Source organism: Galeopterus variegatus, unplaced genomic scaffold, assembly GCF_000696425.1.
Source record: "Galeopterus variegatus unplaced genomic scaffold, G_variegatus-3.0.2 Scaffold546, whole genome shotgun sequence".
Taxonomy (NCBI): Eukaryota; Metazoa; Chordata; class Mammalia; order Dermoptera; family Cynocephalidae; genus Galeopterus; species Galeopterus variegatus.
The window spans coordinates 486,095-558,183 of record NW_007726657.1 but is presented as its reverse complement, the minus strand read 5'-3'; the positions used below and the strand labels follow the sequence as shown (position 1 = coordinate 558,183).

The window sequence follows — 72,089 nt, the reverse complement described above, 5'->3', positions numbered from 1 at the left end:
TTCAGACACTGAGGTGTGATGACTACACAGTGTATATGTATATGTTTACCTGACCTTCCTGCTTAAACTTCTCAAGACAAGTGTCCAAGCTGCTTCACCGTCTGGTCTATGGTCTCTGTCTACTAAATCAAGGTGCTCAACAGGTTGACTTCAAGTGACTATCCCCCCAAACAGGCTACAAGCCCCATGAGAGCAGGGTTTATGTTCATAATCATTTCTGCAGTCCTTGCACTGCCTGGTACTGCACATTGCATCACTGCATGCAGTAAGTGCTCAGTAAATGCTGATGAATGAAGCTGTTAGCCTCTCTTTAGGATTGTAGGCTCCTAGCATGGCTCAGAAGATTTCTAGGACAAGATCTCTTCCCTTTCTTCCCATCTGTTTTGTCTCTCTTTTCTCCAGAGCATTCACTGCAAGGAACTCCTCCTCCTTGGATCTAAGAGCTTGCCATCAATCAGGCAAACTGACAACAAAACACACTGTACAATATAATAGAAAGCACTTTCTTAAAACCAAGGTCACTCCTAGAGTGTGCTCTACTTCATGTCTGGTTTCTTTCACTCAGCACCGTTCATGGTACTGAGTGCAATGAGAAAATTTGCAATAATACATTCCCCAAAATGGAAAAAATAAAGCCAATACTGTGAGTTTTTCATCACATTAAATGCATTTCAGTTAAATGACTGTTCTTTATTCTAAGATAATGCCCATCTATTTTGGAATAAAATGTCTTTTTTAAAAATCTTCCTATAATACTGGAACTTTGGTTGGTGTTTTGTTTTGTTGTTCATATGTTTGTTTTTGTCCCTATTTAGCAAATTCAGTCTCTAAGTTGTACTGTCTTGAAGTTTGGCTGGGCCAGGTAATCCCTAAATGTGAGCCCTCCTGGTCTAAATGGGCTCTAGGGTTCTGGGAACTGAGATTTACCGGGCCAAGGTCTGACTCAGCTTCCTGGTGAGAGCCCCCTCTGATGGCTGGATGTGAAAGTGGAATTCCACAGACAGCAGTGCCTGCAGAAGCCACAGAAACAGAACTTTTAACTTTTCTTAAAGGAGAGAGGGAGGGGTGGAGAGGCTCAAAGGCCCCACACTCTGTCCACACAGTGACAGTAAACAGGAGTTTCAACTTCCCGTTAAAACAGACCAGATGAGGTCTCATCAGGCAGCAACGATGTCTGGGCTGGGAGTAAGGGCAGGAGCAAACAGGCAGAGGGAAACGTGGAACCTACTTGGGGGACAGTAGCAGAGTGCAGAGTAAGGCAGCATGATCTCATCTGAGTGTCGTCAACTGTAGTCCAGTGGAATCCTGGGGAGGGTGGGCTGCAGGCTGTGTCCTCAGGACTTCAGAGCCAGAGGAGGACCTTGAAGAGAATGTAGCACCTCATAACAGGCACTCAGTTTAAAAGAAAAAAAAAAGGAAAAGCTTGCTGCACTGATTTCCTGGCAGAGGAGCAGAAAGATAAGAAAAGCCTGTCTGAGAAAGATGCAAAAATTACCTGTGCTGTTGCAAACAATACCATTGTGATGGGGGTTGAGTCTATCTGCAACCACCCATTCAATGTGACCACCCCAGGGAGAAACCTTAAAAGAAAAATTACTCAGGCTTTTTCCCCTGCCCTATAGGAGCTATGGAAGAAATAGAATAAACGTGAAATTTTTTACAAAAGGGTGTGGGGGGAGAATCGTGGTGCACCCAGTTCTTAAGGAATAACTGTCTAGTGAGATAACAGAGTTGGTGATGGAATCTTGCATCTAGATCTGTTCAAGGAGAGGTGCCTTCAAGGGAAAACTCAGACCTCCCTTCTCCAAGAGTATGCAGTTACACATGCAGCTGAATCTCCTTTGAAGCAATCCATTATAAGACAATCCCACCTAAAACAAAATCAATCTGTGCCTATGTTTTGCATCACTAGGTAGCAAAGAGATGCACCAAGAGTTTCTTTCAATAGGTAGTGTCCTGGTCCGTCTGACGTAAGATTCCTTGTAAACACAACTTTTTTAAAACTTTATATATTGTATAAGGCAAGATATGTACCAGCATCTCTCTATAGTTGGTTGTTTTGCCATTGTTTCCACAGGGAACTGTTTCTGTTTTGGTTTGGTTTGGTTTTGGCTGCCTGGCATTCAGCACCCACCACTCCATTTTTATTTGCACCTCCATCTCTTGCTTTGCAGAATTTCCCAGCTTGTTTTTCTTTTTCTGTTTTGTTTGTTTGTTTGTTTGGAGGCTAGCCAGTGTGGAGATCTGAACCCTTGACCTTAGTGTTTCAAAATTCTCCAACTTGTAAGGTCTTGGCAGAAGGTAAGTCCCAGCCTCTTGCCACCTCGCACTGCCTCCTCCACTAGTGGAAGTCAAGGCAGCTGCATGGCTTTTCCACCACCACCTGCAGCAAGCCTTGACCAGTCAGATGTTCATTCCTTGGACTTTGAGCCTTGGCCAAGTGATGCTAAGTCAGAGAGAATGCTTGAGAGATGGATTCAACACAGTGACTGCAGCCTTTTGACACCAGCTATTCCTGATGCCACATGCCAGTGCCACCAATAACTTTCCATATGTCCCTCCCCCTTCTACATTTTATTCCTAAATATGAACAGAGTTGGTCTCTGATTCTTACAAATAAGAACACAGAGGATACAGCTTCTATTACACATATAATAGGTCCATATGTCTGCCCAATAAACTCTACCTCCAATGTATTGCAGGTTCTTCGATGGTAGAGATCACATCTTCTATTATCTGTTTCTCTTCCACCAATGAAATAAATTCTCAACAAAAGAGTTGGGTGACACTAACTGATATGGATTAGATGACCTCACAAGTTAAGGTATCAAAACTTAACATGAAGTTCACTGAGAAGAGGCCAAGTAGAAGCATCTTAAAATCTCCCAGAGTGGATTTTGTTTTAAATAATACAATACATTAACATACTAAAAGTACAAGATTATAAATAACTACAATTCACGTCTGACTCATGGGATATTATGTCTTAGGTATTTAATTTTAAAGTCACACTGAACAGTTTGTTTTAATTAATGAGACTTGCTTCACACGACAACGAGGAGTGTTCCTGCCAGTTAGCATCAGGGCTGTCTCTTTCGCATACGTCCTCCAATCCTGCACTTTCACTCCAGGGTGAAGGTGGAGATAACCTCTCTTTCAGTTTATGCATATGGGTTTTTCACCTGCTGGTACCTCACTTTGTGTCATCTCCCTGCCAAAGGACAGCTGGAATGTCCACGTCTGCATCAGTAGATGCTATTCCCTGACCTATGATCATAGCAAGTATGATTTCCTTCATAGCAGAATCACCATGAGTGCTCCCACACACATACAGCTCTCCAGGCCTTCCCACCACATCCAGCTTAGGCAAGCAGTGTGTCTAAATCTGTAAACAGCAACTTCCTACATGAGATCTCCGTTTGGGGCAGGGAGGTTGTGGGGGAGGCAGCAGCCTCGCAGACACCAGCGCAGTCTTTGGCATCAGACAGCCAGGTGAAATTCCTGGCTCCATCATTTACTAGTTGCATGACCTTAACAAGCTGTTTTATTTCTCTCAGCTTTAGCTTCTTTACATGTAAAATTGCACTATTAACAGCACCCACCCGATAGGGTTGTTCGGAGGATTAAATGAAACAACGTGTGTAGCACTTCAAAGAAGACCCAGGATCAGGAAGTGCTCAGAAAAATAAATATTTCCTCTTATTCTTCTTTTAACGTATGTACTTTGTGGAGGCCTTTCTGTCAGCCTTTACAGCAATCCCACAAACCCAAATGTTCCTAATGCTTTCTGTTTTGGTTTGTTTTTTGCAGGTGATACCCCTTCCTTACTGGCTGCCCAGGATGGGGGTGGGCTGCACCGATTCGTCTGCACTCTCTCCCTCAGCTGGTGGCACCGAGTCCGGTGCTGCACAGGGGCGGGGAGTGTGTCTCATGACTCCCCTGGGAAGGGAAGGGCATGAAATGGACTGGCAGGATCAGGGATCTGAACCCAAACATGGTCCCTGGGGCAGGCAGCAACACAAAAACACAGCGCCAGAACAGTGGTGTTGGAGAGGAGTGACAGGCGGTGGTCTGGGCTGGTGGACCCTCCAGGCAGTCCAGCAAAAAGGAAGTGTCCCATCTGGTAGGAAGGATAATGGAGTTCTGTTGACTGGGGCTGAGAAAAACATAGATATTCAGGCAAACAGTTGGCACCAATTTGGGGCATTCCAGGCCCCAGGAATGCAAAGACGGGGAAGGTGGGAGAAAGTGACTCTCTTGTACAGGACTGTACAAGGCAGCGTTATGAGCCGTGCCCATCCCTTTTAAGAAAGGAAGAAATTGTGGAGACACCAGGAAATGAAGCCAAGGGCACAGCGGGTACGTGGTGGGTAAGCTCTGCCCCACTGGCTTAGAACCTCTGCCCTCCCAGAGTCCAGGAGCCACAAGAGGGCCGGGCAGGAAACCAAAGCTGGACCTCAGTCAGGGAGGATAATTCAGAAGCCCAGGCCCTTTCTTAAAAGCAGACTCAAGGGGGAGACAGGACTGGCAGAAGGAGGATTCAAAATCAGCTCGGTGTTCAGCTTGACAGAGGACGGACATGATCCTGGAGTCGGGGTGGAGCTGGTCCCAAAGGTGAGGACGAAAAAAGCTCATTTTTACATTGAAGAGATGAGGATTCAGGAAATAAAGCCAGGACATCATGACAAGGGGGCCAAGGTTAAAGGCATTGGCTGTGATTAAGAAACAAAGGAAATCCACTGGACCACTTGGGGTCGTGACAGATTCTTCTTGGCCAAATTTTAGTCAGTCTCACGAAACTTCTCCTAGGCTGCTCTTTGAACTTCCCTGTAAAATCCAGTTTTAGCAAAGAACCTGCTAAAGTCAGTTGAGCAAGACTCACCCCCACCCTTGATCTGATCACCCTCACTATCTTCTAGGGTTTCTCATCCCCCCCACATGATGTCTGATCACCCTGGCCTGTCTTCAGCAAGAACCCTGATAGGTCAGTTTAACCAGAATCCCCCTTATTCCTGATGTTTCTTCTTAGTAATTTTCCTTCCACTGAGACCCACCCTGCTCCTTGGCTGTAAATTCCCACTTGCCCACACTGTACTGAGAGTTAAGCCCAATTTTTCTCCCCCACTGCAAGACCCCATTGCACTGGTCCCTATACCTATTGTGATGGCCCTGAATAGTCCTCCTTACCATACTTTAACAAGCGTCATTGAATGATTTTTAAGTTTCAACAGAGGATTTTGATGTTATTGGTGCAGAATTCCAAACCACTAAACTGACTAGACTTTCTGATGCCACAGACAACACACCAAGAGAGCAGAAAAGGATTCTGGGGTCAGAGTGAACATGAAGATCTAGTGATATCACAGCACAAAGCCTTTGTTTAAATAGGAAATGGCACAGTGGAAGGGACCCCTTAGTCCTCTCCTTCCTATTGCAAAGAATGACGTCCACATCAGGTTTGCCATTTAAGACAAAATGGGATGAAGTCAGAGAAAAGTCACAAAGGACTGCAAAGGAAGAGTCCCAGAAGGAAAGGGAAAGGAGGTGAGATTTTTGACAGTGAAGATAAAAAGGCTGGGGAATGTGGCTGCAGAGACCTTCTAGCATGGTGAGCCATCTTATGCAGAGGCCAGAGGCAGGCTGTTCTAACTAAGTGGACTCACATGTAGCTGGGGGACCTCTGAGCCAGGCACAGTATGTGTCAGTGGGATAGAGCACTGGGACCCAACCAGGAGACACCCTAGAGAGGTTCTGTAGAAGCCTGTTCCACTTGCATCATAAACTCTCTGATGGTGGGGCCACACTTGGTCATGTCATATCGTGTCTCCATTCAAGCACGCTATGTGAGGGGCCTCATGGGGTACACATTCCTGTTCCCATCACACCCAACTGAGGGTCCCATCAGAGCTGACATTTCAATCCATCTTTGTTAAATGAACTCTACCTACATTCCTGCCTACAGTCATGGGCTGGGATCAGTGACCTCTGAGAGGACACCAAGTGGCAGCCACGTGCCAGACTCCATATCAGTATGAGAAAGCTCGTGAGGGTCTCGCTCCCCCCAACCCCGCCCCTCCAGGTCTTAATGTCTGTCATTCAACTCGCTTCCTCAGTAGCTGGCAGTCTCTGCTCTCTCCAAAGGACCACACTGCCATCTGCTGGCAGAACACACAGGCGGGCATCGGATGCTGCTGTTGCTATCTGCAGGGTGTGTTCCCAGAGCAATGCCCTCCTAACCCATGGCATGTGGCACTGTCAGCTGTGGAAACACCAGGCTGTGCTCCTTATGGATTTCCAAGCATCTGCCTGGACTCATCCTCCTTTCCTTCAAAAATCTTCCTCTTGTTCATAAATACATGTCCTCCACCACCAACCTGGGCATATTGCAGACTCCTCTAAGCACTGGGCAAAGGGAAGAGCATGGGGTGGTGGAGAGCCAGCCACCTTCCACTGTGCGGTTCACCCCTTCTGCAGGGGCTTCACAAGAGCTCCAGATCACAACACCCGAGCAGACTTGCTCAAATTTGCCATAATGAGATTTGTTCTCTGTTTGTTTCACATTGTAACAACCCAGAAATAAGGATGCATCTTAGAGTCATGATGTCCCTGGATGAAAACCTTCTTTGGCACCTTCCGGAGAGATCAAGAAAGCACCAGCATCAATGTGTCTTACTTTAAATTGGTTAATTGTACAGTGTGAGAATTATATCTCAGTAAAGCTGCAATTAAACGTTTTCTAAAAAAGGTGTCTTGGGTTGGGTTGGTACACACAGAGCTAACATTTAAGGACACACTCTACAGGAGCTGTCTTACCCAGTCCTCACAACCAAACACCAGGGAGGTGCCACCACTACCTTCACGTTACAGAGAGGGGAATGGGGGCTCAGAGAGGTTGTATTCTTGCCCAAGGTCTCACGCTGGTACATGGTGCCATCTGCATTGGAACCCAACCCTCTTTAAAAAGAAAAAGAAAGAAAGAAGTTTTTAAAGGGATGTTTAGAGTCCACCCTTACAATCATAACAATTAGGACACAAGAGCATTCTGGATCGAGAAAGATCCTTGACCAAGTGAACTAGTGTGTCTTTTGCAGCTTCTCTTTCACAGAGTGCGGTGGGAGTGCCTAAGCCGGGAGCGTCTGTGAGTGCTCAGCAGTCATCCTCCTTCCGCAGCAGTCACCTGGCCTCCAGGCTGCCGGGAGAGGGGTGGCAGCTACGTGCCTGCCCTCAATAAGTTTGCAGTCCAATAAGAAGCCAAGATCAAAATTCATCACACAGGTGTTTTGTTTGACTCACACATAATTTTGTTTCGTTTAATATTAATTGCTTGTGACTGTTTAAAACCATGATAGGTCACACACACGCACATGCACAAGCGTGAGCTCCTGTTTAAAATCATGCATTTAATCTTTCCCTCTAAGCACCCCTCATCCATGGCAAATCAGCTGGTGATGGTACCTCCTGCCACCTTTATGCAGAGCATTTGCTCTCATCCACCTTGCCCAGTCCCGCCAGTTCTAACTCAGTTCCCTTGCCTACCTGGCTGCTGTTCGAATTGCTTATTTTTTTAAACTTTGTTATTACTAAATTTAGCAGAGATGCAGAAAACCACATACAACAAACATGGGGTTTTATGAATTATAATGAACATCATGTAATCACAACCCCATGTCACTCAATTTTCTTCTGACCTAAAGAGTTGCTGTAAAAACTTCTGATGGTATCTAATATTTTTTCTACTGTAAGTTACTGGGTCTTTTGTTTGAATACTAGAGGATTTTTTTTCTTTTTCTTTAAAGTACAAATATTATTTTTTATAATGTATTTTATTTTTATTATATTTTCTTATATATTTTATTTTTATTATGTTTATAATACGTCCTGTTGGCCATTCTGGGTTTATTTATTCAGTTACGGTGTTTCCCTCTTAAAAGCATAGTTTCATACTTTTTTCTTTAATCTCAGGAATGTTTTCTTGAATCATAGTTTTTAATGTTTGCTCTGTTCCCTTGCTTTAGTTTCTTTCTTTGGGAAAAACTATTACATGAATGTTTAATGCTTTTGTCTGTCCTCTATATTTATCATTTTCTCTTAAATCCTTTTATTTTATTTTGATTTTTTTTTCTCTTATTCATCTATTTATCTTAGGATCTGTTGTGTTTATTCATTGTTGTTTCTCCTCCTTTAGTCTTCATTATTTAAAATGATTGTTTTCTCATTCTTTCCTGAGTTCTTTCACTTAATCTCTCAGCTTTTCCAATTCTCTGTTGTATGTTGTTCTTGCAGACACTATTTTTAAACCTGTAGATGTGTTTAGAAATATTATAATTTTCATCTGCTTTATGGGCATGTCTTTGTGATGTGTTTTTATTATAAGCATGCCATTTTGTACTTTATTTTCCTTTTTTAAGTTTGCACAATTTTCTCAATCTTTTTTTTTTTTTCTGTTGCTCATTTTTATGTGAAATTAATTTTTCTGAACTTCTGGAAGGGAGACTTGAACAAGGATAGTTTTTCTTATTTAGGGCTCCAGAGCTCCCTTTTCTGTTGATTTTGTGAAGTATTCAAAAAGACAGCCCTCACTTTCTGAGGTCTCCTGGCTCTTGTCCCCTCCAAATGACCTTGCTTTTTCCTTGTCTCTAGTGTACTGTCCTGCTCCTGTTTGGATCCTGTTCCTCAGTGTGGAGCTTTATCCTGGGAGTTCCAGGATAAAGGACGCTTACAGGATGCTGGCTGCTCCAGCCCCTGCTGGTCTTACCCCAGATGCCTCACACTGACCTACTGGAGGTGCAAACTGCTCCCAGTTCCAGTTGCTGCTCTCAAATTGGCCCCCTGAGATTTTGAGCTCCTGATGGCTATTGTGGGGTTCTTCTGTTCTCAGGTCCATCAGACACCCTTCACTTCCTTTGGCTTCCTCTGGCTTCCTCCTGCACAGATGCTGATAACACACCGGTTCATCTTCACCAGCTCATATTCAGGGTTTGGGGGGATGTCTGTCATCTCTATCTGATGTCGATCTCACCCATGAATTTTAGTTTTGCTATCCCAGTTTCTCTGTTTTTATGGATTTGGAGATACTCAAACACTATGGCACAACAGCCACCACCTTGCCAGAATCTGCATTTCTGCCTTTAAACCCTGATCCTGTGTATTTCTTAATCTCTGTACTCAAACTGTTTGAAGGAACCAGCAATCACAGTATGGACTTCAAAACTGCCAAGCATCCCTCCTCCCCTCCCAGTACCGCCACCCGTCTCCTCCTAGGCACCAACAATGCTCCCGCTCTTGCTTGAAAGGTGTCACAAAGTACTTCTTGCTGAGTCTTCACATCATTGCTGATATAAATCCTCCAGCTGTTGGAAAACACTAAAGGCAACACCTCCTTCGTGGCTTTTGAGTACAATTGCCCACTCCTAACCCAGAAATAACCTGATGAGAAATGACTAATGGTTATTGCCAGATGCCAGGCATGGCCCTCAGGCTAGAGAAGCACTGAGAGCTGAGAGGGTGGGGACAGGTGCCTCTCAGTGGTGCAAGTGTCACAGATGGACTTTTTACCAGAAGGTGAACAAGCTTCTCAGAAGTCAGCCCCTGGGTGTTCACGGCAGAGGCTCACATCTGTGCCTTTCCTTGAGTCATCACTACCTTCTACGTGAAACTTCACCAGGGAATAAAGTGAGCAAGACAAAGAAACAAGTTCAGCTTCCCTTCAATTATTCTATAAATTTAACATAATGCCTATTTTCCCACCCAACTTTTTTTTTCAATCATTTATTTAAAAGTGAGAGTGATTCTTCTGATCCACATTTTTATCTCCCCATCTTCCCTCTGAGCTCTGGCACATCAGAGTTTTATTCTAGCCCTCAAACTTTATGGGGCCATCTCGCCTACTTTATGTCTCTTGGACTTCACGCCAAGACAATGCAGAGTCGGGCAGGAAGCTCCAGGCACCAGCTCCTGTTAACTTTGCTTCTAGGGTTTGAGCCAATTAAATCAACTTTGCTCTGAGGCTGCCTTGGGAAGTAACAGGCTTAACAGCCCGATGAACAAACAGTGGAGTTGCTGTCACACTTGAATTATGGTCTGTTTAAATTCCAAATCAACTGCAATCCATGGCTCCTGTTTCCTGAGAGAGAAAAGCCTTTGGGATATCAGAGAAGATGACAGTGTGAATTCTACTTCCAGAGGAATGACAGATGAGAAACATGATTAATACATTCTGTTATGTGGGGAGAAATTTTTAAGTCCAATCTTACAGTACATATTATAAATATGAGCAAGTATGGACATAAGGCATTGAAGAATTGATCTTTGGTGGATCAAAATATATCCTGTTATTGGGAGGCACTGCTTCTGTGCTTTTCTAACCTTGTTACAAATATAACCCGAGAAGCAGTGGTATATCTTGCTTCCTCCCACAGAGCAAGTTGGAATCGATGATCCACGACAGAAAAAAGGGAGAGAAAGAAAAACAAAAATAAATGCTGGCTAGTTTATTTTCAGGCACTCTTTCACCTTACAAGTAAAATTTTCTTTACTGCCACCCTGGTTCTATATGGCAAATATAGATTTGTTCACTTCCTGTTCCCTTGGATGAAGAAAGGAGTGGACACTGAAAACCATGCTTTGGTGTATGGTCTAAGTATGCTTATATTCATTCACCTGTCAAAGCCATTCAAATTAAATACATGGTTTAAGGTTTAATAAAAGAGGATTCTGGGAAGATGGCAGAATAGGAAACACCAAGAATCTGTCTCCCTTGCTTGACAATTGCACTGGCAAAATCTATTTTAGAGTCCATTTGAAGGCTCGCCACTTCCAGCAGAAGGTTTGGACTGTAAAATGTAGTTATTTTCAGCTCTTAACACAGTAGCAGCTAGCCATCTCCCTTGGCAGGCAGCTGTGCACATGTTCCTGGAGCAACCTGCACACAGCTTATGGGAGCCAGACTGCACAAAAGGGACCTTGCCCTCCACATATTGAGGATCTGTGCTCTGATCACTGATTGCTGCTTCTGATCAGAGGTGCAGACAAAGACTTAGGCAGCCATTGTTGTACCTCGCCACATTACTACACGTCCCTCACTCCAGCTGAAGTGACTTCCACGGTATTTAGCAAGCCAGTGCCTTTTGTCCTCTCTTCATTTTTCTCTTTTTCATTTTTTGGGAGCTAGACACTGAAGACTAGGACATTTAAAAACAACTGCACATATGGGATAAAATTAGAAAGTGACAGCTCATGACCAAGAAAAAGGCTTAGGCTCAGAAAAGACCTAAGACAACTTTAAGTTTACACCTCAGGCTGATCCTTGGCACAAAGACTGCCTACAACAACAACAACAATGAACAGTAACACACAGAAACAAAAAAAACAGCAAACCCTAGGGAAGGGGGAGAATCTGATTTCCAGAGTTACCATATTATTAGATTCAAATGCCCAATTTTCAACAAAAAAAATCACAAAGCATACAAAGAAACAAGAAAGTGTAGCCCATTCAAAGGAAAAAAATAAATTAACAGAAACTATCACTGTAACAGATCTGATGGCAGACCTACTAGACAAACACTTTAAAACAACTGTCTTAAAGATGCTCAAAGGACTAAAGGAAGATGTATTAAGAAAAAAAAAAAGTCAAGAAATCAATGTTTGAACAAAATTAAAATACCAATAAACAGAAAACCTAAAAAAAGAAAAAAAAATTCTAGAACTGAAAAATACAGTAACTAAAATGAAAAATTCACTGGAGGGATTCAAAGGCAGATTTGAGCAGGCAGAGAGAGAATCAGTAAACTTGAAGATAGGACAATGGAAATGTTTAAGTGTGAGGAACAAATAGAAAAAAGATTGAAGTGAACAGAGCCTAGGCCCATCAAGTGGACCAACATACACACGTGGGAATCCCAGAAGGAGAAGAAAGAAAGAGGCAGAGAGAACATTTAAAGAAATAATGGCTGGAAAAGTGTCAAATTTGATGAAGGACATGAATATAAACATCCTAAAATCTCAACAAACTCCAGGTAAGATCAAGTCAAAGAGACCCACACTGAGACACATTATTATCAAACTTCCAAAAGCCAAAAAAAAAAAAGAGGGAATCCTGAAAGCAGCAAGAAAAAAAGTGATTTATCACATACAAGAGATCTTTGGTAAGATTATCTGCAAATTTCTCATTAGAAACTTTGGAGGCCAAAAGAGAGTGGGCCAATATATTCAAAGTGATGAAAGAAAAAAAACTCTGAGCCAAGAATCCTATATCTGGCAAAACTATCCTTCAAAAGTGAGGGAGAAATTAAGATGTTCCCAGATAAACAAAAGCTAAGAGAGTTCATTACCACTAGACCTGCCTTGCACGAAATGCTTAAGGAAGTCCTGCAAGGTGAAATAAAAGGAGACTACAGTAACTCAAACCCATATGAGGAAATAAAGATCTCAATAAAGGTAAATACATGAGCAATTGTAAAAGCTAGTCTTGCTTTAACAATGGTTTGTGACTCCCGTTTTTGTTTTCTATATGATTTAAGAGACTAATACATCTTTTTTAAAAAAAAACACAGTTATGGGCCGACCCCGTGGTGCACTCGGGAGAGTGCGCGCTGGGAGTGCAGCGACACTCCCGCCACGGGTTCAGATCCTATATAGGAATGGCCCGGCTGAGCACGGTGCAGGCAACGCCAAGGGTTGCAATCCCCTTACTGGTCACGAAAAAGACAAAAAACAAACAAACAAACAAAAAAAACACAGTTATTAGTCTAAAAGCTAGTATTGTTTTAAGAAAAATTTAATGAGACTAGTTTAAAAAAGAATATAGCCATACAATGAAATACTTTAGACATTAAAAATAATTAGATCTATACATATCAATATGGAAAAATAACTCAGATATATTGCCAAAATAAAAAAGGAAATTGTATAATATGTATAGAATGATCCAATGTTTATACATGTGTATGTTCTTATGTGTGCATATATATTGTTTTATACATACACACATGTTCATTCAACATTTTATTGAATACCAAATACAGAGAAAGAAATCGAAAATATACAGTAGACAATAGTGGTTATACCTAAAAAAAAATATGTCTTAAAGAAGTTAGGTTTTAGGGTTCCCAAAGAAGCAGACCATAAAAGGTTTTGCAAGTTGATGGTTTATTGGGGATAGTACCAGGAAACACTGAAGGGAGAGAGAGTAAGTGAGACAGAAGAGAAGGAGGAAAACAAAGGGTACGTTATTGAGCAAGTTTCCATGGTAGGCAAACTGGGGCTCAATCCCACTGGGAAACGCTGGTGGGACATACCTCAAATATCCCAGCCAAGGGATCAGAAAGTCTATTTGCCCACACCCAAGCATGATAGTCTGAGGTCACAGAAACAATAATTCTCTTGGCCCTTGGGTCTTGCCCTACATATGCAAGTCAAAAGAAAGCTGCAGAACAGAGTCACAGGCTCTTGTCACCAATGCTGTCCACAAGTAATGGAACAATGAGGGCTGTGGCAATATGGGTAAGACACCTGCAGCATCCACTGATAGGGTGGATTATGGAAGACTGTCACTTTTGACATAATTTTTATTGTTCTCTGTATATTAAGGACACATTTTAAAATCAGAAAAAAAACTGAAATAATAAAAAAAAGTCACCAAAATATTAGGTTTTCTAGAAAAAAGAAATTACAATTAAGGCAGCAAATGTGCAGGGAGGCCAGGGGTCTCTGTTCAAAGGTGGAATTTCACCTGGAAAATGTCTGCCACAGAGGCCAGCAGCCCTGGAGATCAGCTCACTGACATGGCAGGGGAAAGGACCATGAGGAAAGACACAGCTGAGACAAAGCACAGTTTCGACATTTTTATTCACGGATCATAAATATAGTCTCATGAACATTGAGGTGATCATAAATGATGTACTAGCACCTGGAACGTGACCCTCACAGAGCACTCATTGTGTCACTGTCACTGGCCAGAGAACTCGGGGCATCTCCTTATCAAGTGTTCAGCTTTGTGGGGACCCTCCTTCTGGTGCAGCAATTTTCTTCTTGGCTCATTCTCAACAATTAAAAAATCATAAAAGACTAAGAGTTTGCAAGAAAATATCAAAGAGGATAAGATTTTCAGTTTTTCTTAGAGCCTAAAAGTAAAAAGGGGAAGTAGGGAGGAAGGAGAAGAAAGGGGAAAGATGTCAGGGGTCTGCCATGTTTCTTCCTTTCCCCAGAGCATTTTACAAAAACAAAAACCAGGGAGGTATTAATGCTGTTTGGAAATGGGCTGCGTTTCTCTGATGAGCCACTCAAGAGCTTCCTGGCGGCCCTGCTTCTGCAGTTCCTTCCCAATCACGTCCCTGCAGGTCAAGTGGTAATTGTTGAGCCAGTCACACTGCAGGGGAGAGAAGGATGGACACAGTATTCACCATCACACCTTCACCAAAAGACCACACAGGCCAACGGCAAGGTGCCCACTTGCTGAGATCAAGAGCTGAGCGTAAAGGTGCACAAAACCCTTTCTCCCTGCTCAGACAAGTGATTTCCTTGTATTCCATTCCACTGCAAACAGATGGAACCAGGCCACATCACTTATGGTGAAAATGCTCCCAGAACAGTCTACTGCATGCAAAACTGGCAATGATTAAGAGGGAACCATAAATACCTGGTGGTCAGCCATGGCTTTGGGATTCCCTGAGTATGGAGTAACTTATAACCATGCATTCCCCATGACAGGACCCCTGGATACCATACTCATAGGCCATTACAAGGGATGGGCAGGGGTCCCTAAGCCAGTAGCTCCTGCACCCACCTGTGTGGCTTCCTTCCCTTACACCTGAGCCATCTTGTAGCAGTAAGGGGGAAGGGGTAGACCTGATAGCGCCTGTGAGAACTCCCATTAAGAGACACACCTGAAGCTATCCTGCCAACATCCTGAGCTTCCTATCCAACGTTGAACAAGCTAAAGAAGCAAGGATCAGCTGAGACTATGTGAGTCTTGTGAGCATGGCTGTCTAAATGAGCCCAAAACCTTTGATGGTCAAGGACTGCAGTGCTGCAGAGTGGGGTTGTGGGAGTCAGCCTGACTTTCAGAGCTTATCTGAATGCACCACCACAGTGGGAGATAAAAAAGAGATGAGAAGGAAGGAGGTGCTGATGGGACTTGGTGCCTAGGTGGGGGCTGATCGACTGGACCTGATGGGGAAAGCTCTGTGGCAGGTCAAAGTGTGAGATCTCTGCTTGATCAGAGAAAGACAGAAAGAGAGATGAACGCTGGAGGGAAGCAAGTTTTACCAAGAGAACAAGCCACTCTCTTCACTATTCACAAGGTGGCTGCAGTGAGGCTGACGAGATTGATACTGCCACTGCTGTAGTTGTTATAAATGAGCCAAATGTCATTCGGGGCAGCAGTGGTGGTTCAAAAGTGCTGGCTTTGGGGACTATAGTCTGGCCAGGTACTGAAGCCCAGCTGAAGGGTCAAAAGGAATGCACAAACCCACAAGGGATGGAGGGCAGACACACGGTGGTAGTGCTTGCTGGCTTTGACCCAGCCAGGGTTCCAATTACCACTGACGGGAGCCCACTAGCCCCTGCTGGGAATTGAGGAAGAGGGGAGAAAGTGTGAAAGCAGGTAAACTGCCATGCGTCAGCAGCAAGGCCAGGCAGGGCTACAAGGCATCCTGCCATCCAAAGCAGCTCAACAGTGAAGGCGACAGCAGCAGCCTGGTGTGACCCTGGGGCCATATAGAAACTCCCAAGGCCCTTTTTGTTGGGGGGAAAGAGAGAAAAAGAGGGAGTGGGGACAGCCTCAGCGGGGCCCTGACAGTGCAGCTGCCCATGTTCACCTCTGACCAAGGTCCTATGCTGCCATCTGGTGACAAATAATGGGAACATAGACTCAAACCAAAAACTCCCTAAAGTGACTGCTAAAGACAGACTGGGAGATAGTAAAGGGCAATAACCAATTATTTTGAAAGCCCAAAGGACAGAGCTTGTTGCAGGGTGTCCTGTGCCTTCAGACAGATTGAAGCCCCGGGCTTATAAAGTGATATATTGGAAAGGGACCATCTTTTGCTAAAAGAGATATAAATGATACTATATTCTGCTTGGTATGTTAAATACTATTATATACTGTTATTGTTAGAAACTTGCTTATAATCCCCAGGATAAGAAGATATTATCTGCCCTATACATACTGTTATTGGTAGAAACTTGCTTATAATCCCCAGGATAAGAAGATATTATCTGCCCTATAAGGAGTAATTGGCCAAAATAGTATTTCAGTGACTCGGGTATGCAAGTTACAGTAATGAACCACTGGACAAGACAGATCCCTCTGGACTATGTCCAATGACATGCAGCAGACTGTCACAAGTTAACAAAACTCTTTCCTCTTCAAAGAAAATGGCCTCGTTTAACCTTCCTCATGCACTATTTCCCTAGATAAAGTGGAATATCATATAGAGGAAATGCCTCCTGATTCCCACACTTCATATGGACGGGAAGGACTGTGTAACCTAGAATCACTTGGTAGGAAGCCATAGCCTTTGCATTCCGAAAGTGCAAAGTGACTTCTTACTGGAGAGTCCCTTACTAAGACCCTGGAAGCCGTGCCAAAGGGCCATTACAGAAGGGCCATTACAAGGACCACTGGTTCTTACAGGCACAGGGCAGCTCCCACACCCACTCACGTGTTCTCATTCCCTTTCACCTAAGCCATCACTTACGGGGGCTGGAGAAGAGCCCCTGGACCGCTGGACCACAATGACACTGTGCTGCTGATATGCTGACTTTCCTGTTCTGTATCCATCCACAAGAATAAACCAGGATTAGCAGGGCTCACTTGAGTCCTGTGAGTGGGAATGTTTGGCTGAACCAAGGGCACTGATGGTCAAGTAAAGGTGCCCAAGCACAGAGGAAAGCTAAGCAGGGAGTGGATGGCCTTGCTGTCAATCATCTATGAGCTGGAGAAGGCAGAAGAGGCTTCAAGCTGGGAGAATCCCATTCCACAGCTCCTGTAGAAGGGGAGCTCCTTAGACCTCAAAGGCCCTTTCCTTTCGTGCCAAGAACAAGGCCCAGAAGGCCTTACTGAGGATACGTTCCTGACTCAAGAGGCATTCAAAGGCCCCTGGGAGGAGGCCACTGGCTGGCAGCTTTGGGCAACAAAAACATTCCTAGAGTAACCCACCACGCTTGGCCTTCCTTTGGCTCCTACCAGTCATTTGCTTTTGCTGGGGTTTCTAACCCCTGCCTTGCTCTGGAAGTTGTGTCCTCCTGGCTTCTGGCTTCCTAGTTTGGGAACTGTTTTGTCTGTCCAGTGCTAATTGTTCCTGCCCCATTTCTGACCTTGATTACCCACCTGATCCTTCAAGCCTTACTCCAGGTCCCCAGGCCTGCCATCTCACCTGGCCTCATGAACCCAGAGACCTATTCTAGGATATAAAAGGGTTTCAAGACCTAAGCTTGGTAAGTAAGCACTGCTGGGCCCCAAGCCTTGTGAAGGGTTTCACAGCCCCAGAAGGACTGCAGCAGTAACAGAGAAGGGCTGGTACGACCTCGCTCCTCATCTGTGTGAAAACAGGGCATACAATAATAGATTTTGCTTCTCGTTCCCTTAATGTTTCATGCAACAGAAGAAAACAATCTGGTATGTGCTATGGCCAAGAGGCCCTACTACTCATCTGGTTTTTTGTAGGGAAGACACATGGGCCCACATTTGCTAAACACACCTCAGTGCAGCCATGGAGGAATAGTGCAGCTATTTTCCTAAAAAGCAATGGCATACTTTCTTGCCCACAAAACCCTACAGCCCCACAATGGCTTGGGGAGCAGGGATATCTCTACCTGGAGGCCCACCAAATACAGGAAAAGCTCCCACGGTTCTCAGGAGACCTAAGATTTTCAGACTCAGTTGGCCTAGACCTCTAAATTAAAACATGAAAACAGAGTAGAGAATTTAGGGTAGCTCTCCAACCCCCTACTAACGTTTCTGCTCCCAAAGACTTCCCCATTACCTCTTTGTCTGTAAGAGAATCCACATCTATCATTTTGGTCTGTATTGGAACCAAAGTTAGAGGTTCAAAAGTCAGGCTTCCCCGGTTATTGAAATTATACTGTGGGAGAAGGAAGAAAACAGAACTTTTACTCCTCTTTGCCACAATGAACCACCATAAGGTCAATCCACCAGACACGACTGTCCCTCAGAGCCAGGTATAACTGGGAGCCAAGAAGCGGTCAGGTGGTCCTCATGTTTAATAGGCACATGAGGAGCACAGTTGATGCCACTTTCCAAGAGCTGCTCTGCTGGGTAAAGAGCAGCTTGTGCTATTGGAAAAGCCAAACAAAGAATGCTGAGGGACCCCCAGCAGCAGCCCACAGGCTAAGGGCTACTATGATGGAGAGGAAGCAGGGGCAGGCATCTGGGCTCAGGCGCATCTCTGGTTTTGGTTCCCGAGACTGCTGGGATATAAGTCCCCAAAATCATTTTTTAACAGTCAACTGTGTGGCTTGCCTTGACCCATTCAGACCCATCAGGTGATAACACGTTTGCCCACTGGGGCACACAGAGCATGCTGGGTCTCTTTGGGAGAGAGGTGGAAGGCCACTTCTAAGAAGAGCAACTTCCACTTGGAAGCAGAGAGCACATCCCTATAGTCAACCTCCCTGCGGGCTTAGGAAGCTACTTCCCTCCAACTGTGCCATTTCCATTATCAGCAGAGGAGGAGGAGAAAGCTGCTCTTTTAGGTAAAGCCTAGCACCTAAAACCCTGCAACCTCTTGGCAACGCTGACGGGGGAAGAAGGTAAAACACTCATCTCTTATTGCCACTGAGGCATGACCCAAATAACTCAGGGTTCCTCAACTACCTCATAAAAGTCACCTGGGGAATGTGATAACATCACAGGTACAAGGCCCCTCCCTGGAGACTCTGCCCAGGGTCTGGGCCTGGAAAGTGGCCCCTTTAACAAGAACCCCCAGCAGAGGAGATTTCAGGACAAGCCACCTCTAGTAAACAGAGAGCCCCAAATCACATCAAGCAGGGGCCAGCCTGGGGTTCCCTGAATTCCAGTTCTGGGCTCCAGTTCATTAGGAATTTCCTTTCTGGCTTTGCAGGACAAGAGAGTGATTTCCAGGAAAGTCCCCGATAACAGGGGAATGGGGCTCCATTTTCACCCCAGAAGGGCACACTCTTGGCTCCAAAGACAAAAGTCTTCACCTTCCTATGATAAGGAATAAGGAAGTTTTTTAATAAATAAATAAATACTCACTTTGGTCTTCACGGGAACCACCAGGACAACATTCTCAATGCGAATTCCAAAAGCCCCATCTTCATAATACCCTGGCTCTAAAACAAACCAAACCCCAAAATGAGAAGTGGCCCGTGACGAAGGTGTACAGAGAGGAGTAGCTTTCACTCCTGGGATGACTTCCCTGCCCCAAAGGAAAGGAAGAAACAGGTGAAGGGCCCACTCAATCTGGGCTCAAGAGCCCAGAGATGCTGCCTTCTCCCACATGGCCTGTTTGAATAGGCACTTGAGGTACAGAAAGCAGGCTCTGAAGCTCCTGAAAGCTGGCTACAGCGAAAGTAGTTCAATAACAGAAGGTCTGCTAAATAATCATGGTGTATATCACACAGACACAATGATGAAGGTAAATATATCAAAATATATTTACAAGCTGGCCAGTTAGCTCAATTGGTTAGAGCATGGTGCTGGTAAACCAAGGTCTGGGGTTCGATCCCTGTACCAGCCAGCAAAAAAAAAAAAAAAAGCAATAATTTGGTAACATATTTACAAAGGTTTGGCAATGACATGGGAAAAAGCAATAAATTAAGTAAGGAAGCAGAATACAGACAATATGTCCGGTATGATCTCAATGATTTTTTAAAAAGATATATGCATACATAAAAGACCAACACCTAATACACGAAAATATTAAGTCATGTTTCTCTTGGGTGGTTGAATTACAAATAATTTTCATTTTCCTTCTTTACACTGCTCTGTAACCTCACTTTTTCTAAAATAAACATGTACACTTCCATAATCAGGAAAGTTTGTTGTTCTTAATTCAAGAAGACAAAAGGGGGAAATTAATTTCAATTTACTAAATTTTAATTTTAAAAAAAAGAAACAAAGAGTTTTCAAAAAGACTCAAAGATCCATACCTGCCGTGTACATGAGGAACACCTACCATCAGTGACAATCATGCCAGCCTCCAAGGGCTCATCAGAGAATGTTTTATAACTGATGCCACAAGGACCCTCATGAACATTCAGAAAAGACCCAACACCATGTCCTGTTCCGTGCAGGTAATCCAGGCCAGAATCCCATAAAGCCGAGCGGGCAAAGGAATCGAGAAGATGGCCTGAAAGACATAAGAACCATTTGATGATGTATGTACAGCACTTTGGATATTTTACTTATTACGTTTGACTCCAGAAGGTGAAATAGAAATCAACAGGTAAAAGTTACTGGAGGGTTCAGATTTTAGCCCAGCACAAAGATGAACTTTCTACTGATCAGAGCTCCTGAGGAAAGCAGCCCCCCAACCAGTCAGAGCTCAGTTGGAGCTGACGACCATTTGTCCTGGATGCTGGTGGGGGATGGACACCAGCGGCAGATTAGACTGCATTAGATGACAAGGTCCTTCCTTTCTCAGCTTTGGGGCTCTAAGGTTTCAGAAGTACAAAGATAAGATTCTAACTGACTGCAAGCAGGCACGCACACAGGCATGACAGAAAGGAAAGTGGGGCTCTGGGAGATGAGTGCATGCCTGATATTAGCAGATTCAAGGCTCAGATCTTCTCAACTCCCAGCCCAAAACCCCACCCAACAGTCCTCAAGCAAAGAAGTACATATCTAAAGTCAGGATCCCAGCAAAATAAATCCCTGAAAGGAGGTCCTGGCCCAGTGCTGAAGGGCAAACAGGAGGCTGTACCAACTTCCACTCAGGCCCTGAGGCCTTCACACCCAGTTTGCCCTCTCCCAGGAGCTGTCCGTATGTGTGATCCAATACCCTAAGTGGTCAGGAGAGAGGTGCACAGCTGAAAGCAGGCCCAGTCCTAAACCTGGTGCCCTGGAGGCCCGCCAAGCTCAGTCAGTGTGTCCAGGAGACTCGCTCCATGCAGCACCCCTACTTGCCCCGGCAGAGCCTGAGGTGGGCTGGGGACTGACACAGTGCGGGAAGGACATGCTTTTTCACCCAAACTGACTCTTGAACAGAAAAAGAGACCACTATATAACAGAAGGAAGCACCTACCTTTTGTTCCAGTGGGGAAAATGGCTGCACTCACAGCTATGTGGCCCTTGAGGACATACGTGAAGCACTCCTGCCAAAGAAAAGCCAGGGGGCATGTGGCAGAATGGGGACAGTCGTTTTAATCCCATAGCTTCCTGGCAGTTCAGAAAACCCCGCCTGTTAAAGTTTTTAGCAATACCACAGAGAAAATCAGAGGGCAAAAAAAAAATCTGGTGGAAAAAAAGCCTGGCCATGAGACCAGTTTTCCACAAAATCTTGAAATTAAATTTAGTAAAAGAGACTGTTGGAGTGATGACTCCACAGGACTTTACCTTATAATGAATATTCTGATGTCATGTGAGCTTAGAAAGACTGGGAAGGTAATAAGAAGTACTGATGACCCAGCTAACATTTACTGAGCTGCTCCTCTGTGCCAGTCTCTATACTGAGCGCTGTACATTTAATTCCACACTGCGTGATGTGTGGCAAGTGGAGCATGCTACTTCATGATGGGGCACTGTCGTTATTTATCCTCACTTTACAGAGACATTAAGTAGCATGCCCACATCACCCAGGCAGTCTTGCTTCAACACCTGTGCTCCTTGCCACTATACTGTCCTCAGGAGTTATCCCTGCTGCCCAGAAAAGTGCTGCTTGGAAGGTGGTTGCTTGCCAGTAAGGTGCAGAGTCAGAACTAAAACTCCATACTTCTCAACCTGGGCTGGGACTTTCTCCACAGCACTAAAAGAGCCACACCAAAGGAATCCTGGACCCAAGGTCCAAACATCTCTAAAGTGCTGCTAGCTACAAACAGACAAGGCAAGGGACCAAAACTATAAAATCTGCCCCACTACATTGCATAAAACCGTTTTCCATGGATAATCTTCCTGCAGGAGCTCCCTAGACAAACAGATTCACTGAGAAACTCAACCAACATTTGTTGAGCAGTGACTGTGATCCAGGAACTCACTGGGCTCATGGAACTTCACAACCAGCCTGGGAGATGGCTATTTTCATCCCCATTTTTATGGATGGTAAAGGTCATGAAGCTGGTAAACAGCAAAGAAGATCAGAAACCAGGTCCCCAGGTCCCTGGTATACATCTCTACCTCACAGCCCTGTTTCCCCTTTCTATGCCAGTCACACCAGAAACCGAACAGGGTTTGTCATTTTAGAAAGTTCCTAGAGAGTTGAGCCTGTACACAGAAATGCTGAACTTGAAAAAAGAAGGCGTCAGCCTTCAGAATCAAATCTAGACACTGCTCATAAAGTATATATTTCACTACCCCACGCCCATGCCTAAAGAGACTTCTAGACTCAAGAAAGGGCCAAAGCTGTTTAAACTTCAACCTGAGCTGCCTCGACCTTAAGAGAATGCTTTTAAATTTTCTTTAAATGTCTTATCCTCCAGTAACTAATTAAATGAACCTCATAAAGCAGATAAGCCTGACTCAACAGAAATGAGTGATTTTACTATCCCACATATAATTTTTACTTATTTATACAATCACTTTTCATAAAAGCAATGCTCTTCTTAAGAAAGCAGAGAGGGCTTCTTGAGTGTTTTGCCTCAGCCTTACCTTCTCATAGGCTGTAGGAGTCCCAAAATGCATAGTCCGGGTCACATCTGTAGTTCCATCCCTTTCCAAAAGAAAGGACAAATTAGTTTTCAGCCAAAATAAGCTTTTACTCGAACGTGAAACAGGCAAGGACATGGAGAAATTAGAACTCTCATACACTGCTTCTGGGCGTGTACAATGGTGGAGCCACCTTAGAAAGCAGTTTGCAGCTCCTTAAAAGGTTACATGTAGAGTTACCATATGACCCAGCAATTCCACTTCTAGGTGTATACCCACGAGAACTGAAAACATATGTCCACACAAAAGCATGTACATAAATGTTCACAGCAGCATTATTCATACTACCCAAAATGTAGAAACAACCCAAATGTCCATCAACTGATAAATGAATAAACAAAATGGGGTAATATCCACACAATGGAACACCATTCAGTAATAAAATGAAGTACTCATACATGCTACGACATGAATGAACCTTGAAGAAATTATAGAAAGTGATAGAAGCCAGACACAGAAGGCCATGTGTTACATAATTCCATTTACATAAATGTCTAGAATAGGCAAATTCACAGAGACAGAAAGTACAGTAGTGGTTCTCTAGAGGAAGGAAAAAGGGGAGTGACTACTGATGGGTATGGGGTTTCTTCCTGGGGTGATGAAAATATTCTAAAATTGATTGTGGTGATGGTTGCCCAACTCTGTGAATATACTAAAAACCACTAAGTGTACACTTTAAGTGTGTGAATTGTATGATATGTGAATTATATCTCAATAATTGTTTTTAAAAAATGGGACAGAGCATGAATGAAAGATTGGCTCAATAAAGTGAGACTGAACTCAGACCCTGGCGCACACACTCCTGGTCTATATGTGAGGACTGTTTCAAAAAAGACCCCATCACTGGGGGTATTAATAAGAGGGAGGAGGACAAAGTAAACAGGAGCCCATTTCTAGCAAAAGAGGGTCAAAATCCAATTCCTTCTGTTAGAATGGCAAGGGGCTTACTGGACAGACTCTAAAAATACCCAAGCACATCTCTTAACACACCATATCACTCACAAAAAGCATAACTTCCAGAATCCTGATCAAATTCAGAAGTAAACAAAAGGGTATAACATTACCAAGCAATCCCAGTATCCTTAGTTCTAGGCTGATATTATTAATTCCAACACGTGTCCCAAGGCTAGGTTACCATGTAACTGGCTAAGCTTGTTTAATAAACCGGTTCTCCCATAGCCACAGTGCAAATTGCAGTGGGGAATAATGGAGCATTAAAAGGCCTTGCTTTGCTCTCTTAGTGCAGACAATACCTAGGTCTTGCTCCTTCTCGTGGGTTCCATATCAAGACCCAACCAAACCTTAGGTTCTTCTCTGAGAAACTATTCTAGAGGGGATGACTGTGAAAGTGGCAAGACAAGGGCTGGCCTGGTGGCACACTGCTACAGTGCGCCGCTTGGGAGCGCAGCGGCGCTCCCGCCGAGGGTTCGGATCCCACATGCAGACCGGCGGCTCACTGGCTGAGCGGGGTGCGGGCGCAACACCGAGGGTTGCGATCCCTTCCCGGTCCCGGTCCGGTACGGGCGCGACACTGAGGGTTGCGATCCGTTGCCGGGCACGAAAAAAGACAAAAAAAAAAAAAAAAGAAAAGAAAGTGGCAAGACATGAAAAAGGAAATACAAAAATTTAGGGTCAGCCCTCATTTCTCATTCATTCATTCAGAATGAATCACTTACTTCCTAAGGCCCTAGGGCAGCTGCAAGTACAGGCAGCTGGCAAGCAATTTATGGGCTGGGGCAGAAAACATTCCAATGGTTCCAAAAGCTTGTTTTATTTCAGTTATTTATTTAGTATTTTAATGACTTCCGGCCAAGGATTAAACATTTCTACCAAACAGTCTTTTGTCACAACTGTGCTGTTTCAAGTAGGGATTAAAAAAAAAAAAAAAAAAGGACAAGACACGACAATAATTCCATTAGTGCAGTATGAGACTAGCAGCCGAGCACTCTTGGCTGCAGCTCAGCGTGTCCACCTATTCAACTGCCTCGAATCCACGGCAGCCCCGGTTCACTTACTTGTACTGAGCGCCCGAGTCAATGAGGTACACCTCATCCAGGGACAAGGTCCTATTCGTTTCAGGAACCGGCCTAACAAAGTTAATTAAAAATTAATTATTCCACAAATGTAAACACTTGGTGAATCTGGGAGGACACACAAGAGTTCCTTGTACTGTTCTTGCAAAGTATGTAAGTCTAAAATTATATCAAAATAAAAAAATCACCCAATAAATTAATTATTCCAGCTAATATTAAACATCTACTATTTAAAGACCCAGTCAATCTATCTTCCCAACTAAAGAGCTCAAGAGAAGGAAGAAGAACACAGTTCTTTATATCTACCTCTATTTGTGTCTGGAACAAAACAGGTGTTCAAGAGATAATCGTAAAAACTACAAAAACAAGAATCAATTGAAGCAACTGATCCAAACTAGAGTCCTGGGCACTGGGATGGCAGCAGCCTGGAATCATGGCAGTCTCTCTCATCTCTGGGAGCCCTAGGCCCCTGCCTCAGCCTCCAGGGTCCTCCTTCAGTCCTGACCCCATCAGATGCCTCACTTACAGGGAGGGGGTGAATGTCTCAACTTGGGAGAAAAACTAAGGGATGTTTGCTGTGGAAAGGAGTGGATTGTGATACTCTTACTCTGGAGCACTTTTTTCAAATAAACATGAAGTATTTTCAAAAAGTGATCCGCTCTCCCCAAGCCATTTTCTAGACAATATCACTGCACTGGGAAATGACTGAAAGGATGAGAGCACGCCACATGTCCACGGGGCAGCTGAATGGAGGTTGCCTTTCATTTCCAGGGACCAGCCCATATTCAGCAATAAGGGCAACCGGCAAGCAAGCTAAACAACTACAAAAGACAACCAGACACAGGCCCAGCGCCCTGCCTTTAAACAGGCTTCCAACAGAAGAAATGCCAAAGAGGAAACAAGTTTCTCCCCCTTGATTTGAAATCTTTAATGTTTTCATTATACGTAAAATTTTAGGATAGAATCCAGCCAGGAAATTCATCATCTGAGTTAAACATAAGACAAAAACTGAAGTCCCTTTGATATTTTTATGCTGGAAGAGAAGCACTAATAAGGGAGAATTGTACCATCACATTCGTGACTGTCTCCCACACACAGCTTCAAAATCTGTCCCCAGACTAAAAACTCTAAAAGCAATTACTGAAAAGGGGGAAAACAATGTGTGTCCAAGCACAGCACAGAGAGGCAGCCCACATGCTCTTGCCCTGAGCGTGCACACCACAGATGGGGAAGCGTGGGACTCAGAATGCCCATGCATGGCAAATGGTTGAGCTGGGCGAAGCTGAAGCTGAAGCTGAAGCCTACTGGCCACACCTAATTACATTTCCCATTATCTCTGCAGGCAGATCTGTCGGTCTAAACATATCAGCACTGCACCTGTCTCACAGATGAAGGAGGCTCAGCCCTGGGTGTCCATGGGCCCAAATAGATCATGTGGTAAAAATTTCCAAGGACTGGGATGCCAGGCTTCAAGCCCAGGTGTAGAGGAGATACGGTACTGATTATCTCCCAACCCAAAACAGGTAGCCAAACAATCTAGTGTTAAGTTTTTTTTCGTATGGAGGTACTGGAGCTCACAAGATGTATGGACTGGCATATCAGGAAGGTTGCTGTTATCAGGAAAGAAAAACACTCAAAAATCCCAGTCTTCAAGATTATAGTACTATGAATACAGTTTCTGCAGCCTTAAAAAGGAAAGAGGAACACCCAGTTGACTACACTGTGGAGAATGCCAATGCCATACTGAGCCTAAAAGAAGGCTCCCAAAAGGCAGAGGTTAGGATTCAGCAAAAATGAGAGAACACAGGCCTCAGCGGTCTTATTTTCCCTAATTTCAGTCTCAGCAGACACATGGAGGTGGGCACAGGGGTCTCTGGTAAAACAATGTTGCTCCCCTGCTCAGGCTCCTGTGCAGAAGCAGCAGCAAAGCCAGGCAGCATGCTCCTCCGCATGCCTTACGCGTAGTGAATGATGGCGCCGTTGGGTCCCGTACTGGAAATCGTTGGGAAGCTCAGGTCCACAAAGTCAGCCTGTTGCCTGCAATGGAAAGACACAGAGCAGAGCAGCATGAAGATTTTTTACTGCACACAGAATCAGGGTACTACCAGCCTCATTTAACTTGCCACGGAAGTCAGCATGAGCTTCTTGGGTCACCCAAACGGATCCTTACCTGCGAAACTCCTCAGCTTTGTCAGCAGCTGAGATCTCTGTCACACCACCTTTGGGAACCTATGAGAAAACTACTTATAAATCATCTGTTGAGACAAATTCATGTGTGCCTCATACATGTTAGAGAGGGTACATTAAAAGCTTACTTTTTCTTTAATTTCCATATCCACAGGACACAACTTATGACTCATCTTTAACAAGGAAAGAACTTCCAAGGGCTCTCACCAAAGCTGTCTTAGGTAGAAGGGTTTCTACTCATTTCATTCTCCACTCACCCATTTTGCCTCAGTATTACACCCTAAAACCTCTCAAAACAATGCATCTAAGTTTACAAATTCAAAAGCATCCCCTCTTAGGAAATCATCCTAAGAAAATCATCCTGAAGAAATAAAAGAGATAAATGCAAAAATATTATTGCAGGGTTATTGATAGTAGAAAAAAGTAAAAACAAGCTAAACATTCAAAAATAGGAGGAATGGGTAAATAAATTGGTCTAGACACTAGATGCAGTCTCTATTTGAATCTTTAAGTCCTCAAAGCACATGGAAAATGCTCAAACTATGGTTCTAAGTGAATAAAATAAGCAAAATACAAAATAGCACCTGTACACTGAGAGACATGTAAAAATGATTTACATTTTTTAAAATGATCGATACAGATGAACAACAGCCAGAAGGAAATATGGGGGAAATAGTTTCACTGGTGGGAATAAAGGCAATATTTTTGTTTTTCCAGTTAAAGAGCTGTTTACGTAATATAATATTTACAGGGAACATGATATTGTTTAATAACACAAAGATACCACTCTCTTGTTAACTACAGGGAGTGGAAAGACAAGAAATGGCCAAGAGTCAATTTAATATAAAAGTTTTATGGCTTAAACTTAAGTTCAACATGTACACAAAGATCTTTTACTCCTAATACAATCAGCTTGCCAAAAATAACATTATGGAGGTCATTTTTCCTCATAATGAAATTCCACTTAGTTATGATTCCCTAGCGCAAAAAGGATCCACTCTGTCATGGAATGTCTTTCTTCATCATTGTTACTATGTTCTACAATTAAAGAATTTTTAAGCATACACATACCAAATTTCCAGAAAGAACTATTGAAATACAGCACTAAAACTAGATTGAGCTCTTTAACCTCATGGACAACAGAGCATAGAGGATGCCACAGTTAGAATCACATGTAGATATTTCTGAATAATCTACATTCAGTATTTAAGGAAGACTAAGAACCAACCTCTTTCTCCAGCCAGTTAAAGAGTTCACAGAGGGCAACCGCATCTTTAATCTGTACAAACAATGGAAACATTTTTTAAACTATTACTGAAAATCAGATGGCCAGATTCAGAGCCCAGGCCTAATGCAATACTGACAGGGCTGCATCTACAGGGCCCCAATCCATCAGCAGTCAGGGCTTTATGTGTGCACAGTTTCTGGAGGCCAATTTGCAGCAATACCCATTATCAGAGAAAGGGCTCCTCTGCTATTCAATAGTTCAGGCACAGTAGGAAGGGCCCCACCTCAGAGCACAGGTAGCTCCCCCAAAGGATTAAACTCCTGCCCTACACGGGCCAGGAAAGACAGGCTACAGTCAAAAGCCATCTCGGGGCCCCAAATTTTTCTAGGTCCATCCTTTACCTTGAAATACAATGTGGCTCTTTTTTTTTTTTCCTTTTTGTCTTTTTTCGTGTCCGGCAACAGATCGCAACCCTCAGTGTCGCACCGACAGGCTACAGTCAAAAGCCATCTCGGGGCCCCAAATTTTTCTAGGTCCATCCTTTCCCTTGAAATACAATGTGGCTCTTTTTTTTTTTTCCTTTTTGTCTTTTTTCGTGTCCGGCAACAGATCGCGACCCTCAGTGTCGCACCCGTACCGGACCGGGACTGGCAACGGGATCGCACCCCTCGGTGTTGCGCCTGCACCTCACTCAGCCAGTGAGCGGGAACCGGTCTGTATGTGGGATCCGAACCCTCGGCGGGAGTGCCGCCACGCTCCCAAGCGGCGCACTGTAACAGTGCGCCACCGGGCCAGCCCAATGTGGCTCTTTTAAGAGGCTTCATCATCACCATCATCTACACTATCAACCATACATCCTCATCAATATCACTTTTTGTGTTGTGTATTATACTTTGTAAAGATCCAGCCTATCAAGTATTTTATTTCATTCTCTCATTAACTCTGGAAGGCCAGAAGGACTGAAGCTCAGAGAGATTCCAACCTTGGGCCAGGCTCAAGGCCACACAACAGGTGAGGCAGCTGGGCCTTCTGACCACCTCCCTTCCGTCTCCTGCACCAGCTGCTCTACTCACATGAGCCCGCCTCATGCCTTCTGACTCGGCTGAGTTCTTCACAGCTTTGGCGATGCAGATGGGGGTATAAGGCATACAGCAGCGGTGATCCTGGGGGCAAAAGGCAGTAGGATGGGAAATCAAGCCTGCTCCACCCACCCAAGATCAAGGCAACCACCTCTTTGCCCAGAAAAGAGCACATGAGAGAAAGCATTCAAAGAGCTCACACTCGGGACCCCCCCAACTGTCCCCTGGGACCTGAAGATCTGCCCCTTTTGGCTGATGACCCTGAGTACAATGAGAGAGGCTTGAGGTTATCTGAAAGAGTAAGTACATCAAACAAGATCTCTCTTTTCCTTCCCCCACCACCTTAGCTCTTTGAGACTGCAGGCTGCCAGCCATCAGCAAGATACTGCGTTCTCAAGCCTCTGTGATTGTGGTCAGAGTTCACTAACCGCTCAAAGCTTGGCCAAAATAACCCCTCATGTTGCACAAAGGAGGCTTTTTCTCCCTATCTGAGGATGCACATGACCTGATGAGGGAAGTCTCCTGCTCCCTCCCCTTTCCCACTCAGAGATCACACCCCAGCTACTGCTAATAGTCTGATTTTCAAGGGCTAAATAAAAAGCCCTTCCCAGTCTAAGAACAAGCCAGAACCCAGCCCTGTGTGATAGGGAGGGGGAGCGACTCAGCACACCTGGCCCTTGCACAGAGCTTCTCAAATTGTTTTCAATCTCTCCACTCTTATTCTGTCTGTCATACATACCCCTCACAAAACAGGGAAGGCAGAAGTGATCCCCACTTAGATTAAGGAAGTAAAGCTCTAAGTGGCTTGCTAGAGTTCATACACAGTGTGACAATGGCAGGGGTGCAATGGTAAGCCAGGGCTACAGGGCCAGGCCTGAGCTTTTCCCAGAATGGCCCACTGCTCAGTGGAGAAAAGAGGACATCGCTGGGCTTGCCAAAGCACACTTGGTAGCCAGAGATCCAGGGAAGGACAGTAGAAAAGCCTACCTCTGAAGAGGCCTGGATTCCAGTCCTACTCCAGACCCTAATTAAAATGATGCAACAGGTGTCAGCTGCTTAGCACTGCCCAGCAGGGGCTCAGTAAAGGGCAAGGCTATCATATCATTTAACCTTTGACAAATCCCGAATTCTCCAAGCCTCTCTGGACCTCAAGTCTCCTTAGCTATAAAAGGCAGTGGGGAAGGGGTAGTGGTAGAAAAATGTTTCCCAAACTTCAGGCGTTCTCATACCACCTGCACAGCTGCCCATCCCCTTTCCCTTATTCACTAGTACTTTTCTTTAGACCATCGTTGAATTAACATCGCTTATTAAACTCAACTTTGTCTTAAATAATTTTTATAATATCACGGTCTCATATGCTAGCTATTTTTTTTTTCTAGTATACACTAAATGCTGTTAAAACAGACATACTTAAATACATAGAAGTATTAATCTAAAATCACCTAAAATCATCTCTCATGCCACTCTCTGGAAAACACAGGACTCTGACTCTGAGGGCCCTCAGACTCTCAATATGGCTTCAGCTCTGAGGCCTCAGCCAGGGATACAACAGCTCTGGTCCTATAGCCAGTCCTGCCTGAACAGCCTCTGCTCCAGAGAAAAAGCTGCACAATGGTAAAACTGGGGAGAGGGTGGCAGGGTTTATGTGGGCCAAAGTGTAGCCACTAACCTTGGGGATGGCCTCACTCACAGCATAGCTGGCCTTGTCGCTGACCCACACCTTCTCCCTCAGGGAGAGGCTGGCACACAGCGCCTTGAGCTCACTCAGGATGGACTTGTAGGGAAGCACCCGGACTCTGTATTCGGCTTCCAGGCCCAAGTCAAGAAGCAAGTGCTCCTTCACACTGGGGGCATCTATGCGGTCACCATCGATGAAGAGCCTGCAGAGGGGCCAGCGGCAGGTGACAGAAAAAGGAGGGCATGTGAGAAGGCAAGAACACAGACACACACGCACATCAGATTCTGTCTCCTGGCAACCAAAACCAAGGAGCTTTGCCTGCCTCCCCACTCCTTTCCCAAATCCTGCTGTCCTGTGTCCCCCATCTCTGTGTCTACTGTCATCATCCACCTCATTCCCTAAGCAAGAAACCAGTGCATCATCCTCCTTGATGGCCCTCTTCCCCTTCTTCATGAAGATCTTGGGACCTACAACCTAAATCTCCATCAGATCTGTCCAGCTTTATCTATAGCCTTGTCCTGTCACCACCCAGATTCTGGCCACCACCATCTCCCGCCTGGATTAATGTCACAGCCTCTGAGTCTTGCCCCATCCACCCTACTTTTCATAGTCATAATATTATTTATAATTTACAAGCCTGATCGTGTGGTTGCCTCTGAAAAATTCATTCACTACCTCCCCGTTGTTCTGAGGCCAAGAGCCCAAGCTCCTGAACTTGGCCCACAAGGCCTTTCTTTTATGTGTGCATGCTCCCCTCCTGGCCGAACACTCTGTTATCCAACCACACTGAACCACTTCAGGTCCTCTACACGCACTGTGTTCTCTCCTGCCCAGGGCCTCTGAAAATGCTGTTCCCACTGCTTGGATCACCGTTCCCCACTCCTCCTCATCCTGCCACTCACCTAGCTAACTCATATGTTCCTTAATCTCTGCTTCAAATTACTTTCCCCAAGGGTCTCCTCTGACCCCCAAGTCTAAGTCAGGCCCCTCTCCTAGAACCAGTACCCCTCCCACTGATGTGCTGCTGCGCCCATGTTTGTGCTCATCACCCCAACTCCAACCCAGGACTCTCTTTCTCATTTACCCTAGTACCTAACAGAGACCCCTAGCAAATAATAGGCACTTGATAAATCTGCTGTCTGAATGAAGAAAGCCATCCAAATAGAACAGCAATGACAGGAAGGCCACAAACAATTCAACAAAGCACAGGTCAGGGGGTTTTCCCATATAATTTCTGACCTCCAGTATGACAGGGTTTATTTCCATTGTGGACCCAGAATTGTATAACCAAGCCTACATGGCCCTTTGCACTGCCTGCTAGAAAACTGAAATCAAATGTGTGGCCTGAACAAGACCCTGCAGCAGGAATTTTGTGAACTAACGTCACTGTGGCTTTGCCCTACTGTCCTCGCCTACTAATTTTTTAATCTCATAGTACTGTAGATACCTTCATAGACTTCAAATCATTTGGGGATTTAAAATAAAGGCAGAATATAAATAAATACCTACAGCTAAGAAAGAAAAGAAAAGAAAGGAAAAAAAGAACAGGAGAAAACAGTGCATTAGTGAAACGTAAGGCAGAGAGAGAGTGGGGGGCCTGGACCAGAAGGAAGAGACTGGGGCTCCGAGGAGCTGTGGAGAAGGAAGTTCCAGATGTGGGGCAAACACTCACATGATCATCTCTAGTCCTATGATTGCGTATGAGAAAAATACCGGATTGTGCTCCACATCTGATCCTCGGAGATTGAACAGCCCTAAAAAAAGAAATCAAAGTCCCTGTCACCCGCCTGACTTGGAATTGTAAGCCAGTAGGAAGAGGGAAAGGTTTTGGCTGGGAGTCCAGCTGCCACCAAAGGATTCAGTGGCATCTCTCAGAAAGGCAGGCAACCTTCCTCCTGGCTCCACTTCTGAGCTGCAGTTGCTCACGTCCACCACATGATGGCACCAGAACTGTTTCCTACATGGCCACATCGCTGCCCTGAGAAGGGACTGGAAGAGTTAATAGTCAGAAAACATGAGAAATGCCCCCAAACAAAAAGTTGAAATGGCCCTCCTAGTGGTGACCCGCCAGGTCTGGCCTTGCTGCAGACAAACCTCTGGCACTGCCAAATAAAGTGGAAAGAGACAAGCACTCTCTCTCTTCTAAGGCAAATGACCTAGGGTAGAAAAACTAAGACCCACCCACAGGGGAGGCCAAATGAGTCCCCCTCTGGAAGAACCATGAGTCCCACGGAGGCGGAGCTTTCCATAAGAGGCAGAAAGAAAAGCAGTGAGTCGGCGGGCTATGTCCCATGAATGAAACCGGAGCCGGGGCCTGTGGCGCGCCCTTGGGTCTGCTGTACTACCAGGACGGGGTGGAGGGCCCGCCTGCAGCCAGCATTAGGGGCTCTGGTGAGGTCACTGAATGTCTGAGAAACTCGAGGGACCAGCAGAGAGCACAGCTCTGGTCCCAGGGCTTCCAGCTCCTGCATACTTGGTCTCGTGTTGATCAGAGTGCAAAAAGGTTCTGGAGTGTAAGAATTGCCTCTATTTTAAAATAATGGCTTCTCAAAGTAAACCAATAAGCCAACATTTTTTACCTATCAGACTAGCACTTTTTAAAAAATGATAGTACCTGGAGCTGGCCAGGGTGTGGCAGGATGGGCTTATTCATATACCACCATACAGCCTTTCTGGAAGGTAAATGGCAAGATAGGTCAAAAGCCCTACCATGCACATACCCTCTAACCTGTAACCCTACCTCTAAAAGCCAACCAGAAATAGGAAGAAGAAAACTATGAGAAACTAAGACACAAATTTATGAACCAAGATTTTTGATAGCAGCATTATAATAAATTGTGGGAAAACTAGAAATAACTCAAAGGTCACCCTTAGGGAAATGATTAAATAAATTATAACCATATGCTGGAATATTTAATACTCACTTAAATATTAAGCTTATATATGCTTATAGTAAATTGATACCTTGAAAAATATCAAACTACAAAATGATATATGTATAGAATATTAACACTGATTATCTCTGGGTAACAGAATTATCGGTGATTTTTTTTCTTCTTCCTACTTCCTCTGCATTTTCCAGGTTTTCTACAATGGGAATGTACTTTTGTTATAGTAAAAGGAAGAAACTAGCTTTATATATTTTTTCTCTGATGTTGAGGTTGTTAATTATGGATATAAATCATTGATACACTTGACAAAGTTTGGGGGATGAAAGAGAAGAGACAGGACACTGTGTAGTAGGGTCTATTTCTCTAGTGAGAAAGTGAAAAAATAAAGCAGTGCCTCTTCTCAGCTGCCCCAGGTCAAATCAACTCAGAAATCAGGAGACAGGACAGGAAGGTTCAGGATTCCTTCAGGTTCTGAAGATGACAGAAAGTACTGAATAATTGCATGAGAACAGTTTAAGGCCTAAAGATTGAGAAACTGCTATTGTATCAAAGGACTTGGTGAAGAACTTTCAGTTCCTAAGTTTTCTGAGGTAGAAATGTTTCTAGAACATTCTCACTGTGAAGACCTTGGGAAAAGTATAAAGAAAAAAATATAAAGAAAAATATATCTCCTATGATCCCACACATAGTGAGCTTGATGGATACAAAGTTTGAAAGAAATGCCCTTCCTCAGAGGTACCGCAGTCCTGAGAGGCTGGCCAGGGATAGAAATCACCCATGGATTCCACGTGAGTCCCTGGCTGTAATACTGCTCTGGGCAAGGCTACACTCCCCTCCTCCACTCCCTCTAATTCCTTAGTATCTCCTATACCCATTTGTGGTACAGTCTTTTTGCTTATTCCCTGGCCACTCAGAAAGTTGAAAGGCATGAACATACAGATTCCCAGAGACCCAAAGGAGAGATCAGGTAACACACCCAAACAGTGAAACCAGCGTACTCACATGCAATCTCATCCAGGGCAGTGACCACAAACCATACAACGTTCCTCTCAGCCATTTTCAATCGAAGATCTGCAATCTTGTCCTTCCAGGAGATGCCTACAAGAAATAAATGTGCTTGTGACTCTGGCCCTGGTCCCAGAAAGCCACAGGAGCCAAGTGAAAGTATACATCCCAAACATTCTTAACCAGCACCACATCTTACAGGAAGCGTGCTGCTTGTGCAGGCGGGAGGCCAGGATTCAAGTCCTACCCAAGAGGTGTGATTCTGTCTAAGCCACTTGACTATCCTGAACTCTGATTACCTCACCAGCAAATTAATTCGTTTGTTTATTCCAAAAATGCCATAGACCTCTGCAGACACTATTCTGGTTATTGCAGTCATAGCTCTGAGCTGGACCCAGTCCTGTCCTTATGGGGCTTACAATCCAGAAAGGAAGGATAGTTAAACCAGCAATTAATTACACTACTGCATAAATACACAAGAGGGAAAGCTTAGGGAGCTATGTGAACACACCACCAGAAGGGTGCACTCACCCAGTCTCAGAGACCAGGGGAATATTACCCACCACTTTATATTCCTAGGGGGGCAAGGCTTGCCTTTCTGTGCTAAAACCTAGGAATCCCTGCGTCTGACTCACTGTTACTACCACTTCCAAACCACACTTGCCCTGTCAGACACAGACGGCCAAGGCCTCCCTTCTGCTCCCCAGGATTAAACTGTGGCCCTAGCAGAGCTCACCCTATCACCACCATACCACCCTGCCATGGTGCCATTTGCAATGCAGGTTACAACCATCTGTCATTCACCCAGCATCTAGTCCAAGTGTCCTGCATATAGTAGGCACTCAAATATTTCCTGAACACAAGATTTACCAGTAACATTTTCTCTCCTACAAGCAATATGTCAGAGCCTCTGCTTCAGTGAAAAAAAATTCAAACCATGCTGATGGGAAATATTTAGCTGACCCTGGGCCACTCTCTGGACGCATCCTCCCCAATTTGCAATACCCTCTGGTGAGCGGGTCACACAAGAAAGCTGGGGGGTGCCCCCACACCTAAGGGCTGCTTTGAAGATCAGCTCAGGAATGCTGTTTAAAACTTGGCCAAGAGTCTAGGCTGCAATGCTTTCTTCCCAGGACCCCTGTGGGCAATTTGCCTACATTCCACAGCCATCCCCCATCCACCTCTGTTTCTATAGCAAGGCTCCTGCTCCTGCCCCGCCTTCCTGGCCCCTCCCCTTCACTGTTTCATAAATCCACACAGACAGTTCGCAGAACGTGCTCCTCACCCACCACTATCCCACAAGCCAAAGAAACACCCCAAAGCCTCTGAAGCAGAAGGCACAAGATGGAGGGTCTAGAAAGATATAAAGGAAATGAAACCTAGAGATCTCCAGGCTCTATTTCCAATATCAGACATGTCAGAGTGGCAGGTTGCACCTGATAAAAAAAAAAAAAAAAAACTCAGTTCTCTCAGCAGCACCTAAAAAGCCACCCAGAAGAGCTATGCAAAAATAAACTAAGCCAAAGTAAGTGGCAAGTAGGTAGCAACAGTGGAAACAAGTAAAGCTCTTGCTTTCATCAAGTGTTCCACTGTGCCAAGGTGAGGCACAGTCCTCCCATCAGCTCAAACTCAACTTTCATTCCAAGGACTGGGATAAAGACAATGGCAAGAGGTGGAGGGGACGGCAGCTGGGGGCCCTGTTGGGCCCAACTAGGGTTCTGACCTGTGTAATCCAGGCCCAGAGTGAGAAGGGGCTTGCACGGGCGCTCAGGACGGTCTATCCAGATTTTGTCAACAAGGTTCTCCTTGACAGGAATGAGGTGGTGGCCGGCACTTCTCAGAACTTTGGCCATCTTCTTCCAGTAATCTGATGAGACACACACATGGCCCAGCCATGAACCGAATGTCCATTTCAGCCAAGGCAGGCAGCAGGGCCTTGAGAGCCCGGCACCTTCTGAAAGGTGACCCTCCCATGGCCCAGGATAAGGAACTGTAAGAGGACATCTTCACTATGGATGGCCTTCCCCTGCCTCCACGCCAGAACTCTTTTCCTCACCTCGACCTCTATCTTGACATCAAGTCATGCACAGCCCCCAAATGTTCCACACCCCACAGGCAATCAAGGAGGATGAGGAAGAGTCCAGAACCCACTTCCATACCCAGTCTGGAAGGGACCAAGCTCACTTACCTGTAGGAATGATCAGTGGGTCTACACCAACCCTGGATCCTTCAGGAAGCACACTCACCAGCCAGTCTTCCTGGGTGGGTGTATCCTTCAGACCTATGGAGGGAAGAACTGATAAGAAACAATTCCCAGTGGGCCTAAGCTCATTGTTCCACCCATAAGGATGTAATTCACTAAAAACCTGACATCAGAGTCTTTATTAAGCACCTTCTTTATGGTGGATTGGCAGGACTTGGAAAATCTGAAACTCCCTTAATCCTGGAAGGCTACAGAAAGAGGGAGATAACTGTAAGATGGGGTGTGAGGAAAGCATAAAATAAGTGTGAGACAGAAGAAGAAAAAAAAAAACACGATTTTTGCTCGACGCCTGGTAAAAACATCATCCTGGGATCACTGCAACATAGGTGCATGGTGCAAAGATCATCTCATCAGCATTGGGTCACTTTCCCACTATTGGTCACTCGACAAAAACCTGGGTGGTGATTTGGTGAAGTATGGGAGCTGGGAGCCTCCTTCATGTCACACACCAGGTAAGGAGACAACATGCTACCAGTGCTTCCCCTCAGCTACTAGGACAAGGTCATAGAGAGAAGGGCCCCTGCCCACAGCCAGCCTCTGACTGGAGGGCTGAGCACAAGTCTTGGCAGCAAAGAAATCTTTCCAAAGATTATGAGAGGGCCACACAGGGGCCCACCACCATCATCTTTAACATGGCCCCCTGAGTATCCCAGCTCCCAAGATCAGACAGCCCTCTCTGTTTCTAAGAAACTAGACACAGCACACTGAATAACCTTCCAGAAAGGAAATTAAAGTATTCTTATAGTCCAGTTTTTATTTCATCCAAGCCAATATCTTCCATTTCTAGCCAATATCTTTAGGATGTATACTTTTTTTAACCATTCGGATTTTTGCTAAACAATTAACATCTTCAAGGTAAAAGTTCACATATTTTAAAAGAGTACTTATCCTTACTATTTTCTCTACTGACTACCAGTATAACCACAGAACCACAGAAGGGAAGTTCAAAGGTTTATAAAGAAATGAGCTCATGAATCCCAGTTCTAAAAAACTGCCTAGAAGCTGGCACTGAGTTTTATTTTGCTATATGATTCTTTCCTATTCTTTTTTTCAAACCACTAAACAAGCCACTTATTAACAAAGTTTTTCTTAGCACTGCTAGTATAACTTTCACAGAATGCAATCCTGTCATTTCCTAGTAGACAGATCTTTGGCAAAACCCTGGGGATGAATCACTCACTAGCCAACCAAACCCCCCAGAATCTCCCTACAGAGGAGACACGCCTGGGGAAAGGTAGGTTTAGGGAGAGATGGCAAACTAGCGAGAAGCTTGGAGGGGAGAAGAACTCACACACACAGCCTCCCCAACCCCCAGTGCTGCCACATACCTACTTTAGGGAACAGATAGATGGTATTTGCTCCTCTGACGCTCTGACCACCAAAGTGCTAAGAGACCTAACAGCTTGAGTCTGCAGGCCCCAAAGAGACACCCACACTCCCAGGGGTACACTCAACGATCCACTGGGTACAAAGAAGAAAGTTTTAAAACTTTTATTTGTATTTATATTTTCTAAAAAATTAAGAAATTAGTCTTTGCTAATATTTGAGATACAGATGGACAGTAGCACATATATATGACATATATAAAAACACACACATATATGTTGAGGGAGTTTGACCCCACTAACAGAGGCACGCAATCAAAAAACTTAAAGGCCACTAGCCTGTCCATTTATAGCAGCTTTGAATGCCTGCTTTTGTGTGTGTGTGTGTGTGTGTGTGTGTGTGTGTGTGTGTGTGTGTGTGTGTGTGTAAGACAGAAAGTGAGAGAGAAAGAAAGAGAGGAAGGAGGGAAGTAAGGAGAAAACACTGCAGCAACAATCAACCTATAGCTTTGGTGTTTTTATATTTCTGAAAAGATTTTTGAGAAACGGAAATGTAAAATAATCCCATTGCCTGGACGGAAATGTTCCTAGTTCCTCCCTAAGACAAAACAGCACATACACAGGTATGTGGAGAGAGCATGGCACAGACACACGAGCGCACACACCCCCTCAGGCGGCCAGCTGCTTGGACCGCAGTGTCACAGGCCGGTCCTCTGTTCCCTGCACTGTGAGTCTGGTGACAACTTCCTTTCCTCATTACTTCCCACAACAAAGAAACATGAGGCACTTTGTCTCATCTTCTCTTTCTCACTCAGCCCTGGTAGCCCTCTTTCTCCTTCTTCATCTTCTGTTCCCCAAGTTCAAAACACAGTAGAGAAAGATCTTTGTACAATCACTAAAATTGTGTTTCTAAAGACTATTTTAATGACAAGGAAAAATACACACAGTGCAAATTTAAATGAAAAAGCAGAACGCACACACACACTTACTATTCAATATACACTTTCCATATATTATTTCTTTAATCCTTACCACTTTAGTCGGTACTTACTATGACTATCCCATTTTACAGATGACGAAACTGAAGCACTGAAAGTGAAGTAACTAGCCCAAGAAAGTTCCAGACCCATGTTCTTGCCCTGTGCACTGCTCCTCTCTTAAACTGAGCTGTCAGAAGCGACTCCAGGGTCCTCAAAGAGAGGCTCAGAGGGAGAACTTCCCAGTTTCTGTTGCCAATGGCCCCTTGCCTTTATCTCACTCTGAATCATGGGGCAGCAAAAGCAGTAGAAAGGCCTCCAGTGCATGAGTGAAATGTATGGGGAGCCATGTGATCTGCAGCAAATCAAATGTCCTCTCTGGTTCTTAGTTTCCCCTCAATAAGAGGGGTATCCCAAATCAGGACCCTCCAAATCTGAATGTACGATGTATGTATATATAGGCATGCCATTTTCTAGGTTTTCATTGGATTCTCAAAAGGATCCATGACCCCATAAAAGGGTTAAGATTTGGGAGCCCTGAGAAGCCCTAGAGTCTGTCCCTGCCCAGATCAGGATAACTAAGGTTGGGCTGGAAATGCCTTTACCCACCCATCCTCATGAGCGTCCAGTTGCTGTCCATCTGCTTGGCAGCCTGGAGAAAGTAGCGCCCATCGGTCCACATGGCTGCATGCTCTTCAGTGATGATAGCCGTGCCTAGAGCAAGGGAGGAAAAGAAAGAGAAAGGTTTCTGACAGCTGCCCAGAAGCCACGCAACATGGTAGCAGGCAGGAGAGAGCAGTGACAGGCACTAGCTCCTAGTGGGACAGATAGGTCCTCAACTCCAGGGAGACCTCCAGGCAAGCAAAGACACCAATGAGAACCAGCTATGGGCCAGGCTCTGAAGGAAACAGTCCTGAAACCCAGGCTGTGTGGGCACCAGTCCCTGCACAGGAAGAGGCCCACTTGTGCAGCAAGAGTCAAGGCCAGCAGAACAGAGGACTGTAGACTATAGCTAAAGTGGTCTCATTATCAACAAGACAGGGGTGGAAATGGTTCCTGCTCAGTGATCATGGCCATCCCTCTGTTCCACCAGATATCCCAAAGGAACTCTTTCACCTTTCCCTTGGAGATACCAACTGGACCCTATGAGAGTTCACGGTGACTCAGTGGTCACTAGCAGGGAGTTTGTGCCTCCTCCTACCTCTACGTGCCCTCGGTTCCCACAGGCATGGCAGGACTCGGGGCTTTCGGCAGAGGCATCAGCCAAAACCAATCCCATGTGCCAAATAACACAAGTGTTTACACCAAAGGAAGCAGAGTGCTAATCGGGAGGGGAGAGGGGCTCCCAGCTAGTCTAGCTTGCTTGAGGGGTGGGATCCTGAAGGGGGAATCTACCCTATAACTCAAGGGCACAACACTTTTTGAAAAGTTAATGAAGGACACCAGTGTAGCTCAGAATTAACCTTTGTTATTTAAGCCAAAAGTGAAAACAGAGAAACCAAAAGCCAGCCTTGGAGAATTATATGGGACAACTAAGCTAAGGTAGGTGTTTTAGGATGCTAAGAAATCCCATTTCTTATTTGCAGTGCTAGTTACACAGGTATATTCAGTTCAACTGATGCAATTTTCTGTATAGGTTATATTCAATAAAAAGTTCAAAAACGTTTCTTAAATAAACATTTTTAAAATTTTGAAAGTGAAGGCATATAGAAGCGCAAAGAGTCACTAAAGCAACCTTGGGGAGCAGGGAAAGGCTGGAAAGCCACAACTTTCTGCAGAGGCTTAATGGGGAAAATCTGGTTTGCATTTTTTTTTTTTTTTTTGGTTCTATATCACAGGCTGAAACTTGGTTCAGCTATTTTTAGGAGATGAACAAAGGTATGGCAAAAACAGAGAGAGAATTTAGTGACTCACCCGCAGAGCCATCGAATCCAGAGATAAAGGCCCGGCGACAGTCACACGGAGCAATATACTCACTCTGGAAAATAAAGCCGACAACGAATTAGACCTCAGTCAGCTGTGTGCTGACTGCTGTCCATATGCTTGGCACTGCACTGGGAGCCGCAAGGATGACAAAGGTTGGGAATCCTTGGCACCTTCCCTCAAGGAGCCAACAACAGGCAAGCTGAACGTTGAAAAAAAAAAAATTAGAACACACTGCAGAGGCCTCTAATTAAGGGCTAAAAGAGCTGTTCCCTTTAGCCTCTATTTCCTCATTTGGAGAACAAAGCAAGTCAAGAGAAACCAATAAAAATTGCTCTTTCCTCACTGAGATCTTACTCAAAAAAAAAACCAATAGCTTTCTCCCTCACTTGCCCCTGACATTTAGGCATCTGTTATTTTTCTGAAAAGTGGAGCTGAATTTCTGTTTTAAGCACCAGAAATTCTCTAACTGAACTCTCTTTAGACATTAGCTTGTTCTTGAACTTCCTGTTTGTGTCCCCCTCCAAGGTAGCATCACCAATCTCTCCCATGCAGATCTGGTCCCTTCCTGTTAGGGAATGAGCAGAAATGCTTCCTCCAACCCAGGAAGCCTCAGCAAAATAAAACGTCATGTCCAAAACCAAGTCCATTCCAGTTAATAATCCTCCTGCCTCTGAATGGAAGGGGCTTAGGGAGTGAAGAAAGTAAGAGGTTCTCATGCCTGGGCAGAGGGTACAAGGCCAGGATGTGCAACTTCTGGTAACAGCCAGTGAGGAACAGAGAGCTTAAGTCACTTGCCTAAAGTCACATAGCTGGTAAGTAGCAGAGGCAGGGTTCAAACCCAGGCAATCCACTCCAGAGCCTGGACTCTGAAGCCCTATGCCATGCTGCCCCCACATAACACATCATCTCTCATCCTTGTAATGACTCTCCAGAATAAGACCAATAGCAAATGAGAAATCTGAGTTCAAGGAGAGAATCTTTAAGTAACTTGCCCATTGACAGGTTAAATAGTGGGCCAGGATCCAAAGCCATGTCTGCTTGAGTCCAGAGCTGCTGTTCCTTCCACTGTTAGCAGGTTTCTCCCAAGCCAAAGGACCTGGAGGAGTTAGTTAAGAATGCTTAGGATGGGGAAGGCATTTTTAGGAAACTCAACGTGATGTCGAGGGAAAGAGACATCCATGTCCCATCCTGTTATGTGGGTGAGAACTACCCTTTTCACCATGACAGCTGCAATCACGGCCTCAAACCAGCCAGAGGACCACCCTCCAGGGAGATGCCAGAAAGGCCAGCAGAAAGAACCACAACGGCAAGATGAAGGAGCTCTGAGTCACACCTGCCCTCCAGCCCAGGCCCAGCTGTGTGGTCTGCAACAAGTCCCAGCACCCAGAAGCCTCAGTTCTTCATCTCTAAAACAGGTCATTTCAGATTGCTAAATGTAACAGCAAGTACGTATTCTATCCCCAAAACATAAAGGAACATTTAATAGACAGCACTATGGAAACAAAAAGAAATGGCCACTAGCATCACTTATGAACCGCAGAAAACTTGTTTGTTTCTTAACCCAGCAATCACTGGATGAAAGACTTCAAAAAATAAACAGGCAACTATGGGGGAAGGGTGTCCCCTCCCTCTCCTAGGATTGTTATGAGGAATCATAAATTTATGTTTTAAAAATCCCACCAGAAGGGGCTGGCCGGTTAGCTTACTTGGTTAGAGTGTGGTGCTGATAATACCAAGGTCCAGGGGGTTCAATCCCAGTACCAGCCAGCCGCGAAAAAAAAAAAAAAGGTAAAAATCTCACCAGAAACTTGAAAGTACTGCACATGTGCAATGGAAGAGAGATTGCTAATCTCTTCTTCCTGAACAGCAAGAAAACATCTAAGAGGCAAAGAAAACCAAGTTAACCAAAACAATTCTTATGCTAAAAATCACTGCGTACAATGGGGAACACACAGCAAGGACACTCTTGACTGACAACATAGGATCTCCTACCCATGACAGAGTGAGGATGCTGGCAAAGGCTGGCAGAGGAGGCAGTGCTGATCTCGGCCTGACTGGAATCCACTCAGGGACACCGTTCTCTAGCAGTGCCCCACCCTATCTGGGGAAACCTGGGAGGACAGATAGAGGATCCACAGTGTTCACCTAGAGCTCACTATCAGCAAAAGCACGAGAAGGGTTTCACCAAGGGGAGGTGGAATTAACTACAGCTGGACATGTTTAACTTGGGATCCATACAAGGTCTGGAGAAAGAACATCCAGACATGACCTAAGTGGTCAACACTCCAGAAAGACATCGCTGAGTGAGGTTGGCTACGGCCTCACCTCCATAGCGACAGGCTCATCAGAGGCCAGACAAACACTGGGCCCGGGCCGGCCACTCCTCTTCTCCAGCCATGATGGTGGCAAAGCCCAAGAATACTCTCCCCAGAACACAGCAGAGGGCCTAAAATAAACCAAAGCCATAGCATGCTAGGAAAAAGAAGCACAGCTGTTGGCTTTTTCTCCAAAATCACCCACTTCTCTCCATCTCTAACAAAAGCACTAAGTCCAAACCTCCATCATCTCTACCTGGACCACTGCCCTACAATCCACTCTGCATACATATTCAGAAAGAACTTTTCAAAACATGCATGCATGCGTGTGTGTGTGTGTGTGTGTGTGTGTGCGCGCGCGCACGCGCGCATGTGTTAGAGCATGTTAGCGTCCTCCTAAAAACCCTCCAATGGCTTCCTGTCATATACTTAATATAAAATCTAAACCCCAGTTCAGTCCCGAAGGTACCACCAGATCTGGCCCTGTCATCCTCTCAGAGCTCTCCTCCCACTCTCCCTCCACCCATAACACTCCAGTCGCACGGGTCTCCTTTCTGCTCTTTGTGCATTCTGAGCTCGTTCCTGCCTCCGGGCCTTTGCACATGATTGTCCTAGTGCCTATAAAGGTCTCTCTCTGTTCATGGCACAGCTAGTTCCTTCTTGTCATTACATTTCAGATCAAACTGTCACTTCCACAGAGAGGCCTACCTAGACTACCCAGCTAAAATAGCTAGCTACCCAGCCACTTTTAACTCTCTATATAGCACATTTTCTAGATGTCTCTCTTCTTAATGAACTTCTTACATTTTTATTGTATTGTTCCCGCCCTCCGCTCCCAAATATAATCTCCATGAGATCAGAGTGTTTGTCTTATTTGTCACTGTCCCTGTATACAGCACAGGTGACATATAGTAGGTCCTCAACCAACACTTGCATTATAAATGAACAAGCATAAAGAGAGATGAACCCTTTTCCCTCTACCTAGTTAAAACTTTAACCATCTCTATGAAGATGGAGAAAAAGGCCATGAGCCAAGGAATGCAGGTGGCTTCTGAACGGCAAGGAAATGGATCCCCCCCACTCCCAGAGCCTCCAGAAGTGACATAGCCCTGCTTAATCATTTTAGACTTTAGGCCTCCAGAACAGTAAGACAATAAATTTGTTTTAAGGCACTACATTTGTGGTAATTTGTTATGGCCATGATAGGAAATTAATGCATTATCTAATAGGAAAAAGATCAGAAGGGATTATAACTGGGGTTTCAAATTCAAGTACCACAGGGTACAGGCAGGTAAGCCAAACGAGTACAGCAGGACAAGGAGGCATCTTCTCTAAAGAGAGCAGCTCTTACTCAGCTCTGATTCCTGTCATGCTGGAATGCAGGCCACATGTTGGCAACCTTCGATATTTCAGGAAATTCTAGAAATACAAGCGTTCATAAGAAATCACCCAATTATGAAATGCTGGCATCTAATTCAATGATATAAATAATACATAGCCAAATAAAGCCCATATGTAAACTACAAAAAAAAGAAGCCTTAGTCACTTCTCAAAATCCAGCTCAAATGCACCCTCTTTCACAAAGTTTTCTGACCCACTCCAGCCTTCAGAGAGGTCTCCCACGTCTCTGAATTTTACAAGACCATCCATGTTGGCATTTATCCATACCCTGCCTTGGGTGATGATAACAAATAATATTGGCTATGATGATTTAGCCAATATTGTTTGTTATCGGCTCAACACCTACTAGTTGCCAATAATTGTATTGATTTCTTCTCATTCTAAGCCCGACAGCAGCTCGGAAGGTATCATCCTCTCCATCTACAAATGAAAAAAAATGAAGCTCAGAGAAGTAAATTACTTACATCCTCAAGGCACCACCACCGTAAATGGCAGACTCAAGATCTGAACTCAGGTCTGACTTTCAGAAGCCCACACGCTTGCCATGCTCCAAGCAACCTCTTCTAATTTTGTACAGAGGTGTGCATATCTAGGCTGCACAATTGGATTATGAACTCTGAGGAAACAAGGAATACAAGGTATGCCCGCACTTACCTCTACCTTCATCAACCACATAACAGACCTCTCCTACAACCAAGAGTCAGACCTGTGTTTAAGCCTGGCTTCCCCCCTTACTAACTGGGTCAACCTTCTCATCTGTAAAATGTGGATGATACTAAACGCCCACCTTAGAGGGTTGAGACAAAGCAATTACCACATGTCAAGCATTTGATGAACTACAGCACTTATTACTATGCACTAGGCAATGAGCTAGACTCTATATGAAACATAAGAAAGTATCTTCTCAAAATGGACAATCTAACCAGCAAAATAAGACAGATATTCCATGAAACATTAGCACTAATAAACAGCCACATAAACTATACTAAATACGGTATTTACTACAGTTTCAAGGACACTCCAATCTGCCTTAAATCTGTCAGTCTAAACTCAGAGGTTTGACCTGAGCCACCATGGACAAGTGAGGGGGAGCAGGAGGCAATCCAGAGAAGGGGAAAGTGTGAGAAAGCCCAGAAGCAAGAGGCAAGAGGTCTGCGAAAGGGCAGAGAGCCGATTATCCTGACGAAAGTTCAAGGGAGCAGCAGCAAAGATTTCTGGAAAGGTAGTCTGAAGACAAATGGTCAAAGACCTCAAACATCATACTAAGAAGTTTAGCTTTATCTTGCAAGTTCCAGACAAACATTAAAAGTTGAAGAGAGGGTGGTGACATGACCAGAGCTGGGTTTTAAGAAGAGTGGTCAACACAGCCACACACAAAAAATGGCACAGGTAAGGAAGGCCGATGGCTGAGCACAAGATAAGCATGACTGAAGTTATTAGAGCCCACACTGGGGTGGCACATTTCCTCCTCCCTGAGTCTGGCATAGTGCCTCAAAATACCAAATTCTCAACAAAAATAAAACTGAACACGTAAGTGGCTGCTTGTCCACAGGAAATACCAGAGGTTAGATTGCAAACAGAGACATGGGCTCCTTGTTCCCAGTCTTTGGCAATTTTTTTTTTTTCTCTCCTAAATAAAACCAAGTCAAGGTATGTGGGGAAAACAAATAGCTGTCCAAAGATTCATGTTCCTTCCTTAGTATAGAAGAGTCACTGGAAAGTGGCTGCCCAGCCAGGACTTCATTTCCCAGGCCCTTTGCATCAAGGTGAGGTCACATGACTAGCTCTGACCAATGAAATGTGGTGAGAAGCGATGTCTGAGTCAGGGCTGTTAAAAATGGATGTGCCCTCTCCACACTCCTTTCCCTTCCACCAGCTGGAATGGTAGCACCACAGGATGGAAAGAGCCTGAATCCCTGAATCACTTTTCCTCCTGGTAAAGGAAGAAAACCCACCAACCAGCAACACTCACTATATACTGCACATGAATAAGAAATAAGGCTTCACAATACCAGGCCACTGAACTTTGAGATGTGTTACCACAGCTAGCATTATTCTAATTAACACAGTGGATAAAATCACTCAGGGATAAAAATCACTGCCCCCACCTCAGGAGAGAGCTTGTTTAAGAACTACAAAACAAGCAAAATGGGAAGCTGGCTCCAGCAGGAATGGAGTAGGGTCCAAAGAGGTTAGGAAAATCTGATTCATGTCTTCCAGAAGGAAGAAACATAAACACAGCCAAAAACTCACATTGGCAGAGTCAAATCCTGACAAAACGTGACCCTTTGACTAAGCCAAGCCCAAGAGCATAACATGGGGCCTTACAGATGGGGAGGATGAGGAACTAGGATTTCTAAAATGCAGTGTTGGTGCAGCTCTGGTCCCAATCAACGATTCTCCTGGTTTGGGGCCAGTGGTGCCCACAAATCCCACTGTTTAACTTAAACAGTACATGAAAGCATCCAGATTACCAGAGAAAATGAACAATTCCTCACTGTAAAAGTCCTCCTGGGCTCAAACTCACTAATACCACAACCTTTGTTCTGGGTTTAAAAAGAAGAAACCCTTAGAGTTGCAGAGGACAGAGAGAAGCAGACCACTGGAGTGCCAAGTCCTTGCTCATTATATATTTGGGGGACAGTTCCTCCCTAGCAGGGAGCAGTGTGTGGGTGTGTGTATTTGTTTTAGAAAGTACACAAAGGACAGAATTCAAGACTTCCCTTCACTTCTCCAACATACTCCCTTCCCACCAGTAGGAGCAAAGTCATCAACCTTGTATCTAGCCTGAAATGAAACAATTAGGAACAGGAGCCGCGACAACAGCAGCCTCTCTATTACTGAGGCGGCTGCTACGGCAGGTCACACACAAAGCCAGCCCTTACTCCTTGTTCTCACAACTCCAGCAAGGACCCAGAGTTGCACTTTAATAAAGTCACTCCAGCTATGCCCCTCCTCTCCGTAGGAACTAAAACGAGGAACCCATTGCTTTCTGTTGATAGTAACACACTCTCAGTCTCCAAACTTCCCAATCCCCTCTGCCACACACTTAGTCCAGATTCTACCACTTCTCCAAATCCTTCCCCTCTTCTCTGCTCCCAACACCAGTACCCAAGTCCAGGCCCTCTTTACCCCAACTCTGGGAGCCTGCAATGACCTCATAACAATTTTCTCTATTTCCAGTGTCTCCCTTCTCCAGCCCATACTAAACACTGCTCTCTTTGATCATGTCGCTCTCTTGTTCAAAGACTCTAATGGGGCCCTACTACCAAACAAAAACTTAAATTCTTAATTCTGGTGGGCAAAGCCACCCATGACCAGTCATGAGTGACTCATGAGTGGCCTTGATCAGGTCCCTACTTTTCTTTTTTCTTCAAGCTTATCATTATGCATGTTTTCCTACTTTCATGGTATTTCTTGTACATCTCTATCTCATGCATCCAAATTCTACCTGTTCACATTCCAGTTTAAATGCCACTTCCTCCATGAAGCCTTCCTTGATCCTGACAGCTTAAAATACTCCTTCTCACCTATGAATTCAGTAGAAATATGGAAACTAGTGCAGACCATTACGGTAACCACCAGCCACATGTGGCTACTGAGCACCTGAAATGTAGCTAACGTGACTGAGAAACAGAATATTTAATTTTATTTCACTTTAATTAACTTAGGTATAAATTTTAGACTGATACTCAAGATTCAGTTATTGGAAAACTTTTAAGTATGCTTAGAACAACGGATATTGTGAGTCTACTTTTCAACTGTAAATTTTACAAAATCTAAACAAGAATATTTCCAATGAAAATTTCACATATTGAGAAATTTTGTAAATGTAAAATGCACACCATATTTGAAGATTTAGTATGAAAAAAAGAAATGTAAAATATCTTACTATAATTTTTATGTTGGTGTTGAATGAAAGTATTTTAGATATATTAAGGTAAATAAAATATATTATTAAGATTAATTTCACTGTTTCATTCACTTTTTTTATATGGCTATGAAAACATTTAAAACTACATATGTGCCTCACATATTTCCAGTAGACAGTGCTGATTGAGTCCTTTCCTATGATGTTTACCAGTTTCCATTTGTGTTAGCATTTGTAATTGTGACTTACGTACTCTTTAATCTCTTTAAGGGGAATCTCATCATCTCTATAATAGTAATAACCATAACAACAATAATAGCAGATAATATGATAAGATTATTAGGTAACAAACATGCTTTCAGCATTTATATCTATTTAACTCATTTAATCCTGACAACAGCACTATCAGATGGATACTGTCACTATCTCTTTTTCTGGATGAAGAAGCTGAGACACAGAGAGTTTAACTGATGCTTATGATTTTGAAGCAACTAGTAAGTGGCAAATCTGGCCTCTGAATCCCAACAGTCTTTAGAGCCCACTCACCTACATGCTAATTGCCTGCCCTCTGCTTTTGCCCCAGAACCTAGCCCTGAGCAGGTAATGAGAAAACATTCACCAAACAAACGAAATACAACTTCCCTCACATAGGCAGCATAGACAGCTAAGCTACAGCAATAGAAATGACAAAGATTATAAAAGAAAAATAGCAGAGAAGTGGTGAAAATGGAGAGACAGCAAGGGTACAAGAGTACAACTTTGTGAAGTCTCAACAGTGACTTCTGCAATAAGAATGACAGTTAATATCGAGCAAGCCTGATTTTTTGTGTTTTCCGAATGTCGCTGGAAAACACATTTGTCTGGGATTGGACCTTCAGTTTCCTCATCTAGGGAAGAGCCATCTAATTCTGGTATTCCAGGATCATTAACAGGAAATGAAGAGCTGAGGGAAAGCCTGGAATATCCCCTGTGGTTTGGCCAGCCTCACTGCCATTCCCAAAAGGAACTGCTTTGGGTATATTAGGCCACACCTAATGTCAAAGATAGAACATTTTTAAAAATCAGTCAGGGTATCCAAAAATCAGCTTTATGATGACAAAAAAAAAAAAGATGGCTCAGGAACACCACCCAGTATCAAGATAAACTTGGCCTGGCTTGGCTACAAGAATGTCCCCTACTAGTAAACATACAGATTATATCCTAAATACAGGCAAAAGAAAACTCAAACTGAAATACAAAGTCTACAAAGCTTCCAACACACCATTAACCAAAAACCTTCAACTTTTAATTTAAGTAACATTCACAGGTCAAATCTTTCTATACAATGAGGCCACCTCTGGAGGTAAAGGTTTGCAAATAAAGTAGAGATATTAGGAGTCTTTAGCTGGGGCTCCATGAGAGCCCGTGAGACCCATTTCAGAGGAGAGATTCAATTTCAGACAACAGTGCCAGAAGATTTACAGAACAGCCAGAACAGCCCAAACAACTGCTAAATTATGTGCCCCAGTCGCAGGAACCACTATCCTGCCCCATACTGAGACAGGATGGTCTCAATCAAATCAGCTTAGGGCAACTGAACAATGCTTGTAAGGCAGAAAACGAAAAACGCCACTGGTGAATCCAGCAGAGAAGCCATGTGACATGAAGCTCAAGTCCAAAGGCTGAGGCCTGGGACCAACAGGAGGAAGGGAAGAGCTCATCAGAGGGGCCCCGGCAGAAGAAAAAAGAAATTCCTTGAAGACAAGGCCAGGGTCTGCCCTTCTTAAATAAGGGGATACCCAACTCCTCTCCTACTTCCAACTCCTACTATGAGTTAGGCCCAAGCTGTGTTGGCCAGCCTGATAACTCACCCAATCCTCAATCAAGGTGAACCTTTGTTTCCTACAAAGCTGATGAATCTTATATGTCTATTCTAGTGAACATACATGAATGGAAAGATTCCATTATCAAGCCCAACCCTCTCACCAGTCTATCCTCACCTCCCCACTGCCTATTAAATTTAACATTAATGTATCCAAACTCCACAGCTTCCTCATGAGCCACAAACCTTTCCAGCTTGATCCACTTTTCCTATACTCAGCCAGGCTGGACTGCTCTCTCACCTTGTGCTCTCTCACCTCCCACTTTATCCACCTCTACTTGCAAGACATCATCTCACACTGATCTCCCCCTCCTCTCCCCTCATCGAAGAGCAAGTCCTAACACACCATGGTATGAAAAGTGCTATTGTGGGTCAACATACAAAGGTATTCCATGTAACACCAGAGTCCCCTAGCCCACACATGAGATGACTGCAGGAATTCCATGGACATTTAAGTCTGCAAAATGCTGAATAATTTATCCCCTCCTTAGAGATGCACAGTACACATTAGCATATTATAGGCCCTGAAAAGTCCTGCAGTTAAGAAATTGTCAAATGGGCAAAGGCCTTGAATAGATATTTCTCCAATGAAAATACAGAAATGGCCAACAAGCACATGAAAAGATGCTCAACATCACTAATCATCAGGGAAATGCAAATCAAAACTACAATGAGGTATCACCTCACATCCATTAGAATGGCCACTATCAACAAAACAGAAAATAACAGGTATTGGTAAGAAGGTAAAGAAACTGGAACCCTTGAGCACTACTGCTGAGAATGTAAAATAGTGCAGTTGCTAACAGTATGGAATTTCCTCAAAAAATTAAAAATAGAATTACCGTATGATCTGGCAATCTCACTTCTAGGTTTATATCTAAAAGAATTAAAAGTAGGATCTCCAAGAGACATCTGCAAAACCATGTTCATTGCAGCATTATTCACAATAGCCAAGAGACAGAAGAAACGGAAATGCCTGTTGACAGATGAATGGATAAAGAAAACATGAAATCTACATACAGTTGAATATCATTCAGCTTTAAAAAAGAAGGAAATCCTGTCCTAGGCTACAACATGGATGAACCTTGAGGACATTGTGCTGAGTGAAATGGTTGAGGACATTGTGCTAAGTGAAATAAGTCAGTGGCAAAAAGACAAATACTTCATGATTCGATTCCAGTTATATGAGGTATCTAAAACAGTCAAACTTAGAAAGTAGAATGGTGGTTGGAGTTGTTTAAGGAGTATAGAGTTTCACTTTTGCAAGATGAAAAAATTCTAGAGATCTGTTGCACAATGATATGTGCACACAGTTAACACTACACTACTGTGCATTTTTAAGTGGTTAAGATGTTAAATTTCATGTTATGTTTTTTTACCACAATAAAAACTGTTCAGTTCATTTCACCATTTTCTTGACCACTAAAACATTGTTTGCGGAATATCTTATAAGACACAAAAGAACATGGTTTGGAGAACATTTTTTTAAATATCAAAGTGTCAGACTTCATGGTGCTGCCTCAAATCATCCAATCCCTTTGTTTATTCATTTCAGCCCTTCATTTGCTCCTAAGGCCGGGCAATCCCATGTCTCCTGGTAGGGGTCCAATCTTGAGACTGTCCCCAGGTTACCACAGGCCTGACATTGCCACAACCATGTGGGCTGGGATCTTTGGGGATGGGGCAGAAAGAGTCAGCCAGAGTGAACATCTTTTTCAACTCACAGTAATACCCTTATCTGCCAATCCCCCACTGCCCACCCCCGAAGCTTCCCAGTTTCTCTGCCTTTGCTCCTATTAATCCTTCTACCCAGGATCCCTTCCCTCCTCCTCCACTCCCCACCTCTATTTATTGAAACTCTACCCATCCTTCAAGGTCCAGTTCAAATGCCTCCCCCGCCCCATGAAGCCCTCTGTCATCCACTTCTCACCCTCAAACTTCCACAGACCTCTGTCCAGATTTTCTTGATAGCACTTACCACATTCTACTTTGCAATACAGACATGTGTATGCACATCTTAACTCCATTTCTAAACTGTATGCTTCTTGAGACCAGGAAAAATTCTCATATTTATATCATGCACAATACCTAAGGTAGTGCCTTGCACATAAGCAAAGGCTAGAAAAAACATACATACAGATGACTCTACGGATAAATAGCACTTTGTATACTGTTTCACCTCCCACTAAAACCACAACCACAGTGAGGGCAGAAATTCAATCTTAAACTCATCTTTGTAACCCTACAGTACCGTGATCATGGTATAGACACTTAAATACTTGCTGACTCAACAACCTCAGTGTAGATCCTGGAATCATTTCACCTTCCTGCCCTTCAGCCCTATCACATGAGGTGTCTGCCTCTCCAAACCCAATTCTCTCCTATTTCAGTAACTAGTGTTCTCAGAGGGAAAGGGCACTTATTGAGTTGCTCTCATCAAAGGTAGTGGTTGCAGGTGAGGGGATTCAGAATCATTCCTAATATCTGCTAGGGTAGAGATCCATGATGACTTTCTGACTGCTTTTCTGGCCATGTCCAAGGGAAGGGACAGTCTGGATAGGCAAAAGGTAGGCAAGGAAGACAATTCTGCAAGGGACAGTTTGGCGGAGGATATGGGGTGGAGTATGTCAGGATTTCTGCCCCTTAATTTGTCCACTAATTCTTCCACAATTTATTGAAAGCTGGCTAAATTTATTGGAAAAAAGCAAGCCAGGACCAAATCCACAAGCATTCAGTGAGACCCTATCAGACGTGGGTCCTTGTGTCAAGTCCTACAAGACATGTTAGGTTGTGGGCTGACAACTAGAATCCTATGAACACGTTAGGGCTGGGGGGAAAGACTGAAAAGAAAGGAGAGGCTGATGAGTTCCATCGTCAGCCTATCTCCACTCAGTACCTGGTGGGCATCTCCTGATGGGACGATGTAGGCCTGGACAGGCTCTGTCACGTACTCGGAGTTCCTCATGGCTTGTCTCAGCTGCCGAAGCAGCTCCGAAGTCACCTTTGGGGCCATTCTGCTGTCTGCAACAACAGGAGAATATGTTCCAAAACCAGCCTGCCCCCTGCAATTCAATGACCAATTCAAAGCAAGCAATAGAGAGAAGTGCTTCCCCACCTCCAGCTGCATCTTCAAACTGACCACCTCACCACCAGATCAAGCCCAAAGCTTCCAGAAATACTAATATTTACAGTTCTTAAATACTACTTCCAAATAGCCATTATGGCAAGAAAATTTTAGCTAATAATACTCATTTCTCAAATTGACTGTTTACCTCTTTCACTTCTAGGACTTTCTAAGTAGATAACTGAACAAGTACATAAAAATACAGTGTTTATCTGTGTTTACAGTAGTAAAAAATGGGGGAAATACATGATTGGTTAAATAAACTATAATACATACAAAAGCACACTATACAACCATTAAAAATTACACAGACCTAGAAAAAAGTTACATAGACCTATACTTCACTTGGAAAAATGCCCAAACAACACTGGTGGGTGATTAAAAACAGACAACAAAATAACACGTACAGGTTATTCTCACTTATTTAAAATTGTATATGTGCATATGCAGAGAGAAGTTTCTAGGAGAGTCACCAGAATGTTAATAGTGTTTAGTTACCTTTGGGTAGGTAAATTCAGAGTAATTATTATTTCCTTCTTGTTCTCTTTTCTGCTTTTTAAGTGTGACTGCTTGAAAAGAAGTTGTTTTATAAATATTTTTTTGTTAAAGAGCCAACCCCAGACTCGGAGTAGAAAGGTCAGTCCACTAGGAGTCAAAAGTCTTAAGATTTTTGGCGTTTTTTTCTTTTTAATTGAAACATAATTGAGTATACATATTTGTGGGGTACAGAGTTGACTATCAGTATTTGTGTACAATATGTGATGATCAAATCAGGACAGTTGGCATATTCATCATTATAAAACATACTTTGTGTCCATTAACCAATTTCTCACTAACCACATCCCCCCCTCGGCCTCCCCATCTCCTCCCTCTAATAACCACAGCTCTGTTCTCTCCTTCCAAATGTTCCAAGTATTATTGTGTCAGTTCTTTCTTTATTTATTTTTTAGCTCCCACATATGAGTGAGGACATACAGTATTTCTGCTTCTGTGTCTGGCTTATTTCACTTAACATAACTTTCTCCAAGTTTATCTGAGATGCTATGAATGGCAGAATTTCATTCTTTTTTATGGCTGAGTAGTATTCCATTGTTTATATATACCACATTTTCTTTATCCGGTCGTCAGTCAATGGACTTCGGTTGGTTCCAATTCTTGGCTATTGTAGGTAGCACTTCAATAAACATGGACTGCAGGTATCCCTTCACCATGATGATTTCCACTCATCTGGGTATAAAACCAATAGTGGGATTGCTGGATCATATGGTAGTTCTATCTGTAGTTGTTTAAGAAACCTCCATACTGTTTTACATAAAATCTGTACTAATTTACAGTTCCACCAACAACGTAGAAGGACTCCCCTTTCTCTGCACCCTCACCAGCATTTGTCATTCTGTCTTTTTGATAACAGCCAGTCTAACTGGGGTGAAATGATATCTCAATGTGGTTTTGATTTGCATTTCCCTGATGATTAATGATGCTGAGCATTTTTTACGTACCTATTGGCCATTTGTATGTCTTCCTTTGAGTTAAGTCTTTTTTTTAATCATAATTATTTTGTTTTTAATTGACCCATAATAATTGTACATATAGCTTGTCCATTTTTTGATTGGGCTATTTTCTTATTACTTAGTTTTGAGAATTCTTTATATATTCTGGATACAAATCCTTTATTAAATATATGCTTTGCAAATATTTTCTCCCCCCAATAATGAAGTCTTTAGTCTTATGTTCTAGTGAAAACTGCTACCAACTAGCTGTGCAACCTCAGAGAGAAGGGGACCAGGACATCAGTGTTCTGCATTCTCCTCTCTAAAATACAGTGAGATGGATTGGACCCAGGGTTTTCAAACTGAACCCTAAGTAGTCCTAGGAGTCCAGGGGAGCTTATCATCTCAGTAAAACCAGAGCTGTAATTACCAGCTCTAGAAAATACAAAATAGAAATAAAAATACAAAAGTCATTAAAAAGAAATATTAGGAACATTAAATGTGGTCCTACCAGAAATTTTTAAACTGTTAGGAATTTGTAATAGTCAAAATCAAAAGAGCATTGCCTCCTAATGAATACAAGAGGACTCTATTTCTATGTGATGAAGGCACACATAATATAAACTGACTTAAAACCACCTTAGTTCGTTCTTCAAAAAGACTTTTTCTCCACAAATATTGATACAGATTAACAGTTCTGATAAACATCATAGCTGTACTCCGATGGCTACATAACAAAATAACTTCACAAGAAACCAATTATAGAATAATAATGATCGTGCCTATTTTACTACATCCATATGCTAGCATAAAACTATACTATTAGAATTCAAAGTAGATAATAAGTTTTTCCAACTCATTTTTTAATAGACTTTATTTGTTTAGAGAAGTTACAGGTTCACAACTAAATTGAGCAAAACACACAGTTCAATTACAGAACCTGCCCCAACACACACACAGCCTCCCCCACTATTAACATCTCCCACCAAAGTGGTACATATGTTACAATCAATGAACCTACATTGACACATCATCACCCAAAGTCCATCATTTACTCTTCGGTTCACTCTTGGTGTCATACATTTTGACAAAAGTGTAATGGCATATATCCACCATTATAGTATCATAAATAGTATTTTACTGCCCTAAAAATCTTGTGCTCAGTCTGTTCATCCCTCCCTCCCCCCGTCCCGAACCCTTGCCAATAACTGATCTTTTTTACTGTCTCCACCATTTTGTATATTCCAGAATGTTATACAGTTAGAATCATACAGTACGTAGCCTTTTCAGATTGGCTTCTTTCACTTAGTAACATGCATTTAAGGTTCCTCCATGTCTTTTCATGGCTTGATAGCTCACTTCTTTTTAGCCCAGAATAATATTCCATTATCTGGCTGTGCCACAGTTTATTTACCCATTCACCTACTGAAGGACACCTAGGTTGTTTACATGTTTTGGTAATTATGAATAAAGCTACTATAAACATCCCTGTGTAGGTTTTTGTATGGATATAGACATCAATTCATATGGGTAAATACCAAGGAGTATATTTGCTGGATCAAATGTTAAGAGTTTGTTTAATCTGGTAAGGAACTTCCACACTGTCTTCCAAAGTGGCTATAACACTTTGCATTCCCACCAGCAATGAATGAGAGTTCTTATTGCTCCACACCCTCACCATCATCTGGTGTTATCAGTGTTTTGGATTTTGCCAACTCATTTTTAAAACAAATTTTAAAATTTTTTTTTATTTAACCAAAAATGTTCTAATGCACAATGCTATATACATAATGGAAAGTTACACTGAGGCAATTATATTCAGGTTATCTTCAGGGATTGATATCCTGACTCACTGTGGCTTATCCCCTGCTGGGTATGGATCCTTTTCAGTTTTTTTCTTTAACATTTTTGTTTGCTTCTTCCCCTTCATCATCACCAGCACTTGGGCTTCTATACCTCAGTTGTTATGGTTATCTCCAATAGATTTTCTAGTAAGGTACCATACTGATCTTAGGACTCATTGAAAAAGTGGCCCTTTCACCATCTACAGCAAGGGCAACTTCAGCTCAGGCCTCTGGGCTCCACCTCAGGAATCTTGGAAGGACAGAATACTCAAAGGGAGAGTCCCTGGACACTGTCCTACTCATGATTCAAGCAGGTCCATGTTCCTTGCACTGCATTTGCTTCTGAATACTAATCAGAGGGGAATCCTTTCCTTTTGTCTGATCTACTGAGCCTATAATTTCTCACCTATCAGAGAAAGAGGGATTGGAAGTATAAGGTCTGATCTAAGAATATATATCAACACCTCAATTGGGTTCAAAATGAAGATTATTGTGACCTCATAAGCTTGCCAGAATCTGAAAATTTTACTGTGATATCTTTCAAGACTTCAGAATAGATATCTCATGTTTCTGAACCATATTTCTGAGCAAGTTAACATTCTTAAAAAGAGTCAAGCAAAAATGAAGACTTCTTTGGAGCAGTATTTCAACCTTGGCTGCATATTAGAACTACCTGGGGAAGTTCTGATTTAATTGGTCTGTAGTGCAGCCTGAGCATCTGGAATTTTAAAAAGCATATGTATGATTGAGTCCAATATACTTTCTTCTATTGAATTGATTCAATTTGGCTTCTATTTGGGCACAGTCTGACTCAAGGATTTTGATGGTACTAACAGGGTGTTTATAGCACTGACACAGTATATATCAACATTATCAGTCACTAACTTCATCAATAAAGTCACCATAATCAACGGTAAGCACAAAATCATCGATTACAAACAGAACACCATCAAAGGCAAAGTGGGCCTGGGTAAAGACATCCTCTGTCTCCGGTCACCATAACCAGACCTTCAACACCATCACCTGCCTCATCATCACATTCCTCCTCTTGACTGACATATCAGGCCTCCTCAGAATCGTCGACACCATCAGTCTCACTGTATCTACTACAGTGGCATTTTCACACTTCCCTCCATGTTGCCACCTGCCCCCATCACCACTCTTAACACTTCCTCTCTTCCTTCCTCCTCATCCTTCACGCACATCACATTTGGTTGGTGTCCTTGGTCAAACGCAGCCACTTCTCTGTCACCTACATGAGACATGATTAAAGAATTCCCAATACCACAGCCAACTGGTAGGATGTGGCAAGGGCAGTGGCAGCATCAGAAAAGGCAACAGCACCAGTAAAGGTACCCATGACAGCAACAGGCCATGGCTGAGGCAAGAGGCTATGGCAGTGGAGGCAGCTATCATTGATGTGAATACAATGGGCCATGGTGGCCAAGGCAGCTGTGGCCATGAGGAAAACAGGCCTTGAAAGTCACTGAATGGGTGAGCAGCTGGAGCTGAGGAGAGGGCAATATTGGCACAATTCTAAATCCAAGCCATTTGAGGTGGTTGCAGTTGAAAAGGCAGCCAAAATGGAGGAAGTGAAAGTTGTGGCTGGTCACCCTCATGAGGTCTTTGTTATGAGGATTAAAGGAGTTGCTATATGTAAAGCACTTAGAAACAGTGCCTGGCACATAGTAAATGTTATGGACGTGTCTGCAGTTATTAGAATTAGATACACAATTAACTAACCATAAATGCAATGTGATAAATGGTGTAACAGGTTGAGTTTTCTGCTTCTCCTTAAGGCAGGGACCATGTCATCTCTGTATGCATTTATCTGGCCCAGCACCTAACACATACATATGCTCACTGGAAGATGGCCAAAAGAATGTCACAAAGTTGTGCCTAAGATCTTTTCATAGACCCAACATAATAAACAGTAATGAATCTTCGGTGAAAGAAGAAAGCTAGGATTTTAGAAGATGCAATATTATAACATCTGCTCATTCCACATCCTATTACTTTCCAGAAATTTTTAAAGTAGCCAAGAGCTAAACAGAATGTGCAGGAAAGTGGGAAGCCAAGAGCAACAGGCTGAGTCCATGATGTAGCATTAGCCTATACACTGCCAGATATTTTTAAATCATGCCTTAAAGAGAATGACTCATTTAAAAGTCTTTTGCATATGTGGGTCTGCTTTTAAAAATAAGTTCCCAAACCTTCTGCATTTATCACAAACAAGACTTTTCACTGCTTGTACATGAACAGCATACCACATTTACCTCACTGGGTGGCTATAATTAAACATGATAACGTGTATGAAAGCACCATGCACTGCGTCAAATATATTGTAGGACCTCAAAAAATACTTGAATCTGGATCTGAAGTGCCATCTGGGATTCCTACACATCTTGTTCTAAGAATAGAAGGGGCTAGTTTACTCCAATTTCAGCATCTTAGCACATGCACAGATGCTCTTCCAGCATCAATAGCTTTAGCAGTAGCAGTTTGTTTCTCTGTTACACAGCTGAGGGAGGGCCAAGGGCTTTACATACATTAGCAGTTAATTCTCACAATAATCCTCCAAGGAGGTTTCACTATTCCCATTTTTCACATAAAGAATAGGAGAGTTAAAAGGAATTAAGTACTGGCCCAAGACAGCTGGATCATTGGGATCCAAGACCCGAGGTCTATCCAATTCCCAATCCATGCTCTATTAAACCATATTATCTAGGGGACTTAATAGAGGCTTAAAGTGTCCTAAGACCAACAGAATCAAAACAAGTGAGCTCCAGTTTCCAGCTGGGATCTACAATCTCAAACGACTGATGCTCTCTACCTCTATCTCCTCATATATAATAAAAGGAAAGAAAAGTTCTCTTCCAACTCTAAATTTGATGATTCTATCTTTTCTCTTTCTTTACTTCCTCTTTTTCCTATTCCTCCTTCCTCTCCTACCTCCTAAAATGGCCCAAAATGTGCTGGATACCTCTATATTTTTAAAGAAAAAGGACTTAAAATTGCATACAGTTATAGCACTGATCTTCCAAAGAGAGATTAGATAGTCATAGTTTCTCATGCATTTCAAGGGATTAATTTTTCAGTCAGCTGAAAGGAAATGCTGTGTTTCTCTTGAGCAGTCCACAGAAAAGCACTGGTTTACATGAGACAGAAATATAGTAATACACCACTTTTCAGATTTCAGGTTTTTGGCAACCCATCAGACAATTAACCAGTTCTGGGGAGAAGGGATGGACCCAGAAATTTTTCCCAAAATAATTTTCCTAAATGCACACTCAAATAATAAAGCACAATAATATAAACTTTCCTCCTTTCATAATCTTATAATGAAAGTTAAAAGCTAATCAATAAAGGACTGTATTAGACATAGAGAACAAGATTAGAAAAACAAGAATAGTACATTTTCTTTTTTTTTTTTTTTTTTTTGTCTTTTTCGTGACTGGTAAGGGGGCCGCAACCCTTGGTGTGATGTCGCCCGCACCGCGCTCAGCCAGTGAGCACACCGGCCATTCCTATATAGGATCCGAACCCGTGGCGGGAGCATCGCTGCGCTCCCAGCGCCGCACTCTCCAGAGTGCGCCACGGGCCAGCCCAGAATAATACATTTTCTATAATAACCTATCTCGTCCACCACCATCACCACCCACAAAAGTGGGAAATGCAAAAAAACTATAATTCTCTAATTTATTACCTTAAAAAAATGGTAAATATATAGAAACAGGAATCAACCACCCAGGAAGCCAAAGGACAAAACGGTTTTTAACTTCCAGATACTCCCTCATCCCAGCCATGATCAATTACCAATTCCTTACCCACTCTTCTCACCCAACTCAGGGATGGGGTGGGGAGACCTAAAATCCTTGTTAGATGTTCTATCTAATTTACAGACAAAATTTTACCTGTTTCCACACCTGTGTCTCCTGAGCGAGTCACTTCGTTAGGTTCAATTATTCTTAAATTTCTCAGCTGAAAATCCTGGTAATTCGCCCTTAGAAAAAGAGAGAACAGGATATTGTAGACTTTGACCGCAGTAAATGTGGCAAGGCTCAGTCAGGAGGACATCAACTTGATTTAGCAGTTTTCATACATGAGTCAGAAGAACTCTCACCCCAATATCAGTGATGGAATAAATAAACATTTCAGATAATAAACTTGCAGGTGTAAAACATCATGATAACAGATTAATCTTCTCAGTTCTAGCTTACTGTTCATGAATTCTCTTCAGTTATGTCTAATCTCCTGTTTAACCAGATGAAGATTTTATTTTCAAAGACTACATTTTTCACTTGCACCACTTTTATCTGGTTCTTTTTCACATTTGTCTTTGCTTTCCTTATGGTGTCTGATTCTCTTACTTTGAGTTCCATTCTTTCTCTTAGTGCTTTAATCACTTTAACCCCTTATTTATAATTTATTTCAGACTTTCCATTAGAAAGTCTTGGGATAATAACCATCAAGTTTACTGGGTCTGCTGCATCTCCCTCTTACTGGTTCATTCCTTGTACGCTTTGTAACCTTTTGTTAGGAACTTATCTTCAGTAGAGACTATTTATCTATGAGAATAAGATGTGTCCTAGTTTGTAAAAGCATTACTGTCACTATTATTTGCTTCTGAGACTAATTTTCACATTAATTTCTTAACCAGAAGATTTGTGCACAAGCTTCCTGACCCCATATGGGGACAGTCTAATACCCAGACTCCAAGTGTGAAGACCCACATCTGCATCTGATAACCTTCTCAGGCTCAGCTTACCAATGTACCATTCGGGCTTTAAGTTCCCTCTAAATTTCCAACACCTGTGGATTTCTCTTTCAAGTTCATTCAAAGAATATTTATTGAGTACCTTTCATAATCCACACCCTATTCTAGACATAACAGTGAACAAAATAGACAACATTCCTGACTTCAAGAATTTTACACGGGACAGGGGAGGTGGTGAGGAGGATAGAGGAGAGAGGAGGTAAAACAAGTACACAAATGTCAGGCAATCAGTACATGGTCTATGGGAAAAAAGTAAAGCAGAGCAAAGAGAAGAAAGTGTCAGGGAGGTTAAGGGGAAGGGTTATTTTATGTGGGGTAGCCAGGAAAAGCCTCTCTGATAACAAATGAGGGAGCAAACAAGTGAGGGAGCAAGCCATGAGAACGGCTAGGTGAAGAACACCCCAGAAAAAGAGAATAGCAAGTGCAAAGGCAATGAGGCAGGAGTATACCTGGTACACCTGAGGAAAAGCAAGGCGGCCAGTGTATTTGAGTGCCAGGGGATGGGAAGGTAAGTGGTTAGGAGATAAAGTCAAAGAGGCACCCGGGGACCTACTGTAAGCCATAGAAAGAGTTTGGGATTTTACTCAGCTACGACCTTAAAGGTAATTCAGTTACAATTTATATTTATAAGTTTGTAATTTAACCACATTTTTATGTGTTGGTAGAGGCTGGGAGGTCCACATTAGCTCAGTCTACCACATGGCCAGACAGAAGACCAGACATTTTTACCAATCAGTCCAGGCCTGCTCTCATATGGCTTCTACTTGAGTTTCACTGGACAGAATTAGATGTTAACTGGGGGAACCATATATCCTTTCATAAAAAGTAAGACATCCCAATATCTCTTATAAATATAAATGCAAATATCCTCAACAAAATACCAGCAAACTTATTCCAGCAACAATATAAAAAGGGTCATATGCCATCACCAAGTGGGATTCATCCCAGGAATATAAAGTTGGTTCAACATATGAAAATCAATTAATGTAATACACCATTTCAACAGAATAAAAACAAAAATTTCATGATCATCTCAACAGACACAGAAAAAGCATTTGACAAAATCCAACACCATTTTGTGATAAAAGTATTCAGCAAACTAGAAGAAATTCCTAGACCTGATAAAGTATTATAAAACCCACAGCTAACATCATCCTTAATGTTGAAAGACTGAATGCTTTCTTCTGCTATCAGGAACAAGACAGGGATGATTACTCTTGCCACTTCTATTCAACATTGTACCTAAGGTTCTATCCATGGCAATCAGGCAAGAAAATGAAACAAAAGGCACTACATTACAAAAGAAAAACTATCTCTATTTGCAAATGGCATTCATTATCTTGAATACAGAAAATCCTAAAGAATCCAACAAAAAATTGGAGCTAATAAATGACTTCATTAAGAATGCAGAATATAAAATCAATAAACAAAATCTATTTTTTTCTTTCCCATGCAATGAATAATCCAAAAATGATTTTAAGAAAAGTCAATATAGGTCCTGGGAAAACTGGACATCCATACGTAGAAGAAAGAAACTAGATCAGTACCTCTCACTGTATACCAAAATCAATGCAAAATGGATTAAAAACTTGAATATAAGACCTGAACTATAAAACACTTAAAAGAAAACATACGGGAAACACTTCAGGAAGCAGAACTGGGCAAATACTTTATGAATAAGACCCCAAAACACAGGCAACAAAAGAAAAAAACAAATGGGATTATATCAAACTAAAAAGCTTCTGCACAGCAAAAGAAACAGAGCAAAAAGACAACCTACAGAACAGGAGAAAATATTTGCAGACTATGCATCCAAGGGATTAATATCCAGAATATACAAAGAACTCAAACAACTTAGAAAAAAACAAGTAACCTGATTTAAAAATGGGTAAAAGACCTGAACAGGCATTTCTCAAATGAAGATATACAAATGGCCAACAGACACATGAAAAAAATGTTGAACATCACTAAGCATCAGGGAAATGCAAATCAAAACCACACTGAGATATCATTTCACCCCAGTTAGACTGGCCATTATCAAAAAGACAGAGAATAAGGGGGCCGGCCTGGTGGCGCACTGCTACAGTGCGCCACTTGGGAAGCGCGGCAGCGCTCCCGCCAAGGGTTCGGATCCCACATACAGACCGGTTCCCACTCACTGGCTGAGCGAGGTGCGGGGGCAACACCGAGGGTTGCGATTCCGTTGCCGGTCCCAGTCCAGTACGGGCGCAACACTGAGGGTTGCGATCCGTTGCTGGTCACGAAAAAAGACAAAAAGGAAAAAAAAAAAAAAAAGACAGAGAATAACAAATGCTGGCAAGGATGCGGAGAAAAGAGAACCTTTCTTCTCTGTTGGTGTGACTATAAATTAGTACAGTCTTTATGGAAAACAGTATGAAGGTTTCTCAGACAACTACAGATAGAACTACCTTAGGATCCAGCAATCCCACTGCTGGGTATACACCCAAAGAATGGAAATAATCATGTAGAAGGAAAACCTGCACTCCCATGTATATCAAAGCTCTATTTAAAAAAGCCAAGAGTTGGAACCAAACTAAATGTCCATGGATGGATGACTGGATAAGGAAAATGTAGGATATACACACAATGCAATACCACTCAGCCATAAAAAAAAAAAAAAAGTGAAATTCTGCCATTTGCAGCAACATGTATGAACTTGGAGAAAATTATGTTAAATGAAATAAGCCAGGCACACAAAGAAAAATACCACGTGCCCTCACTCATAAATGGGCACTAAAAAAATTAACAAATAAATTTTAAAAAGAAAAACACAATAATCACAGTAATTCGTTGACCTTTCAAAAGGAGAGAACAGAACTGAGGCCAACAGAGGTGGGAAAGGAGGGGGTGGTTAGCAATAAATTGGTAAAGGGCCCCCAAAAATAATTACAATGTATAAGGCTGAATATACTAGTATAGTGATTTGAGCATCACATATTGCACACAGGTATTAACATTCAACACTGTGCCCCACAGATATGTACAATCAATTATGTTTCAATTAAAAAAAAATTTTTTAAAGAAAACTTCAAAAAACGTCCTTTTACACTAGCATCAAAAACAATAAAATACTTAGGAATAAATATTTTAACAAAATTATTTAAATATTTTTAAATATAAAAAGGGTCATACACTATCTCAAGTCAGATTTATCCCTGGAATACAAGGTTGGTTCCTGTAAATATTTTAATAAAAGAAATGCAGAATGTATACCATGAAAACTACAAAAGATTGTTGAAAAAAATTAAAGAAGACATAAATAAGTGAAAAGATTCCATGTTCATGGACTGGAAGATATAATATTGTTAAGGTGGCAATACTTCCTAAACTGATCTACAGATTCAGTGCCTTCCCCATCAAAATTGCAGGTGGCTTCTATGCAGAAATTGACAAAAAGATTCTAAAATTCATATGGAAATACAAGGGACCCAGAATAGCCAAAACAATCTTGAAGAAACAGAATCTTGAAAAGAACTCAGTCTTCCCAATTTTAAAACTAAATATAAAACTACAGTAATCAAGACAGTGTAGCACTGGCATAAGGATAGACTTACAGATCAATAAAATAAAACTGAAGTCCAGAAATAAACCCTCACATTTACTGTCATCTGATTTTTGACAAGAGTGCCAATACCACCCAATTGGGAAAGAACAGTCTCTTCAACAAAAGGTGCTGGGACAACTGGATATCCACATGCAGGAGAATGAAGTTAGACCCACCTCACACCATACACAAAAATTAACTCAAAATGCATCATAGATATAAACATGGGAGCTAAACTATAAAACTCTTAAAAGAAAACACAGGCATAAATCTGCCTGACCGTGGATTAGGAAATAATTTCTTAAGATACAACATCAAAATCACAAGCAATAAAATAAAAAATAGATACACTGGATTTTATCAAAACTAAAAACTTTTGTATTTCAAAGGATACCATCAAGAAAGTGGAAACACAACTCCTAGGATGGAAAAAAAAATATTTGCAAATCTGGTAAGAGTCCAGTATCCAGCATATATAAAGAACTATTACAACTCAACAATAAAAAGACAACCTAATTTTAAAATGTGCTAAGAATCTGTATAGACCAACAGAGATATATGAATGGCCAAGAAACACATGAAAAGATGCTCAACAGCATTAGTCTTTACAGAAATACAAATCAAAAAACCACAGTGAGGTAATGCAAATCAAAAAACCACCACTTCACACCCACTAGGAAGGTTATAATCAACAAAGACAGACAAGAACAAGTATGGGTGAAAATGTGGAAAAATTAGAATCCTCAGATATTGCTGGTAGGAATGTAAAATGGTGTGGTAGCTTTGGAAAACAGTCTGACAGTTCCTTAAAAAATTAAACACAGAGTTACCACATAACCCAGCAATTACACTCCTAGATTTATACTCAAAAAAACTGAAAACATATTCTCATAAAAACAAATGTTCATAGCTGCATTATTTGTAATAGCCAAAAAGTAGAAACAACCCAGATGCCCATCAACTGATGAATGGATAAAAAAAGTAGCCTATCCATACAATGGAATATTATTTGGCAAAAAATAACATTAAAGAAATCACACCTAAAACATAAGTGAACCTTGAAGACATCATGCTAAGGGGAAATGCCTATCACAAAAAACCACACGGTGTACGATTCCATTTACATTTCATGTCCAGAATAGGCAAATCTAATACAGACAGAAACTAGAGTAGTGGTTGCCAAGGACTAGGTGGGGTTGGGGGAAATGAGGAGTTACTGCTAATGCATACAGTATTTCTTTTTGGAGTGATAAAAATATCCTAAAATTGATTGTGGTGATAGTTGTACAACTCTGAAAGTATTCATAACTACTAAATTGTACACTTTAATAGATGAATTGTGTGGTATGTGCATTGTATCTCAATAAAGCTGTAATAAATTTTACAAAATAAGATACCTCTTTTTCTTCTACAGAAATACAAGTCCCATTCTCACCCAATTTCCCATAACTTCATATATAAGTTTACAAGACGGTGAGTGAAGGAAGTCAATTCCTATCTATGTATATAAAGCTAACTGGTCCCAACGACTGGTTCAGACACAGGACTAGAGAGGTAGAAGGAAGTTATCCAGAGGTAGTCCTATTCACTCACTTTACAGAATAAGAGACAAAGATACCCTACCATAGGCCATACACCTCAGTATCTGCAAAACCAAGACCAGAAACCAGGTCTGACAGGTGAGCTCAAGCCCTCTATGTGAGCATCCTACCTCCTTCAGAATCAAAGGAGCCATGAAGCAGCTAAACACTACAGTTGCCCTGCTCTTGTCTTTCCCTGATGTCTGCAGAGTCCAACATCCATCCACCCTTCACTTACTTGGACAGTTAACATTCTCAAGCTCCCTGTCAAAGCAGGACTATCATTAAATGTTAGAGCTGGAAGAATGTACCTCAGGGACCACCTAACTCAACTCCCTCCTCTAGACAAAGAAACTGAGCAGAGATCAAATGACTTGTTCAAGACCTCAAGGCTATTTGGTGACAGAGCTAAAACAAGAGTCCAGTCCTCCCAAGTGCCAGCTCAATGCTCTGCCCCTACCAGACTCCTTCAGCCTACACCTTCTCAATGTCATGATGAGCCACACCATGGGTACGAAGAAGCATGCAGAGCACTTCTTGTTCAATCTTTGTACAAGATGGATATGACAAACTACTAACAACTACACATTTTTCTCCCTTTCTCTTTTTAAAAGATATCCCAGCAGGGTTCTAAATACCCAACCACCCCCACTCACCCACAGTCCATGATGAAAATCATACATGTCTAGTGCCGAGGATGGGACAAAACAAGGACCAAGATACTCAATCTCACCTAGTGAAATGAGACAGGATAAAATGGAACAAGTTCTAGAATAGGAAAGTAAGTGATGCTGTATTTGCCTACCCAGAATCCATCCCTCCTTCTTTTGATGGGTACCTTGGTTTTCCTTCTGAAATGTCCCTTCTCCATTTCAGTCCAAGTGGTTGGGGATGAGTCTCACCCACTCATCCACTGGGTTCTGGGACCCAGGCCTGGTCAATCCATACTTCTGACCACAATTATTGATTCAAGTATAGACAGACATAAGAAAAAATCAGATCTGGGACTTCTCCACCAACCAGTAGGGAAGAAGACTCTACTTCTGCTGGGGTTATTAGCCTAAAACTGTCATAACCTGCCATAAGGAGAAAGTCTGCCTGAGAATGAAGCCAACGCTGAAGAAATCAGAGCCAAGAGATACAAAAGGGAAGCCAAGTCTGATGCCAGCCAGTGCTGGTGTTCCTGGACTTGGCTACACTACAAGCCACCTCAACCCCATTTTACCTAAGTCAACCTGAGTTCAGTTTCCAGCACCTAAACTGAAAGAAGTCCTCTTTTACACTGGATGGCACTCAAATTCTATCACTAGGAGAGGTGTCTGGGTGATGGAGTTTGGATGTGTTGTCCCCTCCAAAACTCATGTGGAAATTTGATCTCCACTGTGGCAGTGTTGGCAACTGATTGAATCATGGGGGCAGATCCCTCATGAATGGATTAATGGTCTCCCTAGGGGAGGGGGGGTAGTGAGTAAGTTCTCGCTCTATTAGTTCCCGCGAGAGCTGACTGTTTAAATGACGCTGTCACCTCCCCTCTCTCTCTCTTGCTTCCTCTCGCCATGTGATCTGCTTATACCCACCGGCTGCCTGCCGCTTTCCGCCATGAGTAGAAGCAGACTGAGGCCCATGCCAGATGCAGCTGTTCCAAAATCGTAAGCCAAATAAACCTCTCTTCTTTATAAATTACCCAGTCTCAGGTAATTCTGTTATAGCAACACAAAACAGACTAAAACACTGGGGTAAACAGCCTCCCCTCTCACAGCCTTTCTAGTAGACTCTTGGGTATGGTAATAAGGCTCTACAAGCTGCTGTTGAAAGACTCTTCTGCCCCTAAAATGTTGTGATTCTATGAATCTAGCAAAGACCACCTTGGTCTTCAAAGGCTACCTCTCAGCCTATAGCCTAACTCATCATTATCCACTTGCCCGACTCCATTTCCAGCACTTAACTTACAGTAAACTTCTTCCACATGGAGGTTTACCACTCCTCATCACAACCTTCCACAGGGCAGGTCTGGTTCTCTGCTCACCCCTAACATGCTGTGGCAAGGCCAAGTCGAGGCCAGGTGGGCTCAGGATCTGTCTACTCACAAGCACAAGCCATGGTCTGTGTTCAGCAAGTAAGCCTGGCCAAGTTGCCAAATGAGTTCACTCAAGTCTCAACCGGTTAGAGAGTGGGTGACCCCTGTGGATCGCGAGGGAGTGTTTGGCTTCTGACCTCTGTGAACTCCGAACATCTGTTTCCCACTTTGTTAGCTGCTCTCATAATAAGTGTACCATGGTGGTGGGGGTAGAATTAACTAAACCATGTTTAACGTGAGGCCCGAGGATTATCCTTCTCACCTCTCGGTGCCCAAGGAAAGCCTACAGCAGGCTACTGGTGGGATTTTCCTGGCAGTTATACTAAAATATTCCCTTACAATGCCTCTATAGCCATTTGGGTGGGGAAGAGCCCCCGGCTGCCTATCTTTGGGGCGATGACGGATCAGTAAAGTAAATTGCAGGTGTCAGTATCTTCAGGGTTGTAACTTGAGGATTAGATTCCTAGGGAAGAGGGGGGTGTGCAGGGGCTTGCTCACCTCCCCGGACTAGGGAGGAGCCAAAAGGGACCAACTTCCTGCAACAGAAGGGCCTTCCTGCGGGGTCGGGGGGCGGCGACGGCCACCACCCCCTCTGGCCGAGAGCTGCAGTTTCGCGGGCACACTCGTCCAGGATCGGACTCGGGCTGCCCCAGGTGCCCGCGGCTCCGCCGGAAGGAACCGGATCTTGCCCGGCGGCATGGCTCCCTCCCCCTGCTCCCGCTCAGGGGGCTCCCGCGAGCCGGGGCCTTCACTCGACACTGTTGGCGGCCCGCCGCTCTTTACCCGCTCGCCCCTGCCCTCCCGGGTGCAACACGCGCGTCCGGGAGGGCGGCGCCGCACGCTGCCCGGACGCCGGCTCCCCGGCAGAGTCGCCTCACCTTACTCGCGGTGGCTTTCTGGAGGCTGCCATTCGGCGGTGACGTGCCGCGGCCCACGTCAGGGCAGCGCAGACCAGCTGATCACCCGCGGAAGGGCAGGCGGGAGCGCGCCGGGACAGCCACGCCCCGCCTCTGACGTGCGCTCGCGCGGCCCCGCCCTCTGCCAGGCCACGCCCACCCGCTGGGGCTCGGGCTTCGCGGCCGCCGCGCTAGGGCCTGAGGCAGGGGGGCCGGCGGCCGTGGCCTGTGTCCCTGCAGTGAGTCCGGGAAAGGACGCCGTGCCGCGGCGCGCCGGCAGTGCTGCCCGTTTTTCTCGCCGTTCCCCAAAGAGGGAAAAGAAGGGCTTGGCAGGCTGAAGGGGCTGCAGCGTGACAAGCTGCGGTCCCAGGGCTGTTCCGGCCTTTAGGAGGGTTGAGAGGAAGGGGACGTGGCCAGTTCTGAAACAATTTCGACAGGGTCTTCGAGACTTTGGGGCAGGGTCTCACTTCCTGAGGCTTTAGAGATGTCCCCAAAATTATTTCCCCAGACAGCTTCAAAATCCAGTTGCCCGCTCCACTTGGATAGCTAATAGGCCCTTGAAACTTAACATGTCCGAACGGAGCTTGCACCAATGCTCCGAGACAAAACGTACACGCTCTCAGCCAGGCTACGCCGTCTCAATCCACGGCTAGTCCGTTCTTTCAGGCCAAAAATCTTGGAGTCATCCCTGCCGCTTCTCTTTCACACCCCACCTCCAGTCTGCCAGAAAATCCTGTTGGCCCTGTCTTCAACATAGATCCCTAATCCAACCACTTCTGACCATCTCCACCCGTCACCCCTCTGGTGGCATCACTACCGCCTCGCCCATGTGGTACTCTGGCCTCCCTGCCGCCACCCTGCACCTGCACAGTCTAGCCTAACCACTGCAGCTAGATCAATCCTTCAAAGTCTGAGAGCAGGTCACCTCTCTGCTCAGCACTTATCCAGTGGTTCTTCATTTCACTCAGGTGAAAGCTCTGCTTCATCTGCCCCGAACCTCATTTCCTACTGTTCTCACCTTGCTCACTCTACTCCAGCTAAACCGGCCTCCTTGCTATCCTTGAAAAAGCTGGACACACTCATATCCCAGGGCCTTTGGACTTGCTCCTCCCCCAAATATCGAGGTTCCCTTCCTCATCGTCTTTAAAGCCTTTGCTCAAGTATCACCTCCTCAATGTGACCTACCTTGGCCACCCTTTTTAAAATTGCAAACCCCCTCCAAAATTCTAATCTCCCTTACCCTGTTCTATGTGTTTCTATAGCATTTATCACCTTTAACATGATATAGAAACTTATTTATGTGTATTGTATTCTGCCTCTTTCCCCCACCCCACAGACAACATAACCATCAGTGCAAGGATTGTTTCTTTTTTGTTTAATGGTGAACGATATCTGACATGTCGTAAATTTTCATTGTATATTTTCTGCAGGAACAAATGTCCCCAGAATGTGCACTCAAGAGCAGGGATGGTGGCTCTCTTGTTCATTGTTATGGCTCTGGTGCTTAGAACACCTGGCACTAAATGAAAGTGATCACATTTTTTAAAGTTGATCTGCACCTCCTCCTGTTTTGATCTTGATGAAGGCCTAACACACCTCTATCAGATAGGTTCTGCTACCTGCAAGAACTGGAAGTCCTAGTTATTATTCAATTAGCATTTAGACAAGCCAAATTAGATTATGTAGGAAAGTCATGAAAGAACTAAAGATGTGGCACCTTGGAAAGCAGGAAATGTCTGTTCTATTTCCCCAAATTTATGGAGCCAAAAAGAAAGAGACTGTAAATAAAATGACTGATTCCAGCCCACATCTGAAAGATGGTGAGAAAGATCAAATTGTAAAAGAGAAAACAA

The 72,089-nt window shown here is 43.4% G+C and overlaps 1 protein-coding gene across 5 annotated transcripts; it reads right to left on the bottom strand.

The window, feature by feature from the left end:
• Nucleotides 1-13,826: 13,826 nt before the first annotated feature.
• XPNPEP1 (X-prolyl aminopeptidase (aminopeptidase P) 1, soluble) lies at nt 13,827-70,357 on the bottom strand. 5 transcript variants are annotated; one of them, XM_008569944.1, is made up of 21 exons: nt 70,219-70,357; nt 61,256-61,344; nt 53,780-53,904; nt 41,424-41,487; nt 40,119-40,223; nt 37,133-37,225; nt 36,668-36,811; nt 34,942-35,037; nt 32,721-32,802; nt 31,040-31,250; nt 29,365-29,454; nt 28,292-28,342; nt 27,047-27,105; nt 26,836-26,913; nt 24,859-24,930; nt 22,787-22,847; nt 21,228-21,297; nt 20,160-20,333; nt 19,238-19,314; nt 17,985-18,083; nt 13,827-14,365 (listed from the first exon to the last, which is right to left on the bottom strand). In XM_008569944.1, the coding sequence occupies exons 1-21, from the start codon at nt 70,248-70,250 to the stop codon at nt 14,237-14,239; spliced, it is 2,001 nt and encodes a 666-aa protein (XP_008568166.1). In that variant the 5' UTR covers nt 70,251-70,357; the 3' UTR covers nt 13,827-14,236. The 5 variants fall into 5 exon arrangements, with proteins under 5 accessions (XP_008568166.1, XP_008568167.1, XP_008568169.1 ...); XM_008569945.1 differs by having other exon boundaries at nt 61,268-61,344; nt 70,219-70,277; XM_008569947.1 differs by lacking the exon at nt 17,985-18,083 and having other exon boundaries at nt 70,219-70,277.
• Between the last annotated feature and the right edge of the window lie 1,732 nt (nt 70,358-72,089).

What these genes read in the sequence shown, in the direction of transcription:
- XPNPEP1 (XM_008569944.1), bottom strand. Translation starts at nt 70,250, where the DNA reads ATGGCAGCCTCCAGAAAGCCACCGCGAGTAAG. An exon ending in CTGGACGCTCATGAGGATGG is followed by an intron (nt 37,226 to 40,118) that starts GTGGGTAAAGGC and finishes TTCCCTCCATAG; the next exon opens with GTCTGAAGGATACACCCACC. An exon ending in TTAACTGGCTGGAGAAAGAG is followed by an intron (nt 27,106 to 28,291) that starts GTTGGTTCTTAG and finishes GTTTTCTCATAG; the next exon opens with GTTCCCAAAGGTGGTGTGAC.